The following is a 72089-nucleotide window of genomic DNA, read 5'->3' as shown; positions in this document are numbered from 1 at the left end:
ATGCAGACATGCAGTGCTCTGATGAACTGAACTGAAATAAAGGAGGGAGCTGCATGCCCTGGTCTACTAAATGGTATACACATACACCCATATTTCTGAACGCATGGACACCCACAGCCCGGCCCATATTTCTAATTAATTCGTTCCCTAGGTTTTATCGTAACACCTTGTCGAATAGGTTCCTTTTCTCCTTCATCTTTGCTCTCTTCAATTTGCAGATATGAGCTCATCAGTTTGCTGGTAATTAGACCTGTTCAGGGTTTTACTCAGTCCTGCGTTTAGAAGAACACGTCCACAAAGGAGAGGACATTAAATAAAATTTCTCAATAAAGTTAGTAGGTGGTAATTACGTATACTACTCTTCTGGCCACTAATAAAAGATACTTTTTCATAAAGAGGTCTATGTTGATGGCAATGTGGCACCTTTGTGTTATTTACCTCTAATATCTTTTCCAGTTGTCAAAGCCACAAGCTGTGAAGTGACAATTATCCAATAATAAGAAATACTTTTGGGCTCCAACCACAATTATTCTTATTCCCTAGCTTAAGCTTAATTGGAAAGCTTCCGATGTTCTTTGTATCATTTGGCTCATAAAATTTCAATAAGTAAGAACTGAAATGTCTCATATAATTGTTTCACTTCATGGAAACTACATCTCCATATTGCCCAAATAAAGATAGATGACATAGATATCTGGAAACTATGGTCCTTTTTTTTAACGCAAGGAAACTATGGTCCTACTTTGGCATCAAACTGTTCTGTTTTCTAGTTATTCTACAAACAGAAAATAGAAAGGTGATTTTATATTGATACTTATGCTTATTTTACAGTGCTAGTACAATTTAGTTTAGTATCGTTTTTAGGACATCCTTGAGAGAACTGTGCTGGATAAGGAATGCACATAACTGACCTGGTAATTGGGCCCTACTATAATCAGCGACAGTTTTCGACGCAAGTCACTTTCATGCTCAAAAGAAAGGCAAGGACAAATCTGACTAGTGAGCTACCATCCAACAGCATTTCCTGATCACTTCAAGAAACAGGCATCTCGTTTTTAAATGTTGACGACGTGGTCCTTTCTTTCTTTCTTTCTTTCATCATCTTTCTTACGTCAACTGCACAAATTTCAAACTCTAGAATTCATCTATCAGTATCCTCACATTGCTGAGACTTTGTGCATCGTCTCTCCTGGTTCCAGCAAAGATAGTTGTTTGTTGCGTGCGTTCAGTGACCAAAAGCTAGTGGGGTTTCATGTCTGGATTAATGTTGTAAGAAATCAAGTTACTTTCTTGATGGGTATATGCCCATGGACCATCAGGCAGTAACTGGTGGTTCTCCTGAAACATCCTCTTCCTGCGGTTCGCAATAGAACAGGTGCACAGAAGCAATGAAACTTTCACACTAAAATCAGAGCTGACACCGTACCTACTGGTCCCCCTGCACTTGGCATCTAGTTTTGAGTCATCAGGCTTTATTGAACAGGGATTGTGATTGCATATGCTGTATATGTATCTTGAATTCATGGCATTCCATAGGACTCGTGTTTCTTGAATTCATGTTGGGACCCAAAGCTGTTAAAATTTAACAAGTTACTTCTTAGTCTGGTTATGGTAACTTAAACATCAGACAACATAACCATATTCCAAACAATGTGCAATCACGTGCTCAAGGCTTGAGTTTTCTCCTACTTGTTCTGCGGAACTCTGGTGTGTTTCAAGTCGAAAATACAATCGCTGAGAATAGAATTGTTTGAGTTGGTCTGTTTCTTTCTCTGAAACCTTTTTTCCGTGAACGTTCTTTCTCCGAAATGTGATGTATTGACTTTATCGATCATTGATGTTCATGAATCATGAACGCTGTTGTCTGCCTTGCTACTACTTTCACTTAAAAATTGCTGGGTGGCATGGATGCCCTGTCTAATGGTGGGGGAACATGATTTACTGGCAGCATGTGGGATCAAGTTGGCCACAGCAGGGTATGGTGTGTTTGGTATCGATTATGAGGGCCACGGCAAGTCCATGGGCGCCAGGTGCTACATCCAGAAGTTTGAAAACCTCGTGGCTGACTGCGACAGATTCGTCAAGTCCATCTGTGGTAAAAAACATATTTCTAGCATTTTCAATTATTTTCTTGAAAAATACTGCAGAGACATTACAGAAGTATATAGCATATTTACCGCCAAAAAATGTTACCACAAGTATATATACTAGTTTGAGAGTTTATAATGTTACGTTTGATTCTCTATATATCCTTAGATAATGGATGATAACTCAGTTTGGTATCTCACTAAACTTGGTTTGAATATTGGGAAAATAAACTCCTTGTGCAGATATGGAAGAATACAGAAACAAAAGCCGGTTTCTATACGGCGAGTCGATGGGTGGAGCCGTCGCTCTACTGCTGCACAGGAAGGATCCGACCTTCTGGGATGGTGCAGTTCTTGTGGCGCCAATGTGCAAGGTGCTGTTTGAACTTTGATACTAAACTGCCATGAACAAACTCTTGCTGCTTGGTTTCTGAAGCTTGAAATGTAAGCAACAGTTACAGATTATCAGAGAAAGTGAAACCGCACCCGGTGGTGGTCACCCTCCTGACTCAAGTGGAGGAGATCATCCCAAAGTGGAAGATCGTCCCCAGCCAAAGACTGTCATCGACTCCGCATTCAAGGACCCCGTCAAGCGAGAAAAGGTCAGCAGATAACATGTGTGTTCTGAATTGCTATTTGTGGAACAACCATTTATAGGTGACCAGTAACATATCGGAAGTTCGAGACTGGTCCCTGAATTAACTTCTTGTGCAATCATGAACAGATCAGGAAGAACAAGCTCATCTACCAGGACAAGCCCCGGCTTAAGACAGCGCTGGAGCTGCTCAGGATCAGCATGGATGTGGAAGATAGCCTGTCAGAGGTATTCCATTCTAACCTCAGGGCTCAGGCTAATGCTTTAGCTAGCTGTTTCAGTCGGACAGATGCAACAACTGCTGGTCGTCCTTCATTTTGTTTCTTGATATGTTTCCACAGGTGACGATGCCATTCTTCATCCTGCACGGTGAGGCCGACACGGTGACCGACCCCGAGGTCAGCCGCGCCCTCTACGAGCGCGCGGCCAGCACCGACAAGACCATCAAGCTCTACCCTGGGATGTGGCACGGCCTCACCGCCGGCGAGCCTGACGATAACGTGGAGCTGGTGTTCTCTGACATTGTCTCGTGGCTCGACAAGCGCAGTCGCCACTGGGAACCCAATGAGCGGGTAAGGACTCCACCGGAGCCTGAGAACAAGCACCGCCAGGCGGCGCCCACGAAAATCACCCGCGTCACCAGCAGCAGTGGCGGCACCGAGAGTCCGGTGCCAGGCACACGGTCAGGCCTCAACGGCGCGGCAGCTGCCTCTGCGGACTAGGCGGTCGACCACACCAGCAACAGTGTAGAATGTAGTAGATGGAAAACATTTGCATTTTCCTTCTTCAGTTGTTGACTAAGAACTGTACATGACATAAGAAACAAGCCTGACGGTGAATGAAATAAAACATGTCATCTTGTTTCATCATTCAGAACTGTATGTTTCTTTCTTTCTTTGTTCTAGTCTATCTATTTTCTGAGAGCAGGGTAGGCATCCTCTGCGTCTCAACAAAGACATCAAAGCAGGCATACATAACACTTGCAGAAAAGGTGATTTATACCATATATATGATGCTATGCTCTCAACAAAGAATTAGATCATCCGGGTTTATCTCCAACGGTTCAACTGAAATTTTTTGTATAGCTAAGGACTGAGAGAACTGAGAAAAAAATACAGGAAAAAGAATAGCAATACAGCATCAACCAAGGTATTTCAGTAACACATTCCCAACGAACTACGTGGCCATATAGCTTTTGTCAGTAAGGAGAGCACAACCCAAGCAGCTAGAAGCAGGCCACCAAAAATTTCCCAAGTCTCGTGCGCCTTCATCCTAACCTTGCTGGTTTCCAGTGGTGGCAGGCGGTGTCTTGGTCGCCGAAGATGCGCTTGCGGAAGTCGTTGACCATGAGGGGAAGGCCCTCACGGAGGGGGATCTTCGGCTCCCACCCAAGGAGCTCCTTGGCACGGCTGATGTCAGGCTTGCGCTTGTGTGGGTCGTCCTGGGTGTTCTGACGGAACTCGATCTGTGCATTGGGGTCGATGGTGTCCTGGACAACCTTGGCAAGCTCAAGCATGGTGAACTCGCCAGGGTTACCCAGGTTGAATGGTCCTACATGATCGCCTTCCATCAGCTTCATCAGACCCTCAACCTGGAAGAAGACCCAAATCAGTACAATGAATGCAAAGAACAAAATTCCTTGTAATGAATACTTCAAGCATCCCACTTGCTAGCTAAGCCACTAAGCCACAGGAAAAAAAAAAATCAAATCTGGTACTCTGGCATTGATGTTGTATCAAGTGTTTCTTTTTTTCAATATATGTTGGGTACAGATAGACCTACCAGATCAGAAACATATTGGAAACTCCTGGTTTGCTTTCCATCACCATAAACAGTCAAGGGCTCCTTCCTCAGTGCCTGCAACCATAATCGCACGTAGTTAATTTCAGTGCTACAAGACCAATTGTCATTTCTTTTGGGTTCTGTAACTAGAATAAACAGTAGTGTGCATATTTACCTGAGCAACAAAGTTACTAACAACACGGCCATCGTCAATGCACATGCGAGGGCCATATGTGTTGAAGATACGTGCGATCCTAACCTGAAAACAGCAAGAAATCACCAAGATGAATTTACTTAGTCGCAGATGAAATGGAATTCCATCCAACCAAACCGACATTTTGGATTGCAACTTACCTCAAGGTTGGCACCACGGTGGTAATCCATGGTCAACGTTTCAGCTGTACGCTTGCCCTCATCGTAACAGCTCCTGACACCTGTCATTCAGAAATTGTACCCATCAGTAAAACTCGCAAAGAGCAGGCAAGAGCTTGCCTACTTTGTAAACAATCCAACGAGTATCCAACAGCCAACAAATACTACGTAAATAGCTCAACAAACTTCATTCATTATTTTAGGTGCAAAGGTTGGTGGATGTTTGGTTAGGCATAATTGGTCAAGTATAGTTGTGTTCCCCTCTTGCTTTATTAAAAAGGAATCCACAAAGTGGCCCTCTTGGAGCAAATTCCACCCACCAACATTGTCCCTTTCCACCAAAAAGAATCAAAGCATGCAATAGACCACGAAGCTAGATTCCATAGCCAGCATCTCCAGAGAGTAAGATTCCAAATACCTTTCTGCATATTGCTTATACAAGACTTCTTTCATGCAACAGTAAGCTTCAAGTCTGGACCAGCACTATTTTCTGAAAAGGGCTCATTCCTGCTTTCTACGGCTCGGGGTAAAAAAAAATAACACAGATTTGACAACTTAGAGCTTTCCTCTTTGCAACAGTACATTGTCCAGCTTGCATTTCCCTCCTTCCCTCTCCTTTTCGTGGTTTTGCTCATCCCAAAATCATGTCACTAAAAGACTATGGCTGCAGGGTAACATATTTAGGATAACCCCTCAGTGGTCTATGCTCTCTCGAAGGTCACACAAAAGCATGACAAAGAAAGAATTCGCATGAGAGATCATTTATTTGGTGGCTGACCGTTCCCTGCTAAAAGCAGGATCCAGCTAATTTTTTGCCATATGCATGACCCAACTAACAATTAACTAACCTCATCATGATAGATCCAAGAAACATGAATGATCAATTGTCACTGCAAGAAATTAATTTCAAGAGATGAACAAAGAGAGTATAAACGAGAAGAGTTATTACCGATGGGATTGACATTGCCCCAGTAAGTCTCCACCTGCGGGTGCTGGAGGGGATCACCATAGACCTCACTGGTACTGGTAAGGAGGAACTTGGCGTTGATCCTCTTTGCCAATCCGAGCATGTTCAGAGTGCCAACCACATTGGTCTTGTGCTATCACAAAGGTTAAGGCTAACATAAACCATCTCAAGAAAGCAAAACAAGCAGGAACTGAAAGAGTCAGCCACCCTTTTGACTTTGTCACATTGCTACTCCACAATCAGTTCCAAAACAAGTAAAGCATAAGGAAATTACGTGAAGTGAACAGTAAGCAAAGTTGCTTAGAAAGTGTAAAGGGTTGTGTTGTTGAAAATTGACGTGCGCCCTTTATGTCAGAACCAGGGGCGGATTTGGGCCTGGGGCAACTAGGGCCGTGGCCCTAGGCGTGGCCCAAAACATCCCTTATAATACAAGTAAATTTGTAGCCTGGCTTTAAGAGTTGGTCCAAATGTTGTAGCGTTCTGACCCAATACAGAGAGGAGAGAAGCACGCCATTCACAAACACGCGCCTGTCCGATTCCCCGACCTCGTTCCTGCTTTAATCTCAAAAAAAAAAAGACCTCGTTCCTGCTTCTCTCCGAGGCTCCGACTCTCCGTAGTACAAAGTCTGGACGCCATCTCGGCTGCTATGCTAACCCTAGCCGTCGCGCCGGCCGTAGTCCTCCATGGCTCCGAGGCTCTGACGCTTTGCTTTGGCCGAGCAGGCAGCAACGGCAGGCTGCATCCCAGCCTCGGCGTGGCCGCAGGCCGCTGTGGGCAGGCATCACCGCAGGTCCGTAGCTGCCTGCAGGCAGCAGCCTATGTGTTGGTGTGCTGCCTTTGTGGCTCTGTTCGTTGCCGATTGCAAAATGAAGACTAGAAGAGTACAGACTGAGGCTTGGTATTGGACTATTGGTAATTCCCCATTCTCAATTTGTACGCCAATTATACAACCAATGTCAGAAACCGAATCTTTTATATAAGCAGAATCAGTAGTAGTAGAAGAAACACGAGTAAACACTATGGAATTGAGATATTTATATTTATGCATTTATATTATTTATATTTATGCATTTATGAGCTAGTTTTTTTTTACCTATCGATATTGGACCCTATGTTAATGGTATTTTGACCTGATATTGGTGATATACAAATTTGATTGTGGCCCTAGGCTTCAAAAGCGATGAGCTCCGCCACTGGTCAGAACTAAGCAAAGTCCACAACTAACCCAGATCCAGGCATACCGTGCGCTTACTTTTTGCTTCCATTAACAGATCATGAAGCAAAGTAAAACGGTACGGAGTAATTGAGTTCAGATCACAGCCTATAACTTCTGCTAGTACGTTTTTCCTATTTGAAACGCACGCGAAAATGCAGTCAGCATTCGGAAGCATAAAAAAACAGTTTTTTTTTTTTGAAAACACAAATGATTTCGACAGAGAAATGATGTGGGATTTGAGATCTTCAGTTGCATCTCAAGAATCTGAGTTCAACTGAACATCTGACGCCAGATTTCATGGATAGATAGATGAAAAAAAAGAGAGAAGAAATTTCTTGTTCGTTGAATGAAAAGGAGGGATTGCCCTTGACCTTGAGCAAAGGGCAGCCTAGCAGACAGAGATCTGAAACGGCCAAGCTCTGCCTCTGCTTCCCCTCAGCTCTGCAGAAAACTCCAAAAATCAGAGTGAAACGTGGAACAAATCCCGAGCTCCGGACAAAATTCTCCTTCCGTGCCATATTCCCATTTCAGGGACGCACACGGAATCTCAGGGAGCAGTGAATCGGTCCTCCTCCTCCCCAGATGCATTGCGCGTAACCGATAAACCCGCAGCAAGGAACAAATTCCCCACCAAAAAGCAATAAAAACCAAGTCCATCCCAATAACAATATAAAATATTTTTGTTTGGCACCAAAAGAAGAAGAATAGAAGCGATCGCGATCCAGGCATCAATCATGAATCATTCATGGAGGAAATGAAAGGAAAGGAACGCAACGGAACTGAAGGAATTCGCAGAGGAAGGATATGATTGTCTTGATGGGGTTGTATTTGTAGTGGACGGGGGACGCCGGGCAGGCGAGGTGGTAGATCTGGTCGACCTCGAGCAGGATGGGCTCGACGACGTCGTGGCGGATCATCTCGAAGTTTGGGTCGTTGAGGTGGTGCAGGATGTTGTCCTTGCGGCCGGTGAAGAAGTTGTCGACGACGATGACGCTGTCGCCGCGCTCCAGGAGGCGGTCCACCAGGTGGCTGCCGACGAAGCCGGCGCCGCCGGTGACGAGGACGCGGAGCGCCTTCCGCTTGAGGCCTAGCGGCACCTTGCCGCCGACGAAGTGCCGCGTGGCCACGTCGCGGTGATGGGCGGGCTCGACGGAGAAGCGGGCGAGCGGGTTGTTGTTGTTGGAGTAGGACGAGGCGAAGGCGCCGGTGGAGGAGGTGGAGGAGGAGGAGGCGGACGGGGAGGCGATGGAGATGACGGCGGCGGCGATGAGCATCCCGGCGAGCGCGAAGAGCGGGCGGTGCTCGGCGACGGCGTAGCGGGCCGCGCGGGGCAGCCACGCGAGCGGCTTGGACGGCTTCGGGGAGTATCCCCCGGCGCCGGCGCTGGCGGCCGTCGACGCCCCGCCGCCGCGGTAGGTGAGCTCGGACGCCATCTCCGTCGTGAATCTAGGGGGAGGCGGGAGGGCCCTCGGCGAGACTCCCAGCGAGGGACCTGGGCGCGATTCGGACAGGTCTGTCTCGCGGGGGTGGCAGCGGCAGCGGCTGGAGCGGAGAGGTATTTATGGGCGGTGGAGCGGTGGCTCGCCGGAGGAGGGATGCGGGGGCCGGGGCCCTTGGATACGGGGCGGACGGCGGGGGATCGAGTCTTCGGGGGTGGTGGGGAGCTCCCTGGACGGGAGGTGGGGCGGTTTGACTGGCGGTGCGTGTGATCTGGTGCGCGAGGGAGGCCGCCGGGACAGGTGTGCGACCCGGAGGAGGCCGGGGGTGGGTGGCCACTGCGCCCACTGGCTTCGTCGGCGGCTACCCTCCTCTCTCTCTCTCCCTCCACCAGTGTACTAAGGACGCGTTTGGTCGGACTTCCGTCGGCTTTGGCTATCACACTGTAGCACAACTATAACGCACAGGAGCTGGAGCCGGAGGAAAAAAACGAGCTTCTCCGGCTCCGGCGCTATCAGTAAGAGAGGAAATGATGAGAGAGAAAAACGGCTCCGGTGAACAGTGTCACTACAGGAGATGAACAGGGGAGGAGTCAGAGGAGCCGGAGCCGCTCAGAGCCCGGCCAAACGGGCTCTAATTGTCGCTCACAAGTTATTAGACTATCTTGGACAACTCACTAAAAATATGACACCTTTGAATTATGCATGGTGAAAACATCCCCACCTAAAATTTACCCTTCTCCAACAGCAAAGAGAAATAAGGAGAACGCAAATCCCCTCCCCACCCTGTCGAAAGCCCTCCGCCTCGCTGTCCTCCTCTGGCCCTACGCCGCCGCGCCCGCGCGTCCGACGTGCTGCACACGCGCGCTCTTCCTCTTCTCGCCCGCCGTGCACGCTCCCCTCCTTGGCCCACGCGCTCGCGCTCTCCTCGCCCCTCGCGCTGCTCTTCTCCGACGGCTCCACCTACTCCCCCGATGGCAAGCGTGACTCCTCGGCGGTTGTGGCTCCTCCCCTCCACCAGCACCACACCATGGCGGCCGCCGCCACCGCCGCCTCGGTGGCTGGGCTCATGGTCGTCCCGGCGCTACTAGCGCCGCCCATAGTGCGGGGTGGTGCCGGAGTTGTTGCCGCGTGAGTGTGGGCCAACGCGGCCGGACGGAGATGCAGCGGCCAACTGGCACGTCGACGGCGCGAGCGTCCCCCGCCATCTTCTCCTCGGCCCGACGAGCGGCATGTCGGAGATGGATTTGGGTCGTGGAGAGAGAACGACGCTTTTTTTAGTTCCCTCTCTCCTCATACACAAAATAGGTAGTTGCTTTGCCTACTCTGTTAGAGGGATATTTTTACTATGCATTATGTATTTTGGGTTTGGATAGCCTTATGCATAGGCTGTTAGAGACGGTCTTAGACTCATGTCATTAGCGTGTGACTACAAGGGTCCCTCCTCGTTGTTGGACCTGGACTGACGTTGGGGGCATGTGCTATACGATACGTGCTGCCAGTGCCAGGTGATTGGAACTGAGGTGTTGTTTTGGTTAATTAAAAACTCACAAGTGCAACAACTATGGTGATAGTTATATACACGTTAAATGGGAAGAGGGTCCGGTGAGTGAAGATTTGGTTTGGTTTGCGAGTGGTCGGATGTACGCTTTAAATACGGATAGCACTATTTATAATATTTTAATTTGAATATGATTATTACCGGATAGAAATACAAAATATATGTTTTGAATTCATATTCGTATTCAAATATCTACTAGATTTTAACAATAGCATAAGCTTATAGATAGTTTTAGTAGAACAAAATTATTATGTATGTAGAGATTTAAAAATATGATTATATATATAACACATATACATAATGACAACTCATAAAATAACATATGTATATATAGTAGATATTTCAATAATTAAATATATGAAAAATCAATAATGCTATAAGTAAAATTTATCAGTAAATTGTTTAAAATATATAAGCATAATTTTATCGGTATATGAATGACTAAATTACTTGAAATAATATGATTAGCAATATTAACATTAATTAAAGTTAACCTTTATATATCATTAGTAATACTAAAATTAATGTAATGCCATTAGCCATAGAGATAAGTTTTAAATAGTTTAAATGATGCATATTATTTTGTTATATCAAAATTGATATCATTTATATTACTAGTTAGTCATATATATAAGTTTTAGGTCGCTTTACTGGGTACATTGGTCAGGATGACAGAGAGATTGTGAGTCTCTTGCGCGTCGTGCGGCTAAGGCAGAAGGGAGGGGTCGTGGCTGACCCTGGCCTTGGCGTTCAGTTTGGTTCACTTGGCTTAGCTGGGCCTCGATCGTTTAGGCCTTCGCTAGCTGATGTATTGTGGATCGTTTGGCCTGCTAACTAATCGGTGCCTTAAGACACCCGGGGATTATGACCTCGACAGTAGCCCCCGAGCGTTTTTGCGATCATGAAGTGATCGTGAAAGCACTTTGATGCGTGCATGCTGAGTGTTGATTCGTAGTTCGTGGTTCTTTCGAGCTTCGTCGTTCGACCCTTTGTCGGCCGGTGCGTTCAAAGCGGTAGGTGGCTGTTGTGTTCCACATCGTCAGGATGCCCTGACTATGTGGTACGTGACCACTAAGCCCTACCATGCCAGTCTGCTGCGTATTGAGGTTCGTGACCCAGACGGGACTAAGTGGTCTCGTCGACGCTATACCGGCCTTGCCTTTATGAGAGTCTTGATTTTCGCGGCCTCACGCGGGCATCTAACACTAGCTGTGACCTCCCGTGGTTCACCACGTGGCGCGGGGATCTCTAGCTGTTTAGTTCGTCTCTAGCCTATAAATGGATGTCTTTCTACCGTTTGAAGCACTCATGCCTGTGACTATAATAAATCGTTCCTTGCCTCCCCGAATGGCTAGGTGTTGAGGGAGTGAGAAAATGGAGAGAGGTTCGAGGAAAATCGTGCGGTTCCCATTATACGTCCCATTGGGGGTCGTCTGTGGTGGCCAGAGCTAGCATCGCCCTTTCTAGCAGCTAGTTCTAGAAGGAGATTTGCGAGCAGGAAAGGACTAGGGAGGTGTTCATGCTATTTTTCTAGGCTTAGTGGCTTCAGCAGCTCCCAGTCCTATAAGGTTTGGCTTCGCTGAAACACTAGTCCTAGTGGACACGATCAGCTTTTCCTAGAAAACTGTGGGTGTCATTTCCCTCCTATTTTCCGGGGTGTGATGGTGGTGGTCTCTAAGACCACTGACCCTGACCTCTCCTACATGCTTTGATCCGGAGGTGCAGCGAGGAGGTTCATGAGGGGCTCCTTGTTGCTCCTCTCACTCGCGGCTGTTCACCTCTAGACGTTTTCGTAGTATCACCTTCGAGGTGATACCTGGTTTTGGCACCTCGCGGGCGGTATGTCCACCTTTGTCTTTGAAGGTGCTGAGCCGGGAAAAGTTTCTCTCAAGTTTCAGGCTTCCCTAGTGGCAACGAGCCCCCGAGCCTTGAGGCCAGGGTCATGTCTTTGCCTGGGTTGTTGGAAGGGCCATTTTGGCCTAATGGTTCGAGGAGTTGTTTTCTCGACCTCTCTTTGCGTGGTTGTGAGGTTTTTAGTGACTGTGCAGGTGGCTCATAGGCTTTGTACCTTTTATTTTTTTCCATGTGACCAAGTCGTGATCAAGTTTTGGGCTCCGCATTGCTTCATATGGAAGACACTGTTGCGTTACCCTAGCTATATGTCTCGTCGATTTCTCCTGGGGAGGTCATGGACCTCTAACGGTTTGAGTCTCCAAGGCTAGCCTCAGGTCTTTAGACCTGGGGACGCCGGGATGAGTTTTGTCACGGCTTGGCCTTGACCCATTTGCGAGTTCACGGGGACCTGACTCCGCTTTTCCCCAGCGTGCTTGCCGACCTCGAGAGGTCGTGTTGCCATGTTATAGGCAAGTTTGGTTTCGCGCCACATGGGGAGAGGCATGTCTACCATAACCACGTGGTTAGAGCGGTGCGCCTCGTCAGTGTCGATGAGTAATTCGAGCGAAACACAATATCCTCCCCAATCGATGTGCAGTTTGGTTGTGCCTCATCGAGAGACGTCCCATAAATCATCGTCCATCAAACCCGTCGGTCCCCAACCACCTCCGCATCGGTTAGGCATCAAGAAGCCTCCCCCCAAGAGGGGTCCACCCAGGCGACTTTGAAGCGAACGACTCGAACACAGAGAGAGATGATCGTGTGGCTCCGCACCACTAATTAGAGCCACAGGGGCCCATCTCCTCCCTGCCCTTATCTCTTTTGTGGCCTCGAGACCTTCTAAGGGCTGGCCCAAGAGAGGTTTTCCTAAGTACGACACAGGGTCGTGGTTGCGATGGGTTGCTCTGCCCACGATCTCGGGAGCGGTTGGCCTCTCTGGTCACGTCGTGGCTATGGGTATTTATTAACTTATCACTTATTTTAGTAGCGACCTATTGCTTACCTATATCTCCTAACATTATTTTACTAGGTTGTCATCCCTAGTGATGATGCTAGATATGCTTGTTGGTATTACCTAGCATTACTACAAGAGTGATACTAAATAGTTCTTCACTATTTTATGTGACTAGAAAGAATATATTGATATGAATGAAAAGGGATATGCAAGCGCACAGATAATATACCATTGTAGCACTTCATCCGAGAGTATTCTAGGCATCGTTATTTATTTTTTTACCACAGGGAAGGTCTATCATGGACATGTATTGATAACTTATACTATTGATGGAGAAGTAAACCACAACCAATATTCTATTTATAACAGGGGTAAGTCATAGGATAAGATATATACATGATAAGTATTGATCAATGATAATGATAGATCACTCAGAGTCCTCCTTTCTATGGCATTAGCATGCCCAGGTAGAATATTAGAGGAATAATTCCTAAGTCATTCTTAATTACAAGACACAACATACATTGATTAGTGCAATTATACCTAGTAGTCATTGCTAAGATCATCTTCATATCTACACATAAGGGATACTCATGAGCAGTCGTGCGCTGCTGAACGTGGGTACGTAAATCGAAATGGTATGGAAAAATTAGGGACACGCAAGGCTTACTTGGTTCGCGCCGCTGCATGGGCGACCGTCGCTCCGCCTCCCCTCCGATCGCTTTGCCTGCTCTATGGGATTTCTCAAACAATTAGTAAATGAGAGTGAATACGCGTGCTCCTGAGGTATCCATCATGGCTGGTTATTGTGGCTATAAATTGGGAGAACTGGTATGGCGGAGGGAATCATCTATTCCTCGGTGCTTGCCCTACTGCTTCTTCCTCCTCGCCTTTAGGGGAGATGATGGATCGCGGCAAGCACCCGTGGGAGGCGTCACCAGAGGCTGGTCGTCCGCCACCATGCCTCTAAGCCCTTCGTGTTGTCTAATTGTTAGCGCTGGAGGAGCAGTCAGTGGCTTCTCGCCACGAAGAGGAGGTGGCTTGCCTTTGGGGGTTCATCATAGCAGAAGATCACGAGTGGGCGGTGGTGGTGGGAGTCCGGCAAGGGGGCTAGTGTTGCTCTTGCGACCATGCAGCTGTGAGTCGGGATGGACCTCCGTCGGGTGGCACCTGGGTTTCCAGAGCGCATCGAGCGGAAGAAGCGGGCGGAGTTGGTCATCGACTTTGCCGCCGCTTCAGCCACTATCATGGCTACCATGGATGTTGAGGGTATCATCCATGGCAATGATTAAGAATTAAGGATGTGTCTAGGGTCTTCAAAAATTTTCAAGTAAAGATGCTCTTTTCGGCTTGTGTCCCTTGATTTCATTTCCTTTACGCACTGTCGCTGTGCCGTGACCACCGTCGGTCTGATCGCTCGAATGTCGCAGCCGTGTAGCCCCACCCAGGGATCGACCCATGAACCTTGACTCAATGTGACCCTGTTTTCACAACCAAAGTGTCTATAGGGTAGGTTTGGCGACATCACGCCTTTCTTGTTTTTTCTTCGAGTTGCACGGACACTTTGCTCTCCTTGCTTTCACGTAGGCGTGAAGTCTTGCCTGGATCGGGTTATGTGGATTTGATTTTGTGTGGCCCTTTGTTGCGCATGAGCTCATGACGCGTTGTGATGTGGTCTTTGTGAGCGAGCCGTGTTGGCTGGTTTGCACCGATCGACGCTGGTCGTCCGAGCGTGGATGCGCTGGCAGAGAGTCATTTTTGGCATGCTTATTTTGACGCGCCGCGCCCCTTGCTAGTTGGCTGACATAGTCATTCATTGTTTGGCTGCCCTAGAGTTGGAGGGCCCATGCTATGGTGGCACCGACCCTGACATCATCATCCGAGGTCACACACTGGGAAGGTCAGATGGCAACATCCATGTGATGAGTGATGACGCTGCTCGTGGAGCTAGAGTCCTTGTAGGTAAAGTGTCAGTGGCCTGCATATGCCACCAGTTCCAAGGATCCAGTGTATGATGATCCTTGTGTAAGGATTCTATGTTACATGGGTGTTCTTGTTGTGGTGAACATGTTATGGGTTTTGTGTATGTATGGCATGCAGTCAGCGCATTCGCTTTGTCACCTTGCCATTTCCTCACTTTCTTCTAGTTTGAGTTAGGAATGTATGCCTTCTTCCTTAGTCCTATGCGTGTGAGTGCGTGCTTTAGCTTGGGGGCTGGCCCACAGGGCTGCAGAGGCACGTGACCCAATCGTGCAACAAGACGTCGAGAAAGGTCACAGATATGGTGCGATGCGAGAAGAAAAGCGAGCGAGCAGCTAGAGTTCTCTTTCCTTTTGTTCCTCCTTGAGCGAACGAGTTTCCCGTTTCCTTTTAGTCTCGTGTGTAGGTGCCTAGCCTTACCCGGGAGCTAGCCCATAGGGCTTAGCCGGGGGTGACCCTGGTGCGAATGACAAATCAAGGTTTAGGTCATCGGTTCGTCATGATTTGAGGCGTGATTAGAAAGAGCATGAAATGAGTGAGTCATTAGGACGATAAAAAGCAGTGCTACGCCATGGATCATGTATGTGTGTCTGTATGTGCTGCTCCCACGAGTGAATCATGCCAACGCAAGCCAGATCGAGTCGCTTAGGAGTTTGGACGTTGTTAGAGTGGAGTGTACAGACATCATGTTCCCTGGTTGGCTCTATGGGTCGGCTCTAAGTTTGTTAGAACTATAGGTGAGCCTACACGTGTATGTGAATGTGCTTGGGTAGAGAGACTAAAGTTAAGGTGGATGTGACGGACCGATGTACTAGAAGCTATCATGAATCTGGTTGTTGTTGCTCGGGGTGCACCAATTCCCTGAGCACTTGCTCGTGGTGGAGTTGTTGCGGTTCCCAGGTGTTGGGCTGGTGAAGGCGCTTCTTTATCGCTTGGAGGGGTCATAGCTAACACAAGTTGACCTCTCGGGCTACCTTGGGCCGACCTTTGCCTGCTCAACGTTCTCGGTGGGCTCGTGAGCCCCAAGGATGACTTCTTCGTATCTGGCCCGATGTGATTTTTGGTCGGGAAGGCTCGTACGTTCTAGTGGTTAAGCCCTCGTGGCATCATGACATTGTGGTCATCGTGCCTTCACTTCTACATGTGGTTGCCACTCTTGATGAAGAGCCGACATGACCTGTCGATGCGGAAGTGGGCTTTGAGGGCAACATGAGTTAGTCCGCTCGACACAGCACATGGTGCACTCAGGGATTCCACTTCCTCAAACGCACGTGCCCCCAATTGAAAGCTGGCAATTCGCTAAGACATGATGGACGGTTTGTCCGCCATGCGGCACCGGGCCTTGGTTCTAGGCTTGTCCTTGTGAGCCATGGCGCCGAGTTGCCACCTGATCACTAATGATGATGCCACATGGCGGTGGGTGATTTCATCGTTTGTGCGTGCCCTGACATGCTGCACTCTGCTGGTTGCGGAGATGCTACTGGGGGCATGGTTCTACAGCTGGACCCAGGCTTCCCACGTGGTTGGCCTCGATGGGGTAGAAGCTAGTGATGGGCATCGTCCCATTGGTGTGGATGACCTTGTACTTTCCTAAAAGGATCTGGCCGATCGAGGCCATTCCCTAGGTGAACTCGCCTTTAGCCCTAGGCATTTGGCTTCCTAGGTGGAAGATTTGGCCATGGCTGGTGGCGAGATAGGGTACTGGCCCCCTATATAGGTGAACTCTAGGATGCTGCCACCATGGGTAGTTTCGAGAGTGTGTCCACCGTAGGCCATGAGATCTAGAACTCCTAGGCGGAGGTTCGGGCCATGGCTAAAGGCGGACATGGGCACTGGCCCTTCAACGTCAATGAACTCATAGTTTTCATGGCGGATACGGCCTTCGTGGTCCATTCCACAAGCGAGTCCACCAATGGTGTGAGGAGCCACTGCTTCTTTCTCAACAATCGAGAGTGCGTGACTGTCCCCTACATGGCGCGCCAATTGTCGGTGTTTCATAAACCGGACTAGTAAATTTATACGATTGCGATGCTGCTCTAGGAAGATGATGGTAGCATCCAAAAGACACGAGGATTTATACTAGTTCAGGGTAGAGCCCTACGTCCAGTCTCAGAGGTGATAGAGTGCATGTTCCTCGCTTGAATGCTCTGATGTTCTTACAATGGGGGTGCAAGAATGGTAGAAGAGGTAGGAAAGCTAGAGCTATGAGATGGACTGCCTAAAGAGAAGCCTCAGAGGCCCTACTATGGTGTCGAATGAGAGAGTCTATCTCCCTAGGATGGTGCCCTGGCTGCCCTTATATAGAGTTCGGGGCCAGGGCATGTACAAAGAAGAAGGTTCTCCCGATCGAGGGGTCGTGAGCCTAAGAGAGGAGCCTAGCTAACTTGGCTTACAAGCTACGTTGTTTTGTGAAGTACGCTTGGGCATGGTTGTCATCATGGTCTTGTGCCCACGTCGTGGTAAGGGGTGGTGTGGTGCTACTATGCCGGCCGTGGTGGCACTATACACACGGTGGTGGTGCGCTAGTCATCCTTTGCGATGTGTTCTCCATTATGTCCTTCGTCATCGCCTCCTGTCACCTAGGGGCGTCGTAACGGAGTTGGTAGCCATCACCATGCCACCGATCGCCTAGTTGTCTTGAGGAGTAGGTTGCCATGACCCCGAGCTTTGGGGTCGTGGCTCCCGCCAATCTGGATGGCCTCTAAGTCAAGGCCTCCATCATGGATCCCATCTCATAGTGGGTAGAATCATACATGCATCTTGTCAGGCCGTATCTGGCTGGTGGGCACCGTACCGGCCGTCACCGCTTGGGCGGTGTTGTCTTACTTGTGCAGCGTGGCACAGGGATGGCATCTAACTGGACCAAGGTGACTGCTGTCCCATCGGTCCTTGTGAGGTTAGTGCGGCGTGCTTACTCCTATCAGCGCGGGCACGCTTGGCTAGGCTCGACCTCTCCTCATCCCTCCCAAGGGTTAGGATGGCAGAGAGGTTGTGAGTCTCTTGTGTGTCGTGCGGCTAAGGCAGAAGGGAGGGATCATGGCTGACCCTGGCCTTGGCGTCTGGCCTGGTTCACTTGGCTCAGCTGTGCCTCGGTCGTTCGGGCCTTCGCTAGCTGATGTATTGTGGGCCGCTCGGCCTGGTAACTAATCGGTGCCTTGAGACACCCGGGGATTATGACCCCAACAATAGGGAAAAGGCTAACATCATATCGATGGTGCCTGCTATATTTGGCATTGCAATATTTTTAGCTCTTCCTTGTTTCCTCTCCATAGTCATGCGCCGCCATCGTATTCGGTCCACATCCCATCCCATCCTAGCACCTTCGTGTTTGGTCCTAGTCGTGTAGCGATTCCTACCCCATCCCTAGTACCTACGCCTTCGGCCATGCACGTGCGGTGCCTCCAACCCCATCCTAGTGCCTCCGGCCTACACATGATGCCTCTTGTCCATCCCAAGTGTTATTATCTTCTCGATCTTCCACATGCTATCTCTAGCACCGGATCAATCCCTTCCCTACACAAGAGCCAAATCTCTAACGTGTCACTATCACTCGAGTGGAGCTCAGATCTGTCGTGCCTCTAGAGTTCAAGAGTCACTATTAGTGATGTGGACCCAGCACACCTCATCGCGCATAGAAGAGCCCATTCCAAATAAGGTGGGCCGAGGATGTTGGATATAAGGCCCAACCAAGATGGGGTACAACATCGAACTTGGTGGACAAGAAACTAGTTGAATGGAGCTTGGAGATCAAGATATACTATAGAAAACCAATTATGTGCGATAGATTTCCTTGTAACTGAATAGGAAACTTGTATGTCAACCGAATGCATCCAATCTGTAACCCTACCTCCCAAGCTATATAAGGCGAGGTAGGGGCCCCATTCGGCACCTAATCATTGATCATAGCAACCTTATGCAATTAGTCATCAGCACCCTATAAACACCGTGCATACGAGATAAAGAGATCTACTCTCCACTAGACGTAGGGTACCCACTGTTCTCCTAAACGGTCGTTTAGCCCATTTAAACACCATGTAAACACTACATGGCGGTGCGCCGTTTCTGTTTAATCACTCGTTTACCCCGTTTAATTGGCCGTTTAGCTCGTTTAATGGGACGTTTTGCCCGAATAATGGCTAAACGGTAGGTGACCGACTGTTTACCGTTTAGCGTTTAGGAAAACACTGGGTACCCTATACCTAAACCAGCTTACATTTGTGTCCTATGTGCTAACCACCTAATTCCCTATGTGTGATCTACTGATCTATATTGCCAGAGCCAATACCTCCGATAGTCACAGTCGTAACTTCCTCACCTCCCACCTCTAACACATCGGTCTTATTCTTCCTCAACAAATGTGAGTGGACCTGGCATCGTCGTTGACCTCCTAATTGTGAAGTTTCTCCTCATTGATGAATCGTTTATTCGTTGGGCCCGGGTCCTAAGTCTAAAGCTGGGTCTTAATCTTTTGGGGCTATTGTCTATAGGGATCCCCCGTGTCATCCCCTTGACAGGACTAATTTAATTAAGCAATCAACCTCGGTAATTCCCATAAGAGGACATCCACATCTCCACTACATCAAGACACAAGATCCCGAATACGTATTATACCAATATAGCCGCCATAAATCAAGATTGCATCTTAACAAAAGATCACACAAATCAGTGGAAACGTGTATTACAAGTCTTGTCAAGTTAACAAATTAATTGGACGACATTAATGAAGGCACTTTACTAACCTATGTGTAGTGAGAACCGAAGGGCTATACTATCATGTATTTCCTACGTTGAGAGCCCTACGATATGAATTAAACTTAAATAGCATTTTGTGCAAAGTAAATATTATCTACCAACTACATATAAGCATAGAAAAGTATAACATATATGTGCATTAGGCATGAAATGAAGCTCGATCTTCCTTTAGTCATTCACCGTAACAACTACTCTAAATCTAGGAGTGAACAACCGAATTCGTCTAAAGATTCATGTTACTGCTCTGAATCTAGGAGTGAACAACCGAATTCGTCTAAAGATTTCAGGCATCCAAAGAAAACTATACAACTGTAGCCACATTGAAGACTAGGATGAACTTCCATAGATGTGCTTGGATAAGGATTGTCCCAAGTCCCCAACCTTTCACAGTGTGGCCAAATCGCCCATGAATGGTACGGCGATGGGCCGAGGTACTAGCTTGTTCCAGCTACCCTGCGCCTCACCTCGAGCCGAATCCATGTTGTTATGCGATCACAACCAGCTACTTGGCTTACCACACCCATACATGACATGTGGTCCGTACGAGGGTTATTCTAACTCACTACGACAGGGATACGGTCCTTAGTCGGCCTAGGGAGCTATGTCATTCAAGACCTCTCTCATCTTGCCATAACCCAACCCCTCGCCGATCCTCAAGTCAAATTCATATATAGATCAAGTTTTAGCCCATTGCTCAATTTGATGTTTGATTAGTGGACAAGCAATTCCTAAATCAGCGAAAATGAGAACAATTCTAGAACATTTGTGCCACTTAACTCACATATGTGCTAAAAGATCTGGGTTCAATTCTTTCACATATGTGCCACTTATCTCAGAAGATCATGGGTTAGATAGGATTAGTACCAACAAGACCTTGGACCGTTGTGGCAACCATATTTGCATGGACTTAGAGCAAAAACCACTAGATTCCTAGGAGCCGGAGCCTTGTGGGCGCCAACGCCGATTCATGACAACTCAAAAAGGTGAGGTGAGGCAGGTGGTAGTAGAGTGTCAAGTCGATTAAAAGGAAGGTGAGGGATGTAGGGGGCTGCCAAATTTTTTCTATTTTTTGAAGTAAATTGTTGGATACTATTAGAGACGTGCAACAATATCCTCTCTACTTTTTGTTACTTGGAATAATCATTGATTTACCAAATGTAGGGTCTCTTTGGAACATAAGAATGGAAAACAGATAAATGGGAAAAATCATAGGAATGAGATGAAGGTGCAGTACCAAAACAGATGATTAGAAAATACAGGAATAGATAAAAAGATGTGTTTGGAACATAGGAATTCCAGTCACAGGAACTTGAAACATGCATAAGCTAAGAAACATATTAGTGCTTAATACTGACTGATTAACTTCATCTTAGCACATTTGGGCATGGTTTTTTTTTATATTATATTGTATTTTTTATTTAGAAGTACTATGTCCTTATCTCTTTGTGGCCGGGTCACCTCTTTCGTCCAGTCATCCTCGTCTCCTAGCTCTCTTTCGTTGCTCCCTCCCTCTCCTCTCGGCAAGGCCATGGCGAGCGACTAAGCCAGTGAGAGCAGCGGACTGGGAGGTTACGGCCTTCGGACTCCTACGAACGACGTCAGTGAGAGCAGCTGGTCGAGTTCTTCGGCGCCATGCTCGTGACCTGGGAGCTGCTCGGATGGGAGCTCGTCGAGGTTCCTTCTTCGCGGCGCCATGCCCATGACCTGGGACCTACTCAGATGGATTTGTTTGATTCGTTCAAAGGGGGTCTTTGGGATTTTTGGCGTGCGCTTGCTTAAAATTTCTCTCTGCTCTTATGACCTCTTCGTTGCAGAAAACAGTTTTGATTTGAGGAATTTTCCACTGCTAACTCCGACGAGTCGGCCATTGCTGAAGCTTAATCCTCCGTTGTTGCCACAAGTTGCCTCGGGCTGAAGAGAAAACAAGGGGTCGGAGTGGATTCTTTCGTACCAGTGAAATCAGTATCCAGCTACAGTATTCCAAAGGAAATGGATCGTTGTTTCCTCCGTTCCAAACGATCTTCTTCCACTCCGTTCCTTCACTTTTCCTGTGAAAATCCTTTGAACCAAACGGAGCCGTATTTTTAGGAACCGGGGGAGGTGCAAAGGCGCATAGCGTGTGAAAGCAAGGAACATTCGAAATAATGAAATATAGGCTCCGTTCCGTTCGTTGAAAAAATCAGTCAAAATACTGTTTCGGCTAATTTGGTATGAGAGAAAAATACTGTTTCGACTGAAAAAATAATTTGAAAAAACGAATTATAGGAGAAACGAGCAGACCTATAGGCATTACGTCGCACACTATTTATGCTCTAAACAATACATAATTGAATCCACCGAAAGCATAAATACTTAATATTTTTCTTTTTAAAAAAAATGGACGGTCGTCCAATTTTTTGACGCCACTGCTTGGTAATTGGAAAGAGTAGCCCCGGATTGCTCGAGTGACAACAAGGACCGATTTTCTAGAGCTTTCTTTGCAAATGGATTCTAGAGGAACTGGAGATGCCATGTGTTACGTGGTTTTATCCTTTTAATAATAAAAAAAACAGTCTCCTTAATAATGAAATAGGTACGGTGCTGTACAGTATTTTTAATCACTGAATAGACAACGCATAACTGAATAGTACTAGACAGGAAGCATAAGTCCTTAATATTTTCAACATTTATAAGTAATTATATGAATAACAACAAATAGTACTACTGCCTGTGCTGCTGTAGTAGCCGGGCCCGGCGGCCCACGTGGCACGGCACGTGTGCACGTGGACTTATTCCGGTTCACGTACGCGGCGGGTTCCATTATTCAGCGTGTTAGTTTATTAATTTCAGTTAAATTTTTTTCTCATAACAAATCAGCATGGCGAACAAGCCGATCGACTATTGGAAAGGTAAAAAGGGTTCGTTCTCTTTCCTGCCACGTTGGACTTCCTTGCTGAAACCTGAAAGCTGGATCCATGATCCATCCACCGCAGCCGCAGCACCACGCTGCCTCCTTCCTGCACTGCACGTCTGCACGCCTTCGCGGAAGCTGCTGCTGCTGACGAGTCCATTGGGTCTTGTACGCTAATCATCTGTTGTCGTAGTACAATTCTCTTTGCCTCGGTCAAAACATCATATACACGCGCGCAGGCCGGGCCGCCGGGGCAGGTGGGCAACCGCGTTTTGAGATCATCCGCCTGCTGCCCGGTCGATCAATTCTCTTTGCCTCGGTCTTCCCTTGTTCCGTTATTCGGCCGGTCAGTTGTGGAGTTACTCCGAGTTCGCAGTCTTGAGCAGACGAGCCGGCAGTATCTGATGTTTTTACCGTGTTATTTAAGTTGTTATTAGGAGTATATCTCTACAACTAAAATATTCATAAGAGAATGGTTGACAGGCGTGCGAAAGAAATCTCGCTCACCTCCGCTCCTTTCGTGCGAAAAAATGCGCTCCCCACCCCCATCTCCACCGCTCTCCCCGCTCGGCTTCAGCTCCGCACGCCGCCGCCGCCGCTACTGTCGGCTTCTCTCCCCACCCCCACTGTCAGCTGCGCATCTCGCCGGCGCCGAGGGCACTGCCCAGCGCCGTCTACCCCTTCCCCCACCTCCACCACGAGGTTACGATGCCGCCGGCGCCACCAGCCGCCGCTCCAAAGCCCCTACCCCGCCGCCCTGACCTGCGCTTCCGATGCTGCCGCCTGCCGCCGCCCCGGCATTCTCCGCCGACGCTGCGGTCCCGCCCCGGCCCACCCCCGTCGGTTCCGCCGGCTCGCCCATGGCGCGACGGCCATCCCATCGGCTGGATCCATGGCCTCCAGGCCATCTCTTCAGGAGGCAAGGTTCCAGCCGCCGGTGATGGAGGGTGGTGGCAGCAACAGCTTCTACGACGACAACGTTAGTTCTGTGGTGCCATGGCCTCAAATCCAAGGTATTCCAGCTGTGAGGTCCCACTCCATCTCCTCAAGGTCCAAGGGCTGGAGCTACATTGGTTCTAATTTTTCCCCTTTGGAGATCAATGGTGTTCCAGGGCACGGACGACTTTTGCGTGCACAACAACGTAGGAAGTCTGGTGTTTCGAGTCAGCAACTACTTACGCACTGCTGAGCTGCTGCTCATGGACGGGTAGGGCATGCCGCTCCTGTTCATGGAGGTGGCTGCCCGAAACTGTGCAGCTTAGATGACTGCACAATTATTTGCCAAATCTTTGAAAAGAAAATTATTTACTCTGGTTAGTGTGGTACTGTGGTTAATGCAGCGATGATGCCTTGCTATAGCTTCTTGGTCTGTGATTCGTGAATTGTTGATACATAGAGTGCTAAATATATTCCCATGGATATATTTTGCACATAAAAATATAGAGGGCTGATATTTCAGTCGTATCATCAATATATCAGCAACTAACTATAGATTATCTATTGTCTACACAGATCACGATACAAGTCCATTGTTCCTAAACAATCAGCTCAAGGATCTTAAGCAAGCATGTGAGGTTTGTTTCTCATTCTAATGTGACAAGGCAATTTGTTAATTACTTTTACTATATTTTGTGCCCTCCTACATCAAGTGGTTATGGTTTTTCATGTAATGAAACAATTGGTTTGGTTCAGTCTTTCTGGTTTCAGTTGTGCTTTCCACACATGATAAATATTTATGTGTCTATTGTTAAATATCCCATCATTATTCATCTAAGACCCTTTCTTAAGATAGTTCATGTTGACTCTTGGAATTTTGACAGGCCACTATCCAACAACTACAAGTTGTTTGGGGATAAAGGCTCTATTGTTGAATTACAACCTTGTTCTGAACATTGGAGCTGCAGTTGTTTTTTCATAGTGATGTTGTGGTGCAATAGCATTGGGATGGCAAATTGTACTTTAAACTGATTGATTATTTTTTTAGTTTAGTGAAACAGAGAAAAGTTGTATGTTTGCACAGGTGTTTTGTTTTGTTTTGCTATGGGATGTCAGATAAGTACTATGGTGCAAAGGCCACCTTTAATGTGTGGGAGCTCAAGATTCAGCAGGCTGACGAATTTAGCCTGTCCCAGCTCTGGATTTTGAGGGGAATCATTTGGGGAGGATGTCAATAGCGTAGAGGCGGTTGACAGGTATTTTAAAGCTGAGTTTAGTAGTTCAACTTGCTCATTCTTGTGTCAAGTAAAAGTTGACTATTTTCAGCAGTTGCTTGCAACTTTTAAGTGTGTGTCATTTATGCGGTGTTTGGTTCAGTAGGTTAGCCCTGACCTCTATGGAGATAAATATTTATGTGTCTATTGTTAAATATCCCATCATTACTCATCTAAGACCCTTTCTTAAGGTAGTTCATGTTGACTCTTGGAATTTTGACCGGCCACTATCCTACAACTACAAGTTGTTTGGGGATAAAGGCTCTATTGTTGAATTACAACCTTGTTCTAAACATTGGAGCTGCCGTTGTTTTTTCATAGTGATGTTATGGTGCAATAGCATTGGGATGGCAAATTGTACTTTAGACTGATTGATTATTTTTTTAGTTTAGTGAAATGGAGAAAAGTTGTATGTTTGCACATGTGTTTTGTTTTGTTTTGCTATGGAATGTCAGATAAGTACTATGGTGCAAAGGCCACCTTTAATGTGTGGGAGCTCAAGATTCAGCAGGCTGACAAATTTATCCTGTCCAAGCTCTGGATTTTGAGGGGAATCATTTGGGGAGGATCTCAATAGCGTAGAGGCGGTTGGCAGGTATTTTAAAGCTGAGTTTAGTAGTTCAGCTTGCTCATTCTTGTGTCAAGTAAAAGTTGACCATTTTCAGCAGTTGCTTGCAACTTTTAAGTGTGTGTCATTTATGCGGTGTTTGGTTCAATAGGTTAGCCCTGACCTCTATGGAGACAACAATACTAGGTTGTTCACGTACTGGACTGTAAGCCTCATAAATACAGTTTCTCTTGCTCATATTATTGATGTTTTTCAGTACTTGATTAGCAGACATTCTAGCAATGATACATCATCTCATTCATTGCTGCATTGCTTTACTATTGTCTATTATGCAGAGTGATTCATACCAGGCCACAGGATGCTGCAAAGGGTGCAAATAGTATCCCTACTCTTCATACTGTTTTTGTTCCACTGTTAACTATGACATGCTATCTACATATTCATAACACAACTCTGTAGATGCCAGAAATTCCTTCTGCCTTAGATGTATACAATGACGAGTGGTCCGAAGTACGAAGATTGCAGACAAGGTAAATTTTGCATTATAAATAACTAACCAACCATTAGTGCTTGAAAAAAAACTCAACTAGGGTAGAAAAATCCTCTAATTTCGTTCTTAAGAAGTCTGCGGGAGAAGTTGGCTAGTGCTTGAAAAGCAATGCAGCACACTTAGCACTTGTTTGTTTACATCTACTTTACAGCCCTATGATTTCCAGTTGCTGGGAAAGTAGAACGTGAGCCATGCAGCTGTGACTCCTGCACGGACTCGTCCATTCAGTTCGTATGGTTCTGAAGCTCTCTGTGTGATTCAGCTCCAGAGTATAGCAGCATGTTGTTTCCTTCATGGTAATTCATGTTTTAGAGATGTTAGACAGGTTAGGTTTGCCTTACGATCTATGTAACCAAACTGCATGTATTCTGAAAACAATTTCCTTTTAGATGGTTTTGATCTCACATTATATTCTAATTATCCATCCATCGTGAAGACCTATGTAAAAGTGTAAAAGTGATGTTGCAATTGCAAACATCACGCTTGAAATACCGTTTTTTGGTAACAGTATAACACATTCATATTTACATTATTATGGTACTATATATATAAATATATTTTGCCCTTTATAATACATGGGCATTTATTGTTTTTTAGTAACAATATAACACACTCATATTTACACTATCATGGTACTATTTTTTCTCCGTTGCAACGCACGGACATTTATCCAATAATTACATAATAAACAGAACCTACTAGTACTAGCTTATCTTCTTTTCCGCCGTGCTGGTCTCTGCAGCACACAACAGCGCTGTTGTCTGGCTGGCTAGCAACAGTTTTCCCTTGCCGTCCAAATTAAATTAAATAAATTCCATCCTACTCTACGCTTTGCCTGCGTGGTTTACTACCTAGCTACAGTCCCCTTCACTCCATCGACATACGCGTTGACACCACCCGCCTAAGCCTAGTTCGCTCCCTTTTCAGCACTAGTCACCAGCGCAAAAAAATTTCTCCCCGTTTGTACTAACTAAATCAGACTAGAAGCGATTCTGATGGGGGGAGGCGAGAATCGCTTCGAAGTGATTCTAGTAGACTGGTACTGATTGAACGGGGAGCAGTGAAAGAACGAATTTTATTAGTGTAAATGGATAAGTGATTCTCGTCAATCCAATTGCATTTTAAGCGTTTGAAAAGTTGTATAGACACCGGATGACAACACACAATAATTGTCGTAGCCAATACCGAATAAACTTAACAGTGGTGCAAGAAGACCCGGCCGGTACGGTGCGTTCGTTCCCTATTAACAAATTCCCTAGTAGGGGAACAGTAGCTAGTACTAATATACATTTCTCCAAATTAAATAGGAAGTTACGTATATAACATAAATTAACAATCTGGGCTGCACGCAGGCAAAGCTATAATCTCACGCAAGGTGCATGCCCGAGGTTTGTTGAGTGATGAGATTGAACAGGGCAAATTAGTGTGACCGACTAATAAGGTTTCCGTGCGAGCCAATCACGCTGCACACTTAGCTTGGAGACTTAGCAGCCACTAATTGCGCAAAAAAGTTTTAATAATTTGGTAAGGAAGTCTCGATGGGATCAAGCATCATGCACGCAACCACAGTTGTCAGTATAAAATTTACAAGTTGGGTAGAATGAAATAGCTAGCTATAGAGCGCTTTAATTTTCAGCTCCATCTAATAAAGCAACAAAAGCCAGCCAAAGAAGAAAGACGACAAGAGGCTGACTAGCTAGTATATATTCTTTTATTTGTTGCATATACTCTTATACACACGAACCATATTTTTATACGATGCATGCATACTTCATACATGCGAACCTTTGATTTAATTTGTGCGTGAATTGTGGGGGAACAGAAACGGATGCCAAGTCGTTGTCCAGTCCCCTCTTTACAGCTCTTATGATGAGAGGAGGAGGCACTTGCACCAGAAAACTTATAAGAAAGAGAAAGCAGGCAACAAGACCGAGACGTGGACGTGGGCATCTCATCTCACCGTACCACGTAGGCCGCTCATGGCTGCTGCCTTTATTAACACTTTCACTAATCCACGTTAAGCGTGTAGTGCAAAATGGAATTATATATATGTGTCATCAAGACCAAGCTATATATACATACGTATTTTTTCAGTGTTTCTTATAGTGATCTAGTATTATCCATCTGTCTAGCTCATTTCAGGATGTTTGTTGGTAAGTCCTGTTATTAATCAAGGTTTATCAGTAACCTGATGGTAATTAGCAAGTTCATTATAAAATTCCATATTCAGCATATATATTTTTATATGCACTATTGGAAACTAGAACATCACTGTGGTCTGAGTTTTTTTAATAACTATCCACAAAAGAATTACTTATTGACCTATTATTGAAAAAACCATCCGTCCACAAAAACAACTGCAATCCTTACTTTTTGAGCCATGCTAGCGTCCGGACGTCCGAACGCCTGCGCACCCGTGTACTGTGCGCCTGCTGGCTTGTTGTGCTTGCCCGTGTGCTTCGCGCCCGTGCCTCCTGCTGCCGTGCCTGCTGACTTGCTTGCGCTCAAGCAGTGTAGCTGCTGCTGCTGCCTGCCTGCGTGCTCCGCGCCTGCTGCTGCTGCTAGGTCTACGTGTGCCGCTGCTGCACCACCATGGGAGAGCGTGTGCGTGGGCCTGCCTAGCTGCATGTGAGAGAGAGGGTAGGAGCATAGCGCGCGTACCCATGTTGACCCTTGGCTGCATGCTCCACCAGTGGGAGACCAAGCCTGATGGTGCAGGGGCGCCTGGTTCTACGTCCTGGGTGCTGGCCCGCTCTGGCGCATGCGCACATGCACTTTCGAGCTGTTCGGCTATAAGCGGGCTGATGCTATTTGGTTGTGATAGAAAAACAATGCACCATGGCTGATAAGTTCAAGCGAACAGGGCCAACCAAGGGAGTGCTCGTCCATTTGGGCATTGACTGCACGTTGCGTGCACGTTCAACTATATATTGGAACTGGCCCACATGATAGAGATAGGCAACGTTGTATGGGTGCGTGCAGCGCATGCGTGCCCGCGAGTCAGAGCCATGGGGAGCAACACCTGCTGCAATATACCGAAACTAGGTGAAACAATTGAAACATACATTTGCAAACATATGTGTATAACCACTGTAACATATAACAACATCCAGATAAAACACTTATAATATATGTCTGAAAATATGTAAAACATTTGGAACATACACTTGCAACATACCTATATATCCACTGCAACATATGCAACATCCAGATAAAACACATGCAACATCCAGATGAAGCATTTGAAAATCACACTTGCAACGTACGTGTATACACTACAACATATGTAACATCCAGATGAAACAATTGCAACATACGATTGAAACAGTTAAAATATTTGAAATATACACTTGCAACACACATGTATAGCCCTTGCAACATATGCAACACTAGATCTACTTTTATAATATCCAGATAAAACATATGTAACATATATCTGAAACACATGAAACATATGTTTTGTAACATGTGCTCATTTACTTGTTGCCGTCCAATAAAGATTGACTCAGGGCACGAGGGAGCGCAGCGCGAGACACGTGCGGCACGAGGCACGAGGCGCAAGGCACGGGCGAGGTGCGCGGCACTGAGGGGGGTTCGGTAGAAGGTGTGAGGCGCATGGGCTCGGGGCACAAGGTGGTTCCTGTTTCGGTGGAAACATCCAGATTTTTTTAAATAATAGGTTGGTCAGACCTAGTGCACAGGTCCAAGTGAAGACGAGCGTTCGGCCAGCCGGACACTCGGTGGGGAGCGTCACCATTACTTTTTTGAGTAGTCAAACGATTTCAGTGATCAAAGTTATATTAAAAAAAGAACTAACATTTACTGATACAAGATACAAAATAATATCTGTAAATTAATTATAAATGTATTTTCATATTAAATCTAGTTGGACAAATAAATATTAATGCTATTTACTTATAAACTTGGTCAAAATTAACCAAAATAACGAATGCATTCTGCCAGCAGCAGCGTTTTTTTTAATCTCCTGCGAGGCTGCGAGCAGTAGTGTTAGCAGGGCGTCAGTTGGGGACTTTGGACGCAGCTCGGTAGCAACCGACAGTTGATGCATCATCTTCCATCATTATTCCATGGAGGCAGCCAGGCAGTAATAAGCAACTAGTAAAGGAGTAAGCATATGCCGGCAGATGACAGGCATGGGGGAATTGGTATAGTGGCTCTATTGGCTTGGATGAATTTTGGAGGAATCTAGATAAATTTGGAGGAATTTGTAAGAGAAAAACACTGTTCTGGATGGAAAAAGAAACGGATCAAACTAGGTTTAAAGGCACGCGAATGGGGCCATTGATCCAATCATCCAAGTAGGTGGCGCTTGGAGCGGCACTGCAGTTGCAGGCAAGGCATGCATGCACTAAGGGCGCGTTTGGCCGGGTTCCCGCTAGCTCTGGCTTTCACACTGTAGCGCGCAGGAGCTGGAGCCGGAGGAGTAAAAAAACGAACTTCTCCGGCTCCGGCGCTGTCAATGAGAAAGGAAAGAAGAAGAGAGAAAAATGGCACCGATGAACGGTGTCACTATAGGAGATAAACATGAGAGAAGTCAGAGAAGCCAGAGCCACTCGAAACCCGGCTAAACAGGCTCTAAATCTGCCAAACTAGGCCTGACCATCACACAACAATTTTAGTTTCAGCAGCAGCAGGCACAGTATCATCGTCATGGTCGTCGCCATCAGTTTGGTGAGTCGTGCTCCTACTGTTCGGTTGATGATGGTACATTCTTTGACTTTATATGTGAAGCTGGTGTTTAAATCGAGGGAGTAAAGTTTACGATATTATATCAGGTGTCATATCGGGGTGTCACGTGAGAGTATCCGAATAGTAATAGTATTAATAAAATAAATTATAGAAGTCCTCAGTAATCTGCGAGACGAATTTATTAAGCCTAATTAATTTATCATTAGCATATATTTACTGTAGCACCACATTGTCAAATTATGGACTTATTAGGCTTAAAAAATTGTCTGGCAGATTAGTCGTAATATATGAAATTAGTTATTTTTTAAGTCTATATTTAATACTACATGCATGTGTTCAAACATAGAAAGTAGGGGAGACCAGAGCTGTCAGCTTCAGCTGTACCGGAGCAGACGGAGGCATGGCAAGGTTAGGCCTCGCTTGCTACGGTGCCGTTCGTGTTTCATTCAAATGTTAGGCGGCAACGGCACGGTTAGGCCTCGCTTGCTGACCGGATAGCATACCATGTATACACACACTACTCTACATCGATGTCTTGCGCACATGCACATGCACATCGTCGATCGCTGGTCGCTAGGAAGGATGAGCCTCGATTTTTGAGAAATAATACTACTCCCTCCGTTTCAAAAAAAAACGTAACTAATAATTACATATCATGAAAAATGGTTCAGGTTAGTGAATACTATTCATACGTACAGCTCTAAAATAATTTATTATAAAAACGTATTTCGTAATTAATCTAATAATATTTATTCGATATTCTTAAATAAGTATTGGTATTTTTTATCCATAATTGATCGAACTTAACCTACTAAACTATGACACTGTACAAATTACTTTCTTTGCTGTAAGTAGTACTGCTGTATGTAATCGTTGTCGGTGCCGTCAGCCTGTTCGCTTGCTCGTAAACGATCGTAAATTTTCAGTTGGAAACCATGTTTTTCTCTCACACCAAACCAGCCAGCAGTAAATAATCCATGATCGTTTACGGCATCCCGTATTAGGTATTGCCCACGCCTAATGCAATGCAATTTAAAGCAATTCAAGAAAGAAAGCACACAAGTGACAAGTCCTGCACTGCAGATCTGGGGCATCATCATCATTCACCAACCACGACCAGTCAAGTCACACACAGGAAACAACGAAACCGACTCGGCAGGGCAGCAGCAATTGGCAGCGCATGACACACGTTGCCCTGCACGACAGGCAGGCAACCCGTATGCGTGCGTGCAGCGTGCTCTCCTCCTACACGCACGTTTGCTCACGGAGTCACGGTCATCACGGGCCATCACAGCCAGCTCATGCCGATGCTGCTCCCTCCTGTCTGACTGTCTCTTTGCCGTCCGTGTTCAGGTAGTGTTTGTTCCTAAAATTTTGTAAAATTTTTTAAGATTTTTCATCGCATCGAATCTTTGACGCATGCATAAAGCATTAAATATAAATAAAAAATAAAACTAATTACACAGTTTAGACGAAATTCACGAGACGAATCTTTTAAGCCTAATTAGACTATGATTGGACACTAATTGCCAAATAACAACGAAAGTGCTACAGTACCATTTTTCAAAAAAAAAACGCCAACTAAACAAGGCCTCAGACTCAAGGAATGGAGTCTCACTGTTTCTTTCCCTGAATCTGGCCCAGTTTCAAAGGAACGCGCGCAGGCATTGAGCATTGACAAGATAGTACCGACGAGCGACGAGGCGCATGGGCATGGCCCGGGTGCGGCTGGGAAACTGTCACACCGGACGGTGGTGCCACACGTAGCGAAGGACACCGAACGAACGAGGAAGGCTCAAGGAGAAGTCGTATTCCGCATTGGCTTAGCGTATTTATGTATTATGTTTCTTTTTACGAAATGTCATGTGGGACCAGGAGGTCAGTGTCTGTAATAAGCACATAAGTGTTGAACCCTGTACCAGATCGGACAACCAGACTCGTAATATCAGTAAGCTAAGGCAGAGGGGTTTGCCCTGCTCGCTTCCTCTTGTCTGTGCTTCCCGATCGCTTACGTCGACCCGGCGGCGGCCAAGGGTGTGACAAGTGGTATCAGAGGCATCGTATCCTCGGCGTGGGTAGGGAGTGCTTCAGCTCTCCACCGGCGCCACTTATGTTCCCTTCATCGACGACCCGCGGCGGATCCAATGGCCCGACACCACCACCGCCACAACACAACCACCATCACCAAGGCGCTCAACCACATCGCGGTACGTCCGACTCCGCTCGCTTTGATCTACAGCTCGTAATTCCGGTTGGCAGGTGATCTCGGATTAACGCCCCTGTGGTGTTCGACCTGAGATCCCAGAGGTCCCTCCTTAGGTTGAGCTGGGTCAGTGACGGCCTAGGCGGCACCGATCTTGAGTTCCTTGACCAATTCAGCCCACTACCACCCGCATCCACCACATAAACCCACCACCAGACCCCGATTCACCCACCCTTCTTCACCAACTACTGGCTCCACTGTTCGTCTGGGGGACTACACCAACAATCATCGATTTGGAGGCGAAAACCATTGTGAGCTCATCCAATTCTAGCACTGATTGATCGCTTGACAAGGGTTGTCGGGCACCTGTCCCTACGTAAAATTCCAGTAGTCAAGGCTATCAATTCGGTGCGGTGGCGTTGGAGGGGGAGTGTCCATGAGCTTGGGTTGCAAGACTCTAGTTCTTGTGTAAAATCCCTCGGCTCTGCCTCGCTCCCAGGCGGCGGTGAAAGTACTAAGCACGCAGAAGGGAGAGGCATCGTCCAAACCTATTGCTTGTACTGCGATATTCTCTATTCCTTCACCAACTAGTCATCACGGCTCCACCAAAACCTTCGAAGCAAACACAGATTCTTCTAGGACAACATGTCCAAGAGTGCAGAGGAGGAGAAAACTCGATGGGATCAGGTGATGGAAAACTTTGACTTGCTATTCTCTCAAGTCAATGAAATTGGAGTGGTCCAGCAACAAATGAAATCCCAGATGGATATTCGAGGTGCTGCCATGGACCAATACTCAGCTGAGCAACTACATCATAGCCTAGCAGGTTAAAGCCAATGGGGCAGTAGTAGCTCAACTCACCATGAAGCAGTTTGAGAAGGAACCCAAATTTGATGATGATAGTTCATGTTCTACTGTTGATGAGGAGGATGAGACCTTTGACAATGTGTTTGCCAAGTACAAGGGAACCCACAAGCCTGAACCTTCTAAGAAAAGAAAGCCTCCATCAAAGTTTGATAGGACAACTTCTCTACCTACCCAATCCATGCCCAAAATGCAATTTCCCAAGTTTGATGGTGCCAACCCAAAGGTCTGGAAGGATAATTGTGAGAGCTATTTCGAACTATATCAACTACCTGAAGGTATGTGGATAACTGCAGCTCATCTCCATTTTGAGGGTAATGCAGCTAAGTGGTACCAGGCCTACAAGCAGAATCACCACTTCAGAAATTGGGATCACTTTTGCTCAGTGGTGGAAGAGGAGTTTGGCTCAGATGATTTCAGAAGTGCCATGAATGATTTGCTAGGACTGAAACAAACAGGAACTGTTGAGGAGTATACTACTCAGTTCCAAACTATCCAATTTGACATTACCATGCACAATCCACACTATGATGAGATGTTCTTTACACCACAATATGTGATGGGATTGAAGGATGAAATTCGAAGTACTGTTGAGCCACAAATGCCCACTACAGTGCAGCAAAGTATCTATACTGGCCAAGATCCAGTAGAAATTGGTGGAGAGGAACAAAGGCAAGTACAATAGAGCTCCACACCAATTCAGACAATATGCACCGGCCAAGACTGACAACAAGATCCAAGCTCACCCAAGTACACTATGGAAAGACAGACAACTTAGGGGCTATAGAAAAGCAAATGGCTTATGCTTTAGTTGTGGTGAGAAATTTGTCCCTGGACATTTGGAGGTCTGCACCAAAAGAAACAAACCTCAAACACATGCTATTGTTCTCAATGACTTGGATAGGGAACTCTTTGATGAAGTTCTCAATGACTTGGCAATAGAAGATCAGTTACAGGAAGAATTTGGTCAATTGTCACTCAATGCAATCTCTAGTCAAGATCATACTAACTGTATCAAACTCAAGATAAGAGTCAAAGATAAAGTGATGCTTATCCTGGTTGATAGTGGTAGTACACACAGTTTCATCAGTTCTCAGTTTGTACAGTTAGCAAACCTCAACACTATGCCTTATAACACCAAAGAAAGTGAAGGTAGCAAATGGAGAGTGGATTGTTACTGATAGAATGGTACCTCAACTGCAGTGTTACTGCCAAGGCCAAACATTTGCAGTTGATATGGTGGTATTAGACATGAACCCAGTATGATGCTATATTGGGGTTTGATTGGCTACAGGCCCACAAGCCCTATGGAGTGTGACTAGAAAAACAAAACAATCAAATTTTCAGAGAAAGGAAGAATGGTACAACTTCAGGGGTTGCTAGATACACCTTTGCACCTATCTGCTATATCAGCCCAGAAGACCTACAATGCTGCCAAAGGCAATGATGTAATGGGCATTTGTGCTGCTGGATCATGTACCCCCACCATCTCTAACATCTACAGCAGACACCACTCTACCACTAGAGGTAACAAAGCTGCTACAGTCTTACAGTGATGTCTTCCATGATCCTAAAATATTACCACCACAGCATAGTTATGATCATGCAAGTCCTCTGCTACTAGGGGCAGTCCCAATCAACTCTAGACCATACCATTATTCACCTCTGCACAAGACTGAAATAGAGAATCAAGTTCAACAGTTATTGCAAGCAGGACTAATTACTCACAGTCACAGTCCTTTTGCATCACCAGTTCTCTTAGTTAAAAAAAAGATGGATCTTGGAGATTCTATGTGGATTACAGAAAGTTGAATGACATCACTATTAAGAATAGATTTCCAATGCCTATGATTGAGGAAATTTTGGATGAGTTGGCAGGTGCCAAGTTTTTCACCAAGTTAGATATGAGATCAGGTTATCATCAAGTGAGGATGCTCTCTGAAGATGAGTACAAAACAGCTTTTAAAACTCATCACGAGCATTATCAATTCAAAGTAATGCCCTTCGGTTTGACTAATGCTCCAGCCACTTTTCAATGTGTCATGAATCAGATTCTCCAACATTATCTCAGAAAATTTGTTCTAGTATTTTTAGATGACATACTCATCTACAACACATCATTGGAAGATCATCAGCAGCATCTACAACAAGTCTTAGAAACTTTAAGGAAACACCAACTGTACCTCAAGGAATCTAAATGCACTTTTGCACAGCCCAACCTAGAATACTTAGGCCATGTTATATCTACACAGGGAGTGATCTACTGCCCCTGACAAGATCAAGGCAATGCTTCATTGGCCAGTGCCTGCTACAATGACTGACTTGAGGGCATTTTTGGGGTTAACTGGCTATTACAAAAATTTGTGAAACATTATGGACAAATAACTAAACCCTTGACAGATATCTTAAGAATGAAACACTTCTTGTGGAATCCTTCAGCTCAAACTACTTTTGACAACTTAAAGATAGCCATGACCACAACTCCAGTACTTGTACTGCCAAACTTCCAAGAAACATTCACTGTAGAGACAGATGCATGCCAAGATGGCATAGGAGCAGTATTGATGCAGAAAGGCCAGCCCATAGCATTTCTCAGCAAAGCTCTTGGAGAAAAACACAAAAACCCTGTCCATCTATGAAAAAGAATTCTTAGCATTGATCATGGTAGTCGAAAGATGGAGGCATTATCTCCAAAGAAAAGAGTTTATCATCCAAACTGGCCATAAATATTTGGCATATCTAAATGAACAGAATTTACATTTAGACATGCAGAGAAAAGCAATGGCAAGACTAATAGGATTGCAATTTAAAATCATTTATAGGAAGGGCAAAGAGAATATGGCAGCTGTTGCTTTATCTAGGGTAGGTCACATGATGGTTGTCCAGGCAGTATCTTTTGTTCAACCTACCTGGATCCAAGAGGTACTAAACTCTTACACCACTGACTCTCAAGCACAACAACTACTGCACAGACCGTCTATTGCCAGCCCAGATCAACAAGGATACAGTCTCCAACAAGGCCTCATATGGCACCAAGGCAAGATTTGGATTGGGCATAATTCTGCTTTGCAAACAAAAATCATTGCTGCATGCCACTCTAGTGCTCTGGGAGGCCATTCTGGCATTGCAGCCACCTATTCCAGAATGAAGAAGCACTTTGCCTGGAAAGAGATGAAAATGGATGTGGTGAATTTTGTTAAACAGTGCAATATCTGTTAAAATGCAAAACATTCTTTACAACACCCAATGGGTCTTCTGCAACCACTTCCAATACTAGGAGGAGTATTGCAAGATCTCACTATGAATTTCATCGAGGGCCTTCCCAAGTCAGAAGGATACAGTGTGATTTTGGTAGTGGTGGACAGCTTGACTAAGTATGCTCACTTCTTACCCATCAGGCATCCTTATACTGTTGCAGTTGTTGCTAAAACCTTCCTAGACAATGTGGTTAAGCTACATGGACTCCCAGCTTCTATTGTCACAGATAGGGACACTATCTTTGTTAGTCATTTCCTAGAAGGAACTGTTCAAATTGTATAGAGTGAATCTGCAGTTAAGCACAACTTACCATCCTCAAACTGATAGCCAATCAGAAAGAGTGAATCAATGCTTGGAGATGTATCTCAGGTGTGCTGTCCACGATTCACCTCAGTCTTGAAAATCATGGTTACCATTAGCTGAACTATGGTATAATTCTTCTCTACACACTGCCCTCGGTTGCTCTCCATTCAAGGCATTATATGGTTATGAGCCTAACCTGGGTGCAAGTACCTTCTATACCATCAGACACATCTCCTTCTTTAGCAGAAATCATTGAGCACAGAGAACAACATTTACAATCATTGAAGCAGAATCTGGCCAGAGCACAAAACCGAATGAAATTATTAGCAGACCAGAAACGCCAGGATTTCACTTTCTCTGTGGGAGATCAAGTGTTGCTCAAACTTCAACCTTACACTCAATCCACTGTGGCCAACAGGCCTTACCCCAAGCTAGCTTTCAAGTACTTTGGGCCTTACACAGTACTGGAAAGAGTGGGATCAGTGGCCTACCATTTGCAACTACCTGAAGACTCTATGATTCACCCCTGTTTTTCCATATTTCCCAGTTAAAACCTTTCTCTGCAGATTATACTCTAGTCTATGATTCCCTACTAGTCATTACTGATTTGGAAGCAGCTGATACGGTGCCTGAAGCAATCATCGACCGTCGGCTGGTCAAGAAGGGAAACACTGCGGTACCGTAGGTGAAACTGACATGGGTGGGGCTACCAAGCATTGCAACAACATGGAAAGACTACAATGTTGTCAAGGAACGCTTTCCTACTGCGCTAGCTTGGGGGCAAGCTAGACCTCAGGCGGGGGAAGTGTCACACTGGACGATGGTGCCACACATAGCGAAGGACACTGAAGGAGGGAGGCTCAAGGAGAAGTCGTATTCCGTATTGGCTTAGTGTATTTATGTATTACGTTTCTATTTACGAACTGTCATGTGGGACCAGGAGGTCAGTGTCTCTAATAAGCACATAAGTGCTGAACCCTGTACCGGATCGGACAACCAGACTCGTAATATCAGTAAGCTAAGGCAGAGGGGTTTCCCCTGCCCGCTTCCATGCATCTGTGCTTCCTGATCGCTCACGTCGACGGCGACCCGCCGGTGGCCAAGGGTGTGATAGAAACAGCCGTGCCCGCAAGGTGCCCGGCCAAATGCGCCAAGGGGGGGCAACACCGTTGTTGTGGCAGCGCGCTGGGGGCCTCGGCTCAGGTTTGTGCCGTCCCTTGAACCTTCTTCTTGTCTTCAGTTCGTTTATGCTCATGGTCCTCATGTCATGTCATGCCATAATGGCGCCCCGCCCTCCTCCTCTTGGTCTTGAGATTCCATTCTAGCACTATACATTTGTACATGCACTTCGTCCTTGCTTGGGCTGTGGGCTGCCTGCCACGTGAAATTCCCCCAAATTCTCACCTTGCAATACGTATGCGCCTCTTGAGTCTAGGCGTGAAACCTTGCAAAACTTGGACCTCCTCCCCTTCTGATATGGCAGAGCTGCTGCTAATTGTTTCAAAACAGAAAAACATTCGTCCCGCAACACTTTTAACAGACCGTAGACATTTCAACATAGTATACTTGGTTAACATTGTCCAAACAAGCACAACACAAAGTTAAATATTAGGAATGGAAATCATATGCTAAGTGTTGTTTCAACAATTATTCCATGATTATGTATTCCAATATAAATTAATGGTAGCCAAAAGAATAAAACTTTGGAGGCTCATCATTGTCCAAAATGACATCTCTTTTTTGTCACCCGAGGTAGCACATAGTGTTTTCTTAAAAAATTCAATTCTAGGATAGTATTGCACAAGTATATATGTAGATCTAAGAAATTTACTCTATCCTTTATTGACATTCACAACTCATACCTTCCCAAAACTAAAACAAACACGCACACGCACACGCACACTAGTTAGTATTTACATTATGAACCTACTACTCATTATTTTGAACAACTTGCTGATCATGGAGTTTATGCACGAACTACGCTGCTGTGTTGTGTCCTGAGGGCTTGTACAATGGTATGCTCCTCTTTTTCATGTTTCCTGTACACTCTAGCTTTCCTTTGCATTTACAAGATTGGGCCTTCCACCTGCTCCCTTTTGCTTCTACTCTTCACAACGGTATCCATGCCTGTAGGTACATTTGCAAGAATTTTTTGTTTCACCGTTATCCTCAGAGAAGCATAAATCTCAGTTCTCAAGATTAATTTGGTTGTTACTGACCTTAATTAACCCAGTTTCTGTACCACAGAAAATCATGTCGTTTGCAGTGAACAAGCTCGTTATCTTGCTTCCTGCAGATAGCCTTCCTACTTTCTGCTGCTTTTCCCTCAACCATATCTATCATAAAATCAGAAGCAAAATTAGGACTCGTGAATCCTGTATTTTCATTTGTGATCCAAGGGACAGCTTCTATTTTGGTTGCATCAGTTATGTTGTTGCTAGACCCTTTGAGCTCTTGTTGTTTTGTTGTATTATCCAGTCTGGTGGCAGCTCTCCTACTTCGTTGGTTTCAAAAAGAAAAAGGGACAGCTTCTATACTTTGACTAAATAAAAAGAAACTATAGATGGCCTTCTCGAAACGTAAGAGTTTTTGGTTCCTGGTTCTTGATAGATGATAGTGAGACCTAAATGTTAGTTCCATTAGGTATCAGGCATGCGATCGCAATGGACTGGCCAACAAATTTCAGCGAGTTCAGACTGAAATTTGTAATCAAATACAGACCTTCTGGTAGTATATTGTGCTCAAGCAGTGGAATTATCATGCCTTTTTCTTTCCATAAATTAGTGTAGCTGACATGGAAAAAAGAAAAATAATTCATGTCACCTGAATGATACTAGGGCTTCTACTGCAGTTCAAGTAGATGAAGTCTTCCACCACTGCCATGGCCTCTACACTTGTTCCCTTTGGTATTGGCATTGTCATATTAGGTTTGCATCGTTTCTTCCAATCCTGGAAATGGTTCAAAAAATTTCACATTTCTTTTCATCTCATAGCTTAAAGAGGTCAAGTTTGATCATTTCATTTTACCTTTAAGGCTGATCCTTCGACCTGAGCACCGGCACAGTACATCCAATCTCTGTATACAACAATGGAGCTAATGGATTGTTTGCTAATCATCCAGCTTCTTCTAGGTGCCCTTATCTCAATGTTGGATTCAACTGACACGTCTAGTTCCTGTAACAATCGTTCTTATTAGAGACATATATGTGTTGTACACGTTTCTGACTTGTAACACAAGCCATTCTCTTTAGATATAGTGATTCAAGATACTATTACGTGCTTTTGTAACAAAAAAACTAACCTGTATACTTGAGTCTTTGCATCCAAGGTAAGCTTTTCCTTGATATACAGCTAGAGATTTGACATGCTTGCTCCTGTAAAATGTTTGGCCTGCTTCTTGATGCACAAGAGAACTGTGACAGAATCAAAGTAAAAACACCATTATTGTTATGTGTTCCATTTGTTGAGACAATCACCAAGTGCATAGTAAATCAATAAGTACCTTGAGAACAGTTGTTCTGTGTAAGTACAAGAACTTTGTCACCACAAATATCAAGCTTTTGTACAGCCTCTCTTGTCTGAATCATCTCCACACACTCTAGCTTAGGCTGTGCCATTTCCCATACCTGCAAATGATCTTTTAATTTAACATCCTGCAATTAATTTTCTTTTGTGGTTTTAGCACTGCAGTTGAATTGGTTACCCGAATAGATTTGTCTGCTGATCCACTCAGGAGGTTCTCCCCAGTTTCTGATAGTGCAAAACAAGTCACCGCCTTCTTGTGCTCTTTTACCTCCCTGATGATTACTGCCCTCTGGCCTTTTATGTCCCATGCCTGCAGAGAACACCTGAGTATTAGGAATTTTTTAGTTATGTAAATACTACTGCATGAACTGAAGCAATGAACTTGCTGTATCAGTACAGAGTTTCTACCATTTTCCTAGTCCCTTAAGTCTTTATAAAAAGAGTACAGATTTGGTGCCCTAGGGGCTGGCGCCCTCCTTAGCTAAAATACCATGTTGTAATGTTTCAAAAATCATCACAACAATCATGTATGTAGTACACATAAAGTTAAGTATAGCCGCAACAATTCAGTTTGAAATTCATCCTAGATGCCAAGAAACAAAATAGATAAGCAATCAACCTGGCACTGTTCATCATGTGCTGACAGTGACACTTCTGTGTTTTTTAATCTCAACATCAAAGATGAATTTCAATCTGAATTGTTGACGCTACACTTAAATTTAGGTGTACTACATACATGATTTTTGAAACATTTTAACATGGTATTTTTGTCCTTTAGCTAACGAGGGCGCCAGCCCCCCTTGCCGCCATATGATTTTCCTTCTAAAAAAGGGTCCCTTCTAAGTAACTTATTTTACTCAAGAGATTTTGAGCTAATTTTATAGGTATGGGAAATTTGAAACTATGGTTATGATTTTAATTCAGACATATGGAATATATCATTACCCTGATGGTGCCATTAGAATAACCAGCAAAAAGCTGCCCTCTGAAGAATGCTATAGCAGTTGCTGCAACATTGCCTGGTTGACCAATTTCTAGAATTTGTGTATGTACACATGATACACGCTGCACTGACAACATCAGATAATTATTTCTTATGTTTAAGAAACATTTCTCACAAAGGACTAGCTAGAAATGTTGTTATAATGATCTCAGCATAGCTTCTGAAATTAACAATAGCAATCTTAAAGAACTTTTGATTAGATCAGATATAATCTTAGTCTCTTAGCTCCCAGTATAAGAAGATCTACTTGATGGTCTGTTCTTGCTGTTACTTAGGATGGCATGCCTTGTTTTCTGGAACAGGGGTAGTATGAAACAAACTAGGAAAGTGAAGGAGCTCAATTCCAACAATACTCACTGGTTTGCTGGAAAGAAAATAATCTGTAACTTGAAGTAACTCCTCAGCCATCCATGTGAATGATGAAAGCCTCCTAAGAGATTCTCGGGAACCCTCTGACAAGCTCATCAACATTTTCTTTCCTGTTGTTAAAAAAATGGTAACTTGTATAAATTATAATGCTTGGAGCTTTCCTTCAGCTTTAGATTGGATGTTTATGTTCCAAAAGTCTTTAAGATGTGCAAAATACCTATTGAATTGTACTAAATACCAAAACCATTTAATTGTAACTGGATAGAAGATAGTGATGATGTACTATTTACCTTTTCCAGAGGTGTAATTATAGAGACACATGCATGCTAGAACCCTTTCGCCAAGCTCATTTCCTGGATGAAGGTGACTTGCTATGTCATGCAACAAGATCTCACAAACAAAATATCTTATGGCATTTTCACCAAGGGCAGCCAGCTCGCTTCCGAGCCATGCACTGCATATGAGGCAATCCTGTGAGGTTTTCTTCACCTTGCTTTGCATTCCTTTGGCTAAAGCGCTGATAAACGGTACTCCTATTTTAATAATCGCTCGTGCAGATTTATTGCTCCATGTGCTTATTTCTGTATCCTGCATCATGTATCACCATTGTTATTATTATGTTCCTTACCATTAAGTTATGTTTTTTTTCTACATTTTCCAAATGAAAGAATGTTTTCATACTTAACCTGCAGGCAAGAATCAAGCCAGTCGATGTTCCTGATTGTATTTCTTTGTGATGTTGATGTGAGACCGGCTTTCTTTGTAAGCCATGCTGCAGTGTACGATTCTCCTGACCAGGAATAAGTCCCTCCAAGGTTTGAAAGAAAACATGCTGATAATGCCTGTACTCTACTATTTTCTTGAGATGATAGAGAGTCCAACAGGACTTCCATCGCTTCGTCTTGGAACACACTCCTGCCATCTGATCTCTCCTGCCAAAAGGAATATGAAACCTGCTGCTTCAGATATTGTGAGGTTACTTGCAATGTTAATAATAATATTAAATAGTCAATAATAATAATAACAATGATGAATGCCTTTATGTTGTGTTTTTGAAGCATTGATGAAACCATGAAAAACATATAGGTATGTGGGTCAAACAAAAATATTTTTGCTTTTCTGTTTTCAAAATTTTTAATGGGTTGGGATATACCTAGAGATCTTTGTTTGGATAGGAGTGCTTGGAAAACAGCTATTGACGTGCCTGAACCGTGACTAGGGGCTTATGTTGGGTTTCAACTCTAGCCTACCCCAACTTGCTTGGGACTAAAAGGCTTTGTTGTTGTTGTTTTCAAAATTTATTTGTGGTTTATACAGTAAATGCTTATTCAGACTAGGGGGATCTGGGTAGCGAACAGTGTATGTACCATCATATCCAATTGCAGGAGAAGGCTAGCTGCTAAAACCCGATGTTCAGGTTCAGTTTGATGGAGGCTGACCATCAGTGTATGCATAATTGCAATGCCACCTTGCCGTCGTATTTCTTCAAGCAGAGAGTTTGCTGAGGACCTGGAAATTTGCACAATTCAATAAGTTATTCAGACAAGTATATAACGGAGTAATTCTTTACAGGATGTGCACCATACCTGGGAATCTGTAGAATCTCATGGAAGTATTCCAGTGCAGCACACTTAGGCACGGTGCTCTTTTCGTCTCAGAAGGTGAAGGAATGGGTCCACTGGAGTAGCCTGTGACAAGAACTTCTTGCAGTTACCATTGAGACGTACACATCTGATGAGAATAGCTGCCAGGGCTACACCTTCCTCCAAGTTGTGGTTCTTTGCAACGTCTACAAGCTTAGACAGAATAGGAGGAGAGCTGAGGGAAGCCAAGTGCACATTGTTTGTTACATAGTCGAATGCTGTCACTAAGATCTCAATGAGAGCTATTGATGCTGATGTCGGTGTCAGTGGAAGCATTGCAGGCCATTTTTGGGTGCCTGAGTTACAAGCTACATGTAGAAGCGAGGGCAACAGATCCAAGTTTTTGATCTCTAAAGGTGTAGGATCCAACAGATATATCAGAATGGCTGCTTCATGTACATCTCTCTTCAATGCAATGGCTAAGTTGGATAAATGGAAGTCCTTCCTCTTGATGCCTCTCATCATATTTCTATCTTCAGATATCATGAGCAGCAGAACATAGACTGATGCCCTGACCACTTTGTCCTTTTTTGATGTGGAAATACTGTCAAGCAGCTGGTCAAGGATATCTTGCCTTACTGACGACTTGTGTCTCGCCTCTGAAGTGTTATTCAGCAATTGCCATGTAGTTGTGACTTCAGAGCCAGCATCTAGGCAGCTTTCTAGTCCATCTGAAATCAATAATTTTGATACTGCCTTCTCGAACCTCTCAAGAAAATCTACCTGACTGTCCTTTCCCCAGCGCGAGCTGACATCACTCCAATCATCACTGGCTGTGGAAGTCTTGAATTTCCTGCTCATGCTTCCTCTGGAGACTAGATCGGACAGGGAACTTTTCTTGATGAATTTGGTTGAGAAGGTGCTGAAGCATCTGAGATCGTACCTCGGCGAGCACTGCGGAAACATGGCATCCTTGGCGGAATAGTTGGATGTGGAGTATGAGTCAGCATTCTTCAGCTCCAGGACCGAATTTGATAGATTATTCAGTGAGCCATGAGATCTGTTTGATTGCAAGCAGTTTGATTTCATCTCATGGTCATCTACCTGGTACATTGGAGATTCTGGAGCGTATATCATTGCATTTTCAGGAGATGTGCACCACGTCAGATTCTTGTTGTGGTTTGATCTAAGCAAAGATGGTACCAAAAAAAAGAAATTTGAGGTTAGGCAGCTCAAGAAACAGTACCACAGACAATGTCATGCTAGGCACTTTCGCAAAAGAAAAAAGTGCCACAGACAATGTCAAATGGAGTACCTTTCATGTAGTTTAGCTGCCAAGAAATCTGCATCTATGGGCATGATCTTTGCTGACCTTCCTTTGTCATATGGAGCTGCCTGCTTCAGATGAATTAAATGCCATTTAAATCTAAGGGTTAAAGCCCACCACATATACAAAGTCCAGGCAACGACTTCGGTAAAAATTATAAACAACATATTCAGTTTTTAGTTCTCCATTAACACAAATCTTTGGTCTCTGTAGGCATGTATCTCTAATCATTCAGATTTTCAACTTTGGTGAAGATAATTCACATGGATGAATGATGTAAAACTGTACTGCTGATAAATGTGGTACAATAAAAAGTGAAGCAAAGTTCGTCTACTGAAAATGGTAATTTATCCCTTCACCAGTATAATTTTCAATGAAGCTTTGAATGCTAGAGTCGAGTTTGTTTTACCTCGCTATCACTTTCTTCACTAGAATCAAGATGTGAGTAGAAGGAAACGGGCGAATTGGACTGGGACTTCTGGAGCATCTCATGGAGGCACCTGCTATCAGAGCTCCCTTTGGTATCTTCCTGGAAATCTTGATCTGCAATGCTGAGAAAATCCTTCAGCTTGGCGAGACCATCATGAACACCAAATTTTGATGCAGAGACCGTGCTAATTCCTCCACGATCAACCGAATGGTTCGTTCTATCCTGCAACAATGCCAGATTCACTGTCAGTTCTCAAATGCAGGTCAGATCAACTCTTGTATGCACACACAACAACGTGTGAAGACATGTATACAACAGATGATACTTACCTCCGAAGAATTCAACCATCTCGAAATGGCAGGGCTTCCAGATCTTCCTACCTGAAGACACCTGCTCATGGAAGTATATATCTTCAGAGTTCTGAGAGTGAGACAACTGTGCCTTTCTTTTCTAGATACCTACAGAAGCACTACTGCGTAGACAGGGTATATTGACAATGCAGCAACTACACTGACAGCATGATTTCACCCATTGGCTATTTAAACTATATATAGCTGTAGACAATGCAGCAGTACTGAAGATGATCTCTCTAGATGGTGCTATCATTCTGCAGGCATGCACTTGCAGTGGACCAGGATGGTTTAGTGTACATGCTTGTCTCAAGCCGGAAGTGGAGAATCTTTGGCCCCCCAGCTTTGCTTCAGGGATATTAGCCCAGGGAATGTGAAGATAGCATTGGCCAAAAAGGTGCGAGGCATTTTGCCTTTAGATTCCCTTTTGGAAAAGAGAGCTCTGATCTTTCCGTTTTTTGCTTAAATGGACTCTCAGTGCTGACTTTTGCTTCACATGTATTTTGTGAAAGAGATTTTTTTGTGTGTTTCAAATAATAATAATTAATTATTCAAGAAAAAGGGCACCTCTTGTTTTGGTTTGGATTAAGCAATTAGGATAGCTTTTGCTCATAAATTGAGAATTTGCAGCCTTTAAGATTTTCTTATATTATTGCAATATTTTCTCTATTATCAGCAAAATACAGCAAGAACCTTTATATGTATAAAAAATATCCTCTTTTTTTTGAGAATATATCCTTTCTTTTTCTTTGCATGAAAAGCCATGTGGAAAAAAAATAGAATGGAGAAAAGGGCCTAATAAAAAAAGTGAATATGAACATGGAGAAAAAGGCATGCATAGCAAAAAAAAAAAAAAAAAAAAAAAAAAAAAAAAAAAAAAACAGAGAAAAGAAAACTTTAGCGGCCCCTACTTCAGCACATCATAGTCCTATCAGCCTGCCGTGAAAAGTTATCCCTTTTCAATTTCCAGTCGACTCATTAGCGTGCCATGCAGCGTCACTCACAAGTGTACCGTAGAGTCGTAGACACGTACAACCATACGTAACGTATACGTATCACGTATGCCGTTATAACTGCCGCGGTAAAGTTGCTGTAAAGTTGCCTGTTTTCTTGGGCGACAGACGAGTTACTCACCCGCCATTTTGCGCGCCGTCGGCGGCCACGACCTTGTAGTACATGAGCCAGTCCTTGTAACGCCTGGCCGCGCGGCGCGCCGCGTCGTCTTCGCCGGCGCCGCCGGCCATGGCGAGCACGCCCCCGTCGAACAGCCCCTCCCAGAGCGCGCGGGGAGCGAGCCCGGAGCGGTGGGCGCCGCCGTCCTCGCGGCCGGTGCCGGCCACCGCGGCGGGGCACACGGCGACGGCCTGCAGGAGGTCCATGGCCATCTGCCACGCGTCCCCCTGCGCGCACCGCACGAGCGCGAGGTAGAAGTAGGCGCACGCGGCGACGCGGCGGTTGTCCAGCCCCGCCGTCTCGCCGTGCTCCGGCAGCAGCGCGGGGGCCTGCAGCGCCTCCTCGACGCCCGCGAGGCAGACGGCGGCCGCCGCCGCGCCGTCGACGACGGATGGCGGGAGGAGCGCGTCGATGGAGCCGTGGAGCGCGGCTAGGACGGCCTCATCGTCGTCATCGTTCTCCTCCTCGTCCTGGCCGCCGGAGAGGTTGTTACGACAACGGTGGCGCAGGGGAGGCGTGAGCAGAGCGAGGCAGCGGCGGCGCGTGGCGTGGAGCGCTGCGGGGTCGGCGAGGAGCGCGCGCAGGTGGTGGTGGAGGAAGGCGATGAGGGAGTCCATGCAAGTGCGCGGCGGCGGCATTGCGGTTTGTGTCGCCGCAATGCCGGTGCTCAGCAGCAAGCTCTTTCGTCGTCACCAGTCACTACCACCAGGAACAGGATGTGGTGGCGTGAGTGAAGCCTGGTTGCACTGGTTCATGGCAATCTTGGTTTGGTATGGGGAGCAACTGGTCCCTGTCCGTCCCCTCGTGACTTCATGGACGCAAGCTAGCAGGAGTGTGGATTGCAGAGGGAGAGAGAGATTATTTGGGAGGTTATAAATCTTCCCGTGAGTGTGTGAGCGTTGTGAAGAAATTAATAATAATATAAAGTATATGAAGCGTTGAATGAGAAGTGGGGGTTACACTCACACTCTTACACTGTACTGTTAGTTATGCTGATTGTCTTCAATTGGAGGGTTTATTTTCTCCCCCACAAACCAAAGTTGTGTGAAAAAATGTAGGAACAGAAAAGACATACACTAGCTATACAAGCACTCCTTCCGTTTATTTATAGATCTTTAATTCTTTATAAATTATTATGGCTAACAGTTAATCAAATTACATGCGTGCTTAATGCAGAAAACTTGTATAGATTGAATCCACGTTTGACAGGTTCTTTAGTACTACGTTTAGTGTATAGCAATTGATGTTATATTGTTTATATAAAAAATACTCTTGCTTGTTACATTTTCACTACCGGAATCCTTAAATTTGCCGAGTGTTTTTATGTTTGCCGAGTGTATTCCCTCGGACACTCGGCGAACAAGTTCTTTGCCAAGTGCTGCGATAAAAACACTCGGCAAAAAAAAAAAAAAAAAAACAATCGGCAAATAAGGGGTTTGCCGAGTGTAAAAAAAGAACACTCGGCAAAGATAAGGTTTGCCGAGTGTAAAAAAAACACTTGACAAAGAAATAAATTTTTTTTCCTAGAAAAGAAGGAGAAGAAAAAAAAACTTTGTCGAGTGCCTGATCTAGGACACTCGGCAAACAAAAAATATCTTCAACACCCAGCGCCCCACTCTCTTCCTCCGCACGCACCCGGCCCCCAGCGCCCCCTTCCTTTTCTTCCCCGGCATCTGGCCCCCCTCCCCTCCTCTCCCTTTCTTCCCACCGCCAGCGCCCCTCCCCCTCCTCTCCCTCTCTTCCCCGGCGGCGGATCCGGTGCGGCTGCCCCCTCCTCTCCCTCTCTTCCCACCGCCGGCGCCCCTCCCCCTCCTCTCCCTCTCTTCCCCGGCGGCGGATCCGGCGCGGCCACCCCCTCCTCTCCCTCTCTTCCCCGGCGGCGGATCCGCCGCGGCCGCCCCCTCCTCTCTCTTCCCCGGCGGCGGATCTGACGCGGCCGCCCCCTCCTCTACCTCTCTTCCCCGGCGGCGGATCCGGCGTGGCCGCCCCCTCCTCTCCCTCTCTTCCCACCGCCGGCGCCCCTCCCCCTCCTCTCCCTCTCTTCCCCGGCGGCGGATACGGCGCGGCCACCCCTCCTTTCCCTCTCTTCCCCGGATCTGGCGGCCGCGCCCTCCTCTCCCTCTCTTCCCCGGCGTGGTGGTGGTGGCCGGTGGTGGTTCATGGCGGCGGCCGTGAAGCCGGGGAGCGGAGGCGAGACACAGGGGAAGGGCGCCGCCAAGGAGACCGACGGCGGCCGGCGGAGACCGTCCGGTGGTGGCTTTTTTTTTCGAAATAGGTCCGTGTATTCTTTACCACCTATTATTAGTACTTGGATGGGATCGTCTGACAATGTACATAACAAGAGAACAAAAACATGGCAAAAAGAAACTTCAGATTCTTTATTTACGTGTTTGGGGAATCGTAATATCATAGCATGCATACCCTAATTTAATTATTATTACTCATGTTCTTGTTAGCTTCATATATAGCAGTACTTGAATTTAACACCCATGGATAGCCCTGTAGCACCGGATAACTTTTAAGAATTATTAGAGTTTGAGAAAAAAAACATAATTAAAGGCGCCAATACTTAAGTTTTAAACAGTGTATGATACGCTCAATTTAGCCAAAACCATTTGAGAATAGGGTTAGTTTAGAATAGACAATACATTTGACGACGATGACATACTTGCCTACTATAGTGCTCCCTCTATTTTAAATTATAAGACGTTTTGGTTTTTTCAATTACAATAATTTCTATATTTATCTAGATATAGTGTATATCTAAGTTCATAACAAAAACTATATATATATATATATATATATATATATATATATATATATATATATATATATATATATATATATATATATATATATATATATATATATATATATATATTGTGCTTGCTCTGTTGCTCATGCATTAATTAATTAGTCTATTTCCATCTCCATTTTCCTCGACGATCTGAAGATGCCCAAGAAAAGTAGTTGCTATGTCCACGACTGAGGCCAAGGATATGCAGTAATGAAGGTGATATAGTGTATTAGGTTAGCCCTATAATATTAAAACAATTGGATTATAAAATATTTTGTTCAGTTTAGGAAGAAGAGAGAATGATACGGTAGTTCTTTCTAAAGAGGTAAGCTCACACATTTTTCTATGATTTATATGTCTATGCTCACATGTTCTTCCATATCAATATGTTAGGTTACTCCATTGTCGAAGGTTGTCTTATCGGCTCTCTAACCTTGAAGGGGAGGTATTTATGCTATGGTTGTTTCATATACCCAATTAAAGTCCTTCAACATTCAGGTAAAATGAATTCCCAATAAAAATGAATTGGATCAACCCAGAACCCAAAAGGTCATGTCACTATAATGCAACGCAAGAGGTCAGATCAGAAAAGGCTTGTATAATACAAAATGACCCTTGGGGCACTACGGTTTGCAATTGTTAATGACCAATGGGAATAAAGAAGTATTCAAGCAATAAGGTCCATAGCTAGGAGGCTAGGACTAGCATGGTTTTACACCTTCACTTTGCCGTGGTGTCTTGTTGCAGCTTGTCTAGGAGTGCATGCCCGCAGGGACAAAGGTGTCCTGAAGCAAGCTGGCCACCAGGCTCCAATCTTGACGCATGCACAAAGGGTACATGAAGAGTGGGCCCCGTTCGGTTTACCTTATAATCCGCACTATTTAGCTTGTTTTTTCAGCCAGAACAGTGTTTTTCTCTCACAACAATTCAGGCAGAACAGTGTTTTTCAGCCAATTCAGCCAAATTTCAGCAAGTCGAACGGGCCTGAAGAGCGAGCTTCTTGAGCCACTGAATTATTGTTGGTGCTCTCTGCTAGGGTCCAAAGCTGAGAGAGGGGTTGTTAATGTATATCCTAACAACCTGCTGGCTGGTGCCGTGGTGCGTATGTGTGCTGATGGGGATGTACACGGTGCACTATATCTGTTTTGTGCTCTGTGAAGATCTTGAGAGGCCACCAACTCTGTTGCATCCTATATATCAGCATGTATTTCTTTTTTTTCCGCCAAAGTCAGTGCCATTACTCACCATTCTTCACTGGTGAAGACCTTGATGCTGTTGTTCTTGGCTGGCTTCGCCCCTGTAAAAAACACTAGTATATACGATCACATAACAAAATCCTTGATGAGGTATATTTTGCAGGCAGGAACCTTGATCTACTTTGCATATATATGTTTGAACAAACCAATGCAACAACGAGGTGATTGATGATACACACTGCACGTACTACAGAAGATCAAGGCAAGGGAAGGGTGTAGGGCGTGCACCGGCCAGCATCTTGGCCTGGCACGGCGGCATGCGTCACGAGCCTGGTGTCCAATCGCCGAGAGCAACAAGAGGCCAAAGGACTGGATTAGTTTACACGGCGCAACATTCCAAGGGTCACAAGACCAACCGATCGATCGATCGACGCCCACCTTGCGTTGCACGGAAGCATGCATCTCACATAATAAAATGCAGACAACGACTCTTGAAAATGCATATGGATGTACCTTACTACCGGTAAACAATCATGTATATATGCAACAAAACAAAATGTGCTTCTAGAGGCACTGTGTTTCACATATATTCCACGGTGTTAACTGACCACCAAAGCTCAACTCTTCCATGGCAGTGGCAACTTGGCAACATGCATGCAGAGACAGAGAGTTGTGACATGCTAATGCTACGCACTTCGTTCAGAACCACATGCCCTCCGTGGCTGATGGTTCCATGCATGAGAGTGGATGCGGCAGTGTTAGCAGTGGGGAAGACTTGGGAAGGAAGAAGAAGTAGCAGAGCAGTAAACGCAACAGAATAGCGAGGACGAAGTATTTGGTTTACAATTCTGATAACTCTCTCTTCTTTCTCTGCTATCTTTATACTATCTAGTTAGATCAGGCTGGGACGAGGAACTTGGCATTGGGCTTGGACACCCGCTTGGGCCTTGACTTGCTCTCCACAGGCGAGTTCTCCACTGAGTCCGGTTATGAGCAGTATTGCTAACATCCCCCACCGCTTCAAAACCAGCATGTCCCCATGCTGGAGCCCGAGGAAACTGCACATAAGGCAAGTTCATGATCCTGAGTCCATGTGAATTGCACATCCTTACGAAGAAGATTATATAAGGGTTTGGCAATGATGCCAAAATGTTTGACAAATTTCCTATAGTAGCCTGCCAAACCTAAAGAGGCTCTCACATCCTTGACATTTTTGGGCTGAGGCCAATTGACTATTGCTTGCACTTTGGTAGAGCCAGTAGTGATTCCAGCTCCAATGATTACATGACCCAAGTAGGCAATAGAGGACTGAGCAAACTTACATTTGGAAAACTTGATTTTCCATTGATCATCACTGAGCCATTGCAAGACTAATGCCAAATGCTTGATGTGCTCCTCATAAGTTCTGCTGTAGATGAGAATATCATCAAAAAAGACAATGACAAATTTCCTCAAGCCAGGAGCCAGGGTAACATTCATAGCCCCTTGAAAGGTTCTAGGTGCTCCAGTCAAACCAAAAGCCATAACCCTGAATTCATAGTGGTCTAAGTGTGTTTGGAAAGTAGTTTTATGTTCCTCCCCTGGCTGCAACAGAATTTGGTGAAAGCCAGCCCTTAGATCCAAATTGGAGAACCACTGAGCATGAGCAAGTTCATCCATTAGCTGATAAAAAATTGGGACTACAAATTTGGACTTGAGAGTGATTGCATTTAAATGACTGAAGTCAACACAGAACCTGAAACCACCATCCTTTTTAGGAACCAACAAAACTGGAGAAGAAAATAGGCTAGCACTTGGCTGGATTAATCCTTACTGCAGCATATCTTGAACCTGCTTCTCCATTTCATCCTTCAATTTTTGGTGGGTACTTGTATGGTCTGAGTGCAACAGGTTTAGCTCCAGGTAACAATGGTATTGAATGGTTGCAAGCTCTTGAAGGAGGCAGCTGAGTAGGGGGCTCAAATAGGTGAGCAAATGTATGTATCAAGGACTGAATCTCCATAGGTAACTCATTCAATTGCTGGTCAGGAATTGTTGAAACATCGGTTTCTAACAAGGGTGAGAAGTGGGCGGAGGCCTTCGTCTTAGGTCGGGGTCTCCGCCCGAGATGGGCGGAGGCCGGCCTCCGCCTAAGACGGGCGGAGGTCCCTGAACGCAGCGCACTTCTGTCGGACAAAATCCTCTGTCGGAGGCTCCAGACAGAAGGTCGCTAAACGAGGTATTCAGTAGGCTTTGGCCAAGTAGGAGTAAGAGAAAGGGGCGGAGGCCCTCGGCTTTGGCCGATGCTTCGGACTCGGGCTTTGGCTCAGGCTCATGCCTGAAGGAGAGAGTGAGGATCAAGTACCGACTCACAAGAACTAGGGTTTCATAATTGCTTCACCAACCTTCCTTCTCACAGTTACAAGTGTTCCCTATTTATAGGGCTCAACTACCACTTTACAGAGTTTACAATCAGTGCCCCTCAACTGCTACGGTACATTCCAGGAATATTTCAGCCCTAGTGTCTAACCTCAGGGGTGTTCTCATCACACCATCTCACGATGTCTTCATCTTGGGCCTAAGCCGACGCCCACTAGAGGCCCATCAACTGTCCTCACGTATGCCTTGCTGACCTGATCGTTCCTTGATGGGCCTCCGCCGCCCTGGGGAACACCTTCGCCATGATTACTGCGCTTGGCCTCCGCTGTCCCGGGGAGAGCCTCCACCATCCTAGGGAGAAACTCCACCGTCATTCTTGTACTAGGCCTCCGCCGTCTTGGGAAGAGCCTCCGCTGGCTAGGCCTCGCCGTCTTGGGGAGAGCCTCCGCCGGCTAGGCCTCCGCCGTCTTGGGGGGAAGCCTCCGCCGGCTAGGCCTCCGCCCGTCTTGGGGAGAGCCTCCGCCGGCTGGGCCTCCGCCGTCTTGGGGAGAGCCTCCGCCGGCCGGGCCTCCGCCGTCTTGGGGAGAGCCTCCGCATGCTAGCCTCAACCGTCTTGGGGAGAGCCTCCGTCGGCTAGGCCTCCGCCATTATTCCTTCATCAGGCCTCTTCGAGGGGGAGTTGACCCATACTCCGTATGGGCTCCCCCAACAGTAGCCCCTCAGCTACTAGGTTATGGACAGTACTACATGACCTGGTAGATGTTCATACAAGAAGAGGCACTATACAACCCAGATCTTGGTTGCGAGGATTGCCCTCCGCAACCCGTTCATGCACGCCTCGCTAAAAACTCCATCCCAAAAACCCTGTGGGAAAAAAGGGCATGGAGAAAAGAGCACGCGCATGACTCTAACCTATACATGCACTAATTCCTTAGGCTTTCAGCTCTGGGTGCCTTTATCTTCCAGATTTCTTCATCTATGGCCTTCGGCTCCTTCTGCTGCTTCTATGGCATGGTTCATCGGCTTCGCTCGGTGCTCTGATCTTCATTTCTGGGACCTTCACTGATGCGTAGGTCTGTATCCTTGAGGCCTTTGCTTCTGATGTCTTTTTGGCGCGCAGGTGTGTCTCCAAGGCCCGATGTGTGGGCCTTCGTCTCCATGTCTTCTCGGTGCAGGGGTCTTCAATCGCCTTCGGGTCTTCCGCCTCTGGTATCACCTCGGCGTGTGGGTCTCCACCTCCGAGGCCTTCCCAGGTCTTCATCTTTCGGGGTCCTTGCCTCTAGTACCTTCACGATGCTCAGGCCTTTGCTTCCAAAGCCTTCGCAGGTGTTCATCTCCGAGGTCTTCACCTCCGAGTCTGGTATCGTCTTGGCGTGCTGGCCTCGTAGGCCTTCGACTTTTCTTCGGGCGGAGGTCTTCATCTCCGATCCTTCTTTGGGCGGAGGTCTTCATCTCCGATCCTTCTTCGGGCGGAGGTCTTCATCTCCGATCCTTCTTTAGGCGGAGGTCTTTGACTTTTCTTCGGGCGGAGGTCTTCATCTCCGATCCTTCTTTGGGCGGAGGTCTTCGACTAAATCTTCGCTCACGAGCGCCAGACAAAAGACCTCACACTCCTGAGTGGTTGGTCCTCCGGTGCACTCCCCTAGCCCCTCTTGGCTGGCGTTTGTGGCCGAGTTTTTAGCCACGATTGGTGTAGTCGACGTAGTCGTAGTAGTGGAAGTAGGTGTTCAGAACCAAGTTTGCCGATGTAGACGTCGACGAAGGTGTTGTAGAACTTGGTGTCGAAGGTGTCGACGGAGGTTCTTGAGCCATATTGCAAAAGTTGTTTGACAGAGGCGATGTTGTTGTACACGATGAAGGTGTCGATGAAGCCCCTCATGCCGTCGCGTTGGCGGAGGCTAGTTGTCATGGTTTTGCCGAAGGCCCTCCTGCAAAGCTGCTTGGCGAAGGCCCTCCTAAGAAAAAGGTGTTTTGGCGGAGGCGATATTGTTGAAGTTACCGAAGGCGAAGGCAATGCCGACATAGACGCCGACGCCTGCGTGTCGAAGGCCGGAGAAGTCATAAAAATGCAACTGAGTTGATCTCCTGCATTTTTAGGGACTTAGGTTGGGCATTATAGCTTCGTCGAATATCGACTTGCTTTGCAAGTCTTTCGACACCCGGAAAGGCACTGGCTTTCCCACTAGCTGCAAAAGATGGTTAGTCATTTATATGATACGTGAAGTTAGCACGAGAGCCTTAGCTTCGTGACCTGGTGCCCGTGTTGGTTCAGGACTTCTTCCAGGATTTGATGCATAGAGTCACGGCACCCGTGTATTCTGGGCACGACAGCCTTAGCTTCGTGACCTGGTGCCCTGTGTTGTTTCGGGACTTCTTCCAGGATTTTGATGCATAGAGTCATGGCACCCTGTGTATTCTCGGGACTTCTTCCGGGTGGCCCGAGCCATGCATTGCAATGTACTTACGCAATATATGTATGCTGATGATGAGAATGATAGCATTTGCGCAAAAATATTTAAAAGGTGTAAAGTTATTATGCATCCTGCAAAAATGATGGTAAAGTTTGAATAAAGATAAGCTCTGCATTATATGAGAGGGTTATAGTTCAGATAGCTTGCGAAGGCTGTCATTTGAGGACCTGCACGGGTATGGATGTAACTAGTATTGAATATATAAGTAATCAGTTCCCTACGAAGGTTATACACAATAACATTGTGTTGATGCATATTATAAATACTTGAGAAAGAGATTGAATAACACAACCTGCAAAAATGAGAGAAAGTGTTAGCGTTAGACGGCTCAAAGGTTTAGTCACTGCCGAAGGTCTATTGCTGATGGAAACCAACTGACTGATGAAGGCCAGTAACTGACAAAGTTTGCTAACTGTCGAAGGCCTATGACTGATGGAGGTTGCTAAAAACCAATAATAGGTGAAGTCCACTAACTCATGAAGACCATGACTGTCGAAAGCCCAAACTGACGAAGGCCAAAGACTGACAAAGGTTGTTAACTGATCGATGGCTAATCACTGACTGATGATGGAGGCTGCTGACTGATCGAAGGTTGCCCACTGACTGATGACGGAGGCTGCACTGATCGAAGGCTGCCCACTGACTGATGACTGGAGGCTACACTGATCGAAGGCTGCCCACTGACTGATGACGGAGGCTACTCTGATCGAAGGCTGCCCACTGACTGATGACGGAGGCTGCTACTGATCGAAGGCTGCCCACTGACTGATGACGGAGGCTGCTCTGATCGAAGGCTGCCCACTAACTGATGACGGAGGCTGCTGACTGATCGAAGGCTGCCCACTGACTTGATGACGGAGGCTGCTCTGATCAAAGGCTGCCCACTGACTGATGATAGAGGCTGCTCTGATCGAAGGTTGAGTTTTATGGGGACTACTAACTAATGTACCCTAATGTATTTTGAGATGGTGGAAACGTTCATACAGCAAGACAAATGTGCTCTATGTGAGGGGTTAGGTTGGGATGGTAAGAGATACTTACAGTGCTGGTGACCTACATGTTAGTAAAAAAAGATTCGACAAAAGTTAAAAATATTTTAAGTTTAGCCGGGCCTGGGCCAAGCATGTATAGCCACTCAGGCCATGCTTTTGATGTGGCGAAGGCTGCAACAACTTTTTTGGTCACATTGGTGACAAGTTGTACATGAAGGTTGGTTTACGAAATTTGCCTCGAGAGGCAGAGGTTAGACCAAGAATGTGTAAAAATAAATGACAAGGGCGGAATTTGTTAGGATTATAAGCTGATGAAAAGTATTCTCTTATGCTATTTTGATACCTTTGGTGTTGTAGTTCAAGAATTCGAAGTTGCGAAAAGATAAGCAACTTAGCTGCGGTTTGCGTCGGAGGTCAAATCCTTCGTTGCCAGCATGCTGGGCCGGCAGCTACGAATAAAATCAGTTGGCCCCCTTCACTTCTTGACGTGGCTGGAGTTGTTCCATAGTTGTGGCGAAGGATGCAGCCTCCGCGCCCGCGTGGAGGTCGCTGGGCCGAAGCCTTCGTGTACTGGTCCTTTTTGGTTGTGCCGACGGCTTCTTGGGTGATGCGATGCCAGCCTTTGGGCTTGCGTTCTGGCCGGCGTAGACGCTAAGGACGACGGCCACGTCAGGTCGCTGGCAGTGCTTGCTATGGTGATGTAGTGGTCACTTGATTACCTGCAGGCAAACAATGGGAACGCTATGCGTGCTCTATTGGTTAGCCGGAGGCTATATATTTTTGTCAAAAGGTCTGGGACTCGTAGACTGATGTATGTTTTGTAACAAAGAAAACTCATGGATGTATGTGTTGGACTGCCCTGTATGATCCAAATCTCGGAAGGCTTATATAGACTCTGCACATCTTTGTACTGTGGACAAAGCTTAGTGAAGCATTGCACAGTTACTGTATGTAGGTGCATCATGACTGTAAGCAGACTAGGTGTACGAATTGGTATCGTGTGGGATTAATGGTGAGGCAATAATTACTGCTGAATTGGAAAGAGAGTATATGAGTATACATTACTTATCTGGCCTTCGTACGATGGTACAGTATGTGTTTGCTGGCCGGAGGTGAACTGTCGTAGCAGGTAGAGCCTTTGCTTTGGCGTTTGGGCTGTCCGACTTTAGCAGTCGACGCCGCGCATCTTGAAGGAGGTTGAGCGTTGGCGAGCCTAGGCCACGGCCTACGGCGAGTGCAACGCTGCCTGATGGGTGCACAGCGAGCACGGCGGTGTGGCACGCAAAAGGTCATGAGCACCGCAGAACCATTGGCGTCGTCGAGGTTGGGGGCGCCGTCGTCGTGGGCGTCCAGGTGTTCCGGGACACGGACGCCCGGGCGTCGAAGGCGAGTGTGGAGACGGTGGAGTGGATGCCGCGGCCTGCGGAAACTGAGTATCGTGCGTTCGCACGTAGGACGTTTCGTATGGCAGAGGTTGCCTAGGCCTGGCCTATTAGCTTGTGACTTTGTTTCCACACATTTGCTGTTAGCAACAAACACTAGAAATGAAAGTAGCAATGCATTTGTTAAGAAAATGAGAGGAGGCTAACGCTAAGAAGTTGATGTTGCATGCAATGGTGCAAACCAGACTCTAGGAGCTCGGAGACCCGGAGGTCCTGTAAACCAGGACGTGGCTTATTGGATTGTCGGAGGTAGCAAGGTAGCAGGTGAGTGGCTCAGATCTGCGATTGCTATAACAAGGGTTTTTGATGAATTAAAGCTGACTTATCTGAACCGTAGTTGAGGTGCGAAGGCTGTCAGAATGACGTCCCGCGTAGTTGAACCTCCATTGCATAGAGGCCGAAAGCTTGGTGCCAAGGTTGAGCACCCGGAGGTCTTTGGGATTCTTTTTTATGAAACTGACGTGAAGGTTCCAACTCTCAACTCTCGAAAAAAAAATCGTGCCGAGCACGGTGGGCGCCACTGTTGAAACATCGGTTTCTAACAAGGGTGAGAAGTGGGCGGAGGCCTTCATCTTAGGTCGGGGTCTCTCGCCTGAGATGGGCGGAGGCCGGCCTCCGCCTAAGACGGGCGGAGGTCCCTGAACGCAGCGCACTCCTGTCGGACAAAATCCTCTATCGGAGGCTCCAGACAGAAGGTCGCTAAACGAGGGATTCAGTAGGCTTTGGCCAAGTAGGAGTAAGAGAAAGGGGCGGAGGCCCTCGGCTTTGGCCGATGCTCCGGACTCGGGCTTTGGCTCAGGCTCTGCCTGAAGGAGAGAGTGAGGATCAAGTACCGACTCACAAGAACTAGGGTTTCATAATTGCTTCACCAACCTTCCTTCTCACAGTTACAAGTGTTCCCTATTTATAGGGCTCAACTACCACTTTACAGAGTTTACAATAGTGCCCCTCAACTGCTACGGTACATTCCAGGAATATTCTAGCCCTAGTGTCTAACCTCAGGGGTGTTCTCATCACACCGTCTTGCGATGTCTTCATCTTGGGCCTAAGCCGATGCCCACTAGAGGCCCATCAACTATCCTCACGTATGCCTTGCTGACCTGATCGTTCCTTGATGGGCCTCCGCCGCCCTGGGGAACACCTTCGCCATGATTACTGCGCTTGGCCTCCGCTGTCCCGGGGAGAGCCTCCACCATCCTAGGGAGAAACTCCACCGTCATTCTTGTACTAGGCCTCCGCCGTCTTGGGAAGAGCCTCCGCCGGCTTGGGGGGAAGCCTCCACCGACTAGGCCTCCGCCGTCTTGGGGAGAGCCTCCGCCGGCTAGGCCTCTGCCATCTTGGGGAGAGCCTCCGCCGTCTTGGGGAGAGCCTCCGCTGGCTAGGCCTCCGCCGTCTTGGGGAGAGCCTCCGCCGGCCGGGCCTCCGCCGTCTTGGGGAGAGCCTCCGCCTGCTAGGCCTCCGCCGTCTTGGGGAGAGCCTCCGCCGACTAGGCCTCCACCGTCTTGGGGGGAACCTCCGCCGGCTAGGCCTCCGCCGTCTTGGGGAGAGCCTCCGCCGGCTTGGGGAGAGCCTCCGCCTGCTAGGTCTCCGCCGTCTTGGGGAGAGCCTCCGCCGGCTAGGCCTCCACCATTATTCCTTCATCAGGCCTCTTCAAGGGGGAGTTGACCCATACTCCATATGGGCTCCCCCAACAGGAATATCAGCAACCACACAACACAGCTGGAGCAATACTGGAGAAGAATCAGATGGCAGAATGCCCTAAAGAAGCATAGACTGACCATGATAATTGAATTGCAACCATTTCTGCTCCCAATGGACCTGCATACGACTATAATGTTCCAGCCAATCCATGCCTAAAATAACATCATATGCCTGAAGGGGAAGAATTCTAAAATTGGAGACAAATGAAGTGCCTTGCACAGTCCAATTAATATGATGCATGGAACCCATACTAGATAAGTAGATAACAGACCACCACTAGCTACTAGTATAGAGGTTGGCATAGATATTAATGTCTGAGAGCTCAACTGCTTAGCAACATCGGCACTCAAAAAGGAAGAAGTGCTGCCTGAATCAACAAGAATGTGAACAGGTATACCTTCAAGAATGCCTTCAATGTGCATAGTTCGAGGAGCAGGAGCACCAGAGACTGCAGCCTTGGACAGAGCCATGAGAATATATTCAGTAGCAATAGGTGGAGTTTCCGAAGGTTCAGTTTTAGGTGTGGACAAAGACTCCCAGAGGTCATGCACTACATGCAACACTTCAGGAGCACACTTGTGGTCCTTAGACCATTTGGCTGCACATTTGTAACACAGCCCAAGTGCTCGACGATATGCCTTGAGCGTAGACAATGTGGAAGAAGTACCAGGCGTCTGCTCAACCGCAACTGTAGGGCCATTCATCAGCTTGTCAGTCTTGACAGGAGGAGGCGATAGAGGGTGAGCATTCTTGATCGTGAACTTAGGTACAACAACTTGAGGAGGCTTCACTGGGTGTGTTTGGTTCACTGCCCACCGGAGCCAGGCTCGTAGTAGAGAACCAGGCTCTCTATGGCCAGGCCAAACGTATGCAAGGTCTCTACGTTTGGTTACTTGTGTCAGTCCAAACAGGCTCCGGTCCAGCGCTGAGCTGATGACTTTTTTGCCGCGCGCAGCCTCTCCACATGGACCTCGTGTATCAGGCTAGCCTGGCCGCTGGGAAACACTTGGGGCGTGTTTGCGACCCTATACCTGGCCGGCCTGGCCAGCCCAACTGGCCTAGGCCTAGGTAGGCCTACCCCAAGTGGTGCAACAGCTCTTGTTTGTGCCTGTGTACCCAGTGAGCCCGGCTCAGGCGAGGCTATGTTTGTCATCGAAGAGGCAGCCAGGCTGAGAGGCTAACCGCCACCAACTGCCACACCGAGATAGTGTTTGTCATTTGGCTGTGGTCGGCCAGGCCCATAACAACAAACAGAAATGGACATGAATGAAAGGAGAATGATGTTGCTCTTCCATAACCGTTACAACAACAAATCAAAGTTTCAGCATGCAATAGTTGGCCTCAGACATGCTAGTTTAACAATTCATGGCATTACTAGCTACATGGGATAATCAAAGTCAGTAAAGAAGAACAGTAGCATCCGCTAGTCAAATTTTGAAGCCAACAAACGAAAAAGTTCATAGAAACAGATAAGAGGCAGCAAAATGATATGTAGCCAGCTAATGCATCGATCCATTGTGTCATCATTGGCCAAAATACAACAGTTAACAGTTTGGCAAGCCAAGAAGGGCAACAAGTTAATAGAAAGCATGTAGCCAGCTAATGCAGTCATCCTATTGTGTCATCATCAGCCTAATTAAAACAACAACTGTGGCACATGAACAGCTTGAGTGACAGACCAACTACAACCATAAACAAGATCAAGATGACAGCATTTTTGCAACAGCCTTGCAGCCCAGGTGAATGAGGATAGATTTCAGAACCTTGAGCTATCACCAGTTCATGGGATGCTAATGCATCCCCATGAGGGGCATCAATTGGTAACAGCGAGGGTTCTTGAGGTACCCTTGCATTAAAATCTCTAAGAGCATCATCATAGTTGTTGTACTTCTGATAGATAGCCCCTTCTTCCCTAAGCACTTGCTTAGCACACTCATACCATGTAAAATAAATCCTAGGTTTCTTGCCTTCAAATACCACATAGCAAGGAGGCATTCTCTGAAACCAACCAAATGTAGAACATGTAAGTGGTCTGAATGACATGCCTTAGTCGACCATTCAGTTTGAATGATGGTGAACATCATTGGCTACTTGATAAAAAAATTAGCCTCAGCTTAGTAGTTTGGTGGTTTTTTTCCTTGTTTAGTCATTGGTGGCTACCAAGAATTGTAAGAACCAAATAAAGAGGCAAATAAACAACAGTTGCACTCACTGCCATATAGACCTTTTGATCAGTTGCACTCACTGCCATCAGCCATCACAAGAGGATGTTGTTGCTGTGGAGTACAACTGAGCATAAGTGTAGAATGGAAGGATAGGCAAATAAAGAAGAAAGCACAACAACAAAACCATCAAAACAAGAATAAGGTAGCCACCTCAAGTTTGTTTTATGCATCATAGGCCTTTAAATCCCACAGTTACCACCAGAGGCATAAACAACACAAATAGGCAACTAGTTATCAAATAAAAAGTAGCCAACAGAGGCTACAAATAGTTTCTTACAATACCAAGATTAGCCCAATAGCCAAGGGCTCAAATGTTCCCAAATCCTTGCCTATTGTTAGCCACCCTCCTAGGCAAACTACACCATCAAGGTCAGGTGTCAAAAGAATAAGCAGACTGCACAAAAGCTCCTGTTGTCAAAAGAAGAGAGAGTGGGTGAGGGGGGTGGAGGAACTATACATCTCTACAGTCAACCCCCTCCTGGCCTTCTAGCCCTTCATGTGTAGTGGAACTACACATAGTAGTTTTTGGCCAGGAAGGTCCTAAGCCAAAGGGCCCTGTGGGCATCACTCATGTTCACAAGGCCCCTGCCTTGGGCCTTGTTGTCCAGGAGGAAGGTGTAGGCAACAATAAGTGCCTCCTCACTAAAGCCAGACATCTCCATCACAGCAAGGTATAGATTGGCATCAACATGGGTAGGTCCAGTCTCCCTAAGAGCATTGGCCACATTGTTCACAGCATCTGACATGTTAGTCAACATGAGCATCTCCTCCTCAGAGAAGTTCCCTCTCTTCCTCTTTGGGCCAGCAGCTGAGGAGGTAGGAAGCAGTTCAGTGGCCTTGCTATCCCCTCCCTGTTCACTGGGAACTATAGTGTGGGTAAAAGGAGGACCATCAGCCTTGGCACCAACACTATCAGCCTGGTTCTGCCCTAAGGCTTCACCAGACCCAAGTGCAAACTTGCCTGTGGCCATGGCATTAGCAAAGATAGCCTCCATCTCAGTGTAGAACCTAATAGGGTAGTTAAGAAACTCTGCATCTTTAGGATGGTCCTACAGAGTTGGGCAAATGTAGTTTAAGAAAGGCAAATGTAGGTAGTCCAGGCAAAGACAAGATCAAACTGCTACCTTGCAGTGGCCAAGGTAGTGCTCTTGCTCAAGCATGATAGCATGAGCATGGTCATCCCAAAGAGCACCACTAAGGTCCTTCAACTTGCTCACCCTAGCCCATTTCTGCCTCCACTTCCTCAAGTGGTTGTACACTTGAGTTGGGCTAACAACCTCCCCACAGAATAGCTTGAGGGCTTTGGCCACAGAATTCACATCTTTGTCCTTGAAAACCTTGTCAGGCCTGCTACGATCACTAACAAGGGCAGCCATCCTCCTTAGCACAAAGCCAGAGGTGGTGTTGGTCCACCTCATTGCCCTCACAGCCCCATTCCTAGCTACAGGAGCAGCAACATCAACAGGGTTTGCTTCACCTGGAGCAGCACCAGCACCAGCACTAGCTGCAACAGGGGTAGCAACACTAGCACCAGCACCAGCTACAACAGGGGCAGAACCACCATTGATGAGTTGTTCCATCACTGAAGTACCAGCAACAAACCCACCCTCAAATGCACCTGAATCCATCCTAGGACTAGCATGTAATGAAATCAACAACAGAATTAGTCAAGAACAGACTGACAACAATATTAACAATTGTATGAATAAACAACAGACTGACAGATCATGAAGAACAGAATGATTCAAGAACAGACTGATAGTAAGATTAACAACAGAATGAATGAAGCATAAAATTGGTCTCAGCTTTGGGTGAGTGGTAGTGCTAGCTGGCTTTATCATTTCATTCCTAAGCTCACCCACAGCATACAACACTTGATGGAAGTGCTTGTGGATAGTTTGGATGGACCTCCTAAAGAACTGGTGGACAACCCTAAATCTTTGGTTGTGCCCTACAACATGTAAAAACACGGCAACCTGCTCTTCTACTGACACCCCCTCCCTATCAGTGACAAGACTCCTCTCTCTAAAAGTTCTCACTAACTTAAAAAAAGCAGCTCTCTTCATCCTAATCATAGAAATACACTCTGAATCAGTGGAATTGTATATCATTCTCTGTGTTCTCTGTCTGTGCTGTTCATTTTCATCCCTAATCAGGGCCAGTGCTATAGGATCAGGCAATGGGGTTTCAGGTTCAGGGGTTTTCCTTTTCAGCCTAGTGGATACAAAGGTAACCATAACAACAGTCAAGGCAGCTGCCTTCCTACACAGCATGTCATGGCTCAAAGACAGATCCATCTACAAGCATGTAAAAATGTAACATGATTTCAGCTTAATGTACCCTGCTAGGCATCAACATGAATGTGAAATGAATGCATGCCAACAAAAGCACGGCTGCATCTTGTATGTGATGCCTCCCAGTGCTAAATTTGGACAACATCATCGACCAATGATGGAACAAAAAACTCAGAGCAATAGTAATCAGAAACAGATCAACATCCCTAACAGATCAAGAACAACAAGGTACAAGTAACACTAATAACTGCATCAAACAGTTATGAACAGCAAGGCACAATACTAATCTGAAACAGATCAACAACCCTAACAGATCACGATCCCAACAGATCAAGAACAGCAAGGTACAAGTAACCCTAATAGGAGCATGAAGCAGTTATAACAAGTATGAAACCCTAACAGATCATGAACAGCGACGAATAAGAAACCCTAAGAACTTCAAGAAGCACCATAAAAAAGAAGATTGGGGGTCGATTTCACCTTGGCTCGGGGTCCAAACAACGGAGAGGAGGCAGATCTGGAAGTAGAGGATGCAGATCGGGAAGAAGACGAAGCAGATGTGGATGGAGAAGAAGAGGAACACCGCTGCCACGGAGTCCCAGTAGCAGCCGGAGCGGGGACGCGGCAAAGAACCTCGGCGCCGGTGACCTAACCCACAACCAGCCGGAGGTCGCCGCTGCCGCCACGCACCACAACTCACCGCCGGTCTCTCACGGGGGAGGTGGAAGAGCAAGCACCGAGTGGAAGAAGGAGAGAGTGGAGAGTGGGAACCCGTATATAAAGGCCAGCGAAATCGCCGCCATTTCGCTTCGCGCGCGGTGGCCAGAGTGGGAGCGGAGAGTGGGGACGCGTGCGAAGAAGTTTTCCCTTCCCGCTAGAGCCCGTGCGAGCCACCCCGTCGCCGCCCAAAATCGCCTAAGAGCGCCGCCACGAGCTCGGCTCCAAAGAAACGAGGGTTTCGGTCGTTTCCAGAGAGCCAGGCGGAGAGGTCGATTTTGGCTCTGGGAAGCTAGGCTCGCTTGCGGGCCATCGACCACAAACATGGCAACTTGTAGCCCATGGGCGTAGCCAGGCCTCTGGGCCAGGGTCGCAAACACGCCCTTGATTTCCTCGTATCTGCAGAGCCTGGCTGAAGGACGCTTTTTGCACCACGCGGGCCAGGCCCAAACATCGGCACAGGTAACCAAACGTTCGGTTGTTGCATCCCGCGAGCCTGGTTGAGCCGCATACAGGGAACCAAAACATGCCCTGAAGGACTCAAACCACCCGCTTCTTCCTGTAACAGAGCGAGAACGCAAGCATCATAGAGTGTTTTTGGGCGCTGAACAATTACGACTGCTTTGATGTCATGACATAGACCATCAATGAATCGGGTAACATAGTAAACATGATCAACAGCAGTAGAGTAAGAACAAAGGCCATCCATGAGTCCAGTGAATCGGGTGACATAATCTGATACTGTGGAAGTTTGGCGGAGATACACTACTACAGAAACATTTTTTTAGGGGTGGCTCATAACCCTTTGTAGGAACGGTTTGGCCAGCCGCCCCTACCAAACCGCCTCTACAAATCATGCATTTGTAGGGGCGGTTCTCAGGCCACCCCTATAATACCTGTTTGTAGGGGCGGTTCATTTTAGAACCGTCCCTACATTACGTTTTTTGGCAAAAAAAAATTTAAATTCGACCAGAACACTGTTTGTTTCCGCGTATTCCATCCACCGTTCGCGTTGCCGAATGCCCCACGACCAACATTCTGAACCGCATTCGCGTTGCCGAACGCCCCGCGACCAGCGTTCTGAACCCCTTAAACTACAAGCACAAGAGTATTATATAAACTACAATTACAAGTCCAATTCATAAGAATATATACAATCCATCATTAAATAGACATAATTCATAAGGTAAAACCAATGTCAAATTCCATACACATTGTTATCAATGTCCTAGAGATAGCCTTTCAGTCTCACAAAGGTGTTGGTACTGAGGATTACTACCTAAGTCGGACTCTCGGTCATGGTAGACGCCTTTGACGTGTACAATCTGGTCCAATATGAAGTTGCAAAGGTCGCCGACGAGCTCTAAGAGTTGGTCATCCTTGTATGGGTCTCTTTTCATTTCTCTCTTCTTTCCATTACAAGAGAACAAGTTTCGGTTTAGTATTTCATACCATGTATGAAGTTTTTATACTACGGGTGAAGAGGTTCAAACTTACCCTTAAGGGGTGTCTCCTGTAGGCACCGGTGTTACTCATCATAGAATATATATAATGTCCACAATGTACACTCCCAGGCTTCTGCTTGGGGCACTGTGTGTTTTGCATATAAAAATGTTAAGTAATGATTTTAGCAGCCATGTAATGGAGTACTGAAGAAGGAAGTTACACTTACCGCATATAGTGTTTTTATAGCTAGCTTTTCTTTCCTTGCTGGATCATGCCTTCCGTGATGTGTAGTGACATAGAACCTAAATGCCCTTTTCAAATTATTTTAGCAAATACAACTTGTTAGTATCCAAAAGTGAACGTTACAAGTATGTATACAAACATATAAGCTAATGGGAATTGTCGATATGTATACGTCTTGAGAATCGATATGAAGTCTTTGTATGTCACCGGGTCCCTATCTATTGAATCAAAGACCCATGCCATGCTTCTCCCGACATCGACGGCTATACAAATCCAGTGGTTGTTGCGTGGATTTAATCATAGAACTAGATAAGCTCTTTTGCATCGAATAAAATATATTGAACAAAGCTTTAAATATAGAGTTGAACTTACTCAAAGTTGTATGGTAGCCATATAGTAGAGTGCTGTTGGAGAATTTTGAAAGCTAGGGCAATGTATGCTGCAACTTTAAGGGACTCTTTCCTTAGTTTTGCTGTACGGATGTGCTCTTTCTCCCGAAGAGTCTTTGCAGCAGCTAGCTCTTTGGCATCCAGTTTCCACTGTTTAGGGTAATTAAAATTTGTTTGGGCTATAACTTGAGGGTCTATATACTGGGCTTTCACACTTGGCATTTGTTTGACAATGTGCACTTGCATTCTACAAATCACGGCGTGGGTTAGTTACAACAAAATTCAAAGATTACATTCATATCATATCGGTAGGACAAGGACTTATAGACACCACGTGCGAATTAGATTCATCTCCATTGCTCCCAAGTGAAAGCATGTTTGCATGTCATTGAAGTCAAAGACAATTTTCTCTGGCTAAGCTTCCAAATGTGCCGGTGGGGAAGCATGCTTGTATGAGGTCTATGCTCGTTGGGAGAACACGCAAGTACCAATTATGGAACCTTCTCATTCCAAGTGGTAGGCGTTGGATGTCCCGGTTTGGTAGGAAGGGCTTGCCTCTTTCATATGTTTTCGGGCAATCCTTTGACCATTTGATGGCATCAATATTTGGATACTGCTTTGCAATTTGGTGGAGTTTGCTAGTGACGGCCTCCTCAGAACCCCGTGATGGGACTTTTTTAACTTTCTTAGGCTTGAACTAGTCATGGGAATACCACTTGGACACCGACGAGATGTCTTTCATCAGAAGATAAACTGGTCTTATGGTGATTGAATGCTTCTTTCAAAGTTCCCATTTAGACACGTCCTCATCTTTTTGTGCATCACCTTCTTCAGGAGGCACTCGTTGTTTATGTATCGGCTGTGCTTGTTGAGAAGACTGTGGCATCTCATCATGCACTTGCTCGGTACGAGCTGGAGAATGTTATGGCATCTCATTAGGCACATGCTCACTAGGAGGCGGGGAAGAATGTGGCATCTCAGGAATGTGGTGGTCATGAGACGGTGAAAATATCTCCCCGACCTCAACAACTCGCTCCAAATTTTGGAGAGGGGGATGCGACAAAGAAGCAGTCAATATAATGTCCCGTTTGTGTCAAAGGATGAACTGCCCAATAACATCTCTGAGTAACACTAGCCCCTCAGGAGTTGCGTAGTCTATCCTCCACTGCATGAACTCGGGCTTCACGGTATGCACCTTGACCCTAGTGTAGTCCGGCAATATCTTATTATTATGGTGTAAGCCACCGGGAGGATGTGCCACACCCGTTGCCACCTCCATCATAGTGTTCTGCCGGCCGCTGAGAAACACCAAGGTGCAACTAATTGGTTCCCATATGTGATCGATGGGGGTTGTGGCTGCAGTGGAACCTTGGCTGCTAGGAACTTTCAGAGGGCTACCAACTAATGCCAGTTCTCTCGGCGGCGTCACTAATATCCGTGGCTCCGTAGACAGTCCTTGCTCCTCCAGTGCCTTCACAACTGGAGCCTTCACTTGGAGCTCAAGATTAGTCTCCCGGTCTCTGCCATGTTTCTTATACATGTGCCTGTCCTCTTCGAATCCTTGCTTCCAGGTCATCCTTTTCTCTAGCCCCCTAGTGCGGCCTGTGTGCTCCTTATTTCCCAAGCCAAGGCTAAGCTCGTCCCTCTCTCTAGAAGGATTAAATGAGTCCTTCTCCTTGTCTTCAGCATATTTCAGTATCCTTGATACTGCCTCTTGGGTCTTCGGCTTATCAAACTTAAGATTACCGCCGGATGATTCTGTACTCCTCGCATATATCCAATTCCTTGAGCGTACCTTCAAATTCGTCACATCGATATTCCCAGCAGTTGCGGCCTCTTCGTCTATCTTCCTAAACTGCTCTTCCTTGGCATAGTAGCCACCAGGGCCTAGATGATGGTGGTGTTTGTTCCTCTTCGCTAGCTCGGTGTTACGGGCACTGAGCTCCAATGCCTCCGGTGAAGTCTTTTGAGCCACGAGCTCCTACCATTGACTAAGAGTTATTTTGCTGAACTCGTTGAAGGGAGTTAACCTCTTTTGGATATACTTCGTGTTGAGCTCCGACCTCCAATGTCGGAATGACTCTCTCATCATCCTGAAAGTATTTTTTTACCAGTTCGTGCTTACCCTTCAGACATCTAAAATTGAGCTTCAGCTGCCTATCCCATAGTTCATTCTTTTTGTTCTCTGGTACCTCTTTCTAGTTAGGGATTGCTAGGTTCAATTTATCTCTTACTATGGTCCCGATCGCATTACGAAATCGTCCTCTTAATTCCTTCGGCTCAAGAATCTCCCCTACTGACCTGACCTCCGTTATTACATAGCATGCCTTATTTGGATATATATTTCCTTTTCTATCCCCTTGTTTCCTCTTAGGCTTGGTAGTCATGGTTGTGTCTTGAGGTTGTGGAGCAGAGGCATCATGATCCGTCTCTGTGGCTGTTGCCTCTGCTCTCCTTTCCTCTACTCCGTCTTGTTCAGCGAGATGTCGCGGACGTCGATGTTGTCTTTTCTGAGTTTCAGGAGGGACCTGTATATACGATAGGTCAAAGTGTTAGTAGAGGTAACACAGCCAACGCTTTAACAAAATTTACAAGCTAAGGCTTTTTTCCCTACCTCCTCGTTTGGGTCAAAATCCTTGTCCAAATCTTCTTCCATTGGCCTCCTTCTGGCTTCATGTGGGAAAAGATCCTCAGGACTTACATATCCCTCTTCTGAGTCATCATCATCATCCTCCTCTTCTTCTTCGCCTTCATCAGCCTCTCCTACTCTTCCTTCTGCTCCCCCTTCCTCCTCGTCACATTGCTCCTGAGTAAGCATCACTTCTAGATCCTTTTCTAACTCGTTATCGAACTGCTCCTGAGTAAGCTGGTCCTCTAGTGCTTGCTCCTCATAGGTTGGCTGCTCATCATGCTCAGGGCATTGGGCTACACTGTCTAGTGTTCGCGACATTATTTCGCGCTTTGTTCTAATAGATGCAAGATAGTGTGCTTTAGGTACGCGAGAAGGTATAAGAAATAAAAAAGGTCTATAAACCAAAGTAGTCCTATAAAACAACAATATATAAAAAAATGAGTAGTAGCAGTAGTAGAGGTCTCAGAAGCATATCAATCATCATCTGATCTTGAACTTGGAGCATCAAGGCATCATAACAGAGAAGAGAGGAGAAGGTAATGTAGGGGCGGCTGCTAATGATGCCAAGTTTCTCACAAGTTCTTGATCATCAGCTCATATTCCATATAATGTATGGACTTAGACAATTTCATCATCGGCAAAACAAAGGAGAGGAGAGGAGATGGGAGAGTTGGCAAAAAAAGCAACAGCTACTTAACAAACATAGAGCAGCAGCTGATGGCAAAAGTAGTCAAAATGTTGCTTAACAGACATAGAGTAGTAAGTAGTAAGTAGGAGCCACAGTTTGGGCTATTGACCCATGCATAAGCCCACCTAGTAGTAGGAGTAGGAGGAGGAGGAGTAGTAGTAGGAGTAGTAAGAGGAGGAGTAGTTGGAGGAGTAGTTGGAGGAGGAGTAGTGGTAGGAGTAGTAGTAGTAGCAGCAGCAGCCACAGTTTGGGCTATTGGCCCATGCATAAGCCCACCTAGTAGTAGGAGTAGTAAGAGGAGTAGTAGTAGTAGTAGTAGTAGTAGTAGTGGTAGGAGGAGTAGTAGTAGTAGTAGTAGTAGTAGTAGTAGTAGCAGCAGCAGCCACTACACACCAGCAGTATATAAGAAAAAAAAACAGAGAAGGAGTAGTAGTAGGAGTAGGAGGAGTACTAGTAGGAGTAGTGGTAGGAGTAGTCGTAGTAGTAGTTAAGTAGAAGAGAGTAGATCTGCATATCAGCACCGACAAAGCTGCTATTTGTCAACAAAATAGAGAGGGGGCTGCATATATGGTCAGCAACAGATAAGAGAGGAGAGCACACTGCTACTATGGTCAGCAACAGAGAAGAGAGAAGAGAGCACCAACAAGTAGTAGGAGTAGCACTAGAAGAGAGAATAGAGTAGTAGCACGAAAGCCCTTTGCCTCAGATTTCAAGTCACGTTATTCATCACATGAGAGAGAGAGGGAGGAAGGTTCCAGAAAAATCTCAGATTGCATTTTTAGTTGGCCCAGGACTACTAGGTCCTCCCCCAAACTAAAAAAGACAACTCATAGCAGAGTAGTAAATATAGGAAAGCAGAGTAGTAGTAGTTAGGTAGTAGTAGCTGCACAGCAAAGCAAGCAAAAGAGAGGAATGGAGTATAGTATAGAGTTGTAGCAGTAGTAAGAGAGCAGTAGCAGTAGTAAGAGAGCAACAACAGCATAGTAAACTGACCATAACTGGAGATTTACAGATCCAAATGACATGCAATAAGACAATTTGGAAAGCTTATGAAATTGGCTAAAATTCATTTTCAGACATCAAGGCATGATTCCAACTTTTACTAGGTCAAAATCACTTAACAACAGAAATCTATCTTCACAAGACAGAGAGCAGCCAAAACTAGACTCAAACTGAGAACAGCCATATCTCCTAAACTACTTAGCCAAATGCTACCAAATTTTAACACAAGCTAGTTTAGTAAGTTAACTACAACTTTGGTACTCACATGATTCTCAGCAAACACCATTATCAAAGCCTTATTCACCAAGTGCTAGAAACTATCTAGAATTATAAAAATACTAAAATTAAATATTTACTTATGTGCCAAACATGATTTCTGACCAAACCAAGTGCATCACAAGTTCACACATAATATAAGATCACCAGAAAGTAAGGTGTTCACCACTAATTCATTTCTTTTAATGCGTTTCTTAATTTATTTAGTTATTTAAGTGGAATAATGAACATATATGAAAACTGCACAGTTTAATCTACAAAAATTATAGTTCATACTAATTAGGTATGGTCTCCTAATTAGGTACAT

At 46.0% G+C, this 72089-nt stretch overlaps 3 pseudogenes; 1 reads left to right on the top strand and 2 right to left on the bottom strand.

Annotated features, from left to right (window-relative positions):
- LOC136512510 (caffeoylshikimate esterase-like) overlaps positions 1–3404 on the top strand; it is a 5303-nt pseudogene extending 1899 nt beyond the window's left edge.
- Positions 3405–3662: 258 nt separating this feature from the next.
- LOC136510076 (UDP-glucuronic acid decarboxylase 4-like) lies at positions 3663–8751 on the bottom strand (annotated as a pseudogene).
- A 30151-nt stretch (positions 8752–38902) lies between these two features.
- Positions 38903–55143, bottom strand: LOC136510654 (putative E3 ubiquitin-protein ligase LIN-1; annotated as a pseudogene).
- Positions 55144–72089: the final 16946 nt, after the last annotated feature.

The sequence above is a fragment of the Miscanthus floridulus genome, chromosome 16, assembly GCF_019320115.1.
Source record: "Miscanthus floridulus cultivar M001 chromosome 16, ASM1932011v1, whole genome shotgun sequence".
Classification (NCBI taxonomy): Eukaryota; Viridiplantae; Streptophyta; class Magnoliopsida; order Poales; family Poaceae; genus Miscanthus; species Miscanthus floridulus.
This window is presented reverse-complemented; position numbering and strand designations above follow the sequence as displayed.